The sequence below is a fragment of the Tachyglossus aculeatus genome (assembly GCF_015852505.1).
Source record: "Tachyglossus aculeatus isolate mTacAcu1 chromosome 12 unlocalized genomic scaffold, mTacAcu1.pri SUPER_6_unloc_4, whole genome shotgun sequence".
NCBI classification, from domain to species: Eukaryota; Metazoa; Chordata; class Mammalia; order Monotremata; family Tachyglossidae; genus Tachyglossus; species Tachyglossus aculeatus.
In genome coordinates, this window is record NW_024044831.1 from 5,395,044 (window position 1) to 5,467,132 (window position 72,089).

Genomic DNA, 72,089 nt, shown 5'->3' on the forward strand with positions numbered 1-72,089 from the left:
CCTGGTCTACCTGGCGGCTCTGACAGGGAATCAACTCATCGTCGCCACTACCGCCCTCGACCGGCGCCTCCACACCCCCATGTACGTCTTCCTCAGTAACCTGTCCGTCCTCGACCCCTGTTACATTTCCGTCACCGCTCCTAAATCCATCCACAACTCCCTGACTGACCGTAGATCCATCTCCTTCCTGGGCTGCGTCACACAAGTCTTCTTGGTACTTTTCTTTGGAGGTGTAGAGTATATTGTCCTCACGGTGATGTCTTATGACCGCTACGCTGCCATCTGCCTCCCCATGCGCTACGAGGTCGTCATGAACAGAATGGCATGTTGGAAGATGGCGGCCGCCTCTTGGCTCAGTTGGGCCCTGTTTGGAGCCTTGCTTTCAGCCTCGGCCTTCTCCCTGTCCTTCTGCGGGTCCAACGTCATTCAGCAGTTTTTCTGTGACATCCCTTCCCTGTTGAAGATCACCTGCTCCGGGGACCACGTCGCCGTCAACGTAAGCATCTCCGCCGCGGTAACGTTAGGCGTCATCTGCTTTATTCTCATCGTCATCTCTTACACACACATCTTCCAGTCCATTCAGAGGATGCCAGCCGCTGAGGGCCGGGCCAAAGCCTTCTCCACCTGCCTGCCTCACCTGGTCGTCGTCACTCTCTTTCTCATGACTTCTTTCTGTGCATATTTGAAGCCACCCTTAGATTCCCCCTCTGTACTGGACCTGCTCCTTTCCGTGTTCTACACCGTGGTGGTGCCCTCTCTGAACCCCCTCATCCATAGCCTGAGGAACAGGGACGTGAAGGCAGCCCTGGGGAGGGGACTAGGCCGGGAGTGGCTTCCATCCTGGGTCCATGAAGTCACTATTCTTTGCCTGCTGAAGTTAACATGGCGACAGTGAATGACACCAGCATCTTTCAGAGACCAGACCTTGGTGTGTTTCACCCAAAGACCTAAGGGAATGAAAAACCATCTATAACACTTATTGAGAACAGGATCCTCGTTTTCACAGAGATTGGGTCAGGCTATATTCATCTTCTGCCTCCTGAGCTGAAGACCACCCTTCGAAGGAGAGCACAAGTCTTAATGGAAGGTGACACTCAAAGTCTTACCTCTGTCAATCGGAACTTTCATTCATTCATTCAATCGTATTTATTGAGCACCTACTGTCTGCAGAGCACTATGCTAAGCACTTGCGAAGTACAAGTTCGCAATATATAGAGACGATACCTACCCAACAGAGGGCTCAGTCTAGAAGGTGGAAACAGACAACAAAACAAAACATATTAACAAAATAAAATAAATAGAATAAATATGTACAATTAAAATAAATAAATGGAGTAATAAATGTGTACAAACATATATACATATAGGCAGGTGCTGTGGGGAGGGGAAGGTGGTAAGGCGGGGGGGATGGGGGAAGGGGAGGAGAGGGAGAGGAAGGAGGGGTCTCAGTCTGGGAAGGCCTCCTGGAGGAGGTGAGCTCTCAGTAGGGTCTTGAAGGGAGAGCTAGCTTGGCGGATGTGTGGAGGGAGGGCATTCCAGGCCAGGGGGAGGACGTGGGCCGGCGGTTGACAGAGGGACAGGCGAGAATGAGGCACAGTGAGGAGGTTAGCGGCAGAGGAGCGGAGGGTGCAGGCTGGGCTATAGAAGAAAAGACGGGAGGTGAGGTAGAAGGGGGAGAGATGATGTAGAGCCTTGAAGCCGAGAGTGAGGAGTTTTTGTCTGATGCATAGTTTGACTTTTTGAGGAGGGGAGTAACATGCCCAGAGCGTTTCTGCACAAAGATGATACGGGCAGAAGCGTGAAGTATAGATTGAAGTGGGGAGAGACAGAAGAATGAGAGATCAGAGAGGAGGCTGATGCAGTAATCCAGTCGGGATAGGATGAGAGATTGAACCAGCAGGGTAGCAGTTTGGATGGAGTGGAAAGGGCAGATCTTGGAGATGTTGTAGAGGTGAGACCGGCAGGTTTTGGTGACGGATTGGATGTGAGGGGTGAACGAGAAAGCAGAGTCGAGGATGACACCAAAGTTGCGGGCTTGTGAGACAGGAAGGATGGTAGTGCCGTCAACAGTGGCGGGAAAGTCAGGGAGAGGGTAGGGTTTGGGAGGGAAGATAAGGAGTTCAGTCTTGGATATATTGAGTTTTAGATGGCGTGTAGACATCCAGATGGAGATGTCTTGAAGGCAGGAGACACAAGCCTGAAAGGAGGGAGAGAGAGCAGGGGCAGAGATGTAGATTTTGGTGTCATCAGCGTAGAGATGATAGTTAAAGCCGTGGGAGCGAATGAGTTCACCAAGGGAGTGAGTGTAGATAGAGAACAGAAGGGGACCAAGAACGGACCCTTGAAGAACCCCTACGGTAAGGGGATGGGAGGGGGAGGAGGAGCCCGCAAAAGAGACTGAGAATGAATGGCCGGAGAGATAAGAGAGATAAGACCAGGAGAGGACAGAGTCTGTGAAGCCAAGGTTGGATAGCATGTTGAGGAGAAGGGGGTGGTACACAGTGTCAAAGGCAGCTAAGAGGTCGAGGAGGATTAGGATAGAGTATGAGCCGTTGGATTTGGCAAGCAGGAGGTCATTGGTGACCTTTGAGAGGGTAGTTTCCGTGGAATGTAGGGGACGGAAGCCAGATTGGAGGGGGTCGAGGAGAGAGTTGGCGTTGGGGAATTCGAGGCAGCGGGTGTAGACGACGCGTTCAAGGAGTTTGGAAAGAAGTGGTAGGAGGGAGATAGGGTAATAACTAGAAGTGGAGGTGGGGTCAAGAGAGGGTTTTTTTTAGGATGGGAGAGACGTGGGCATGATTTTCCCCGACATATAATGTCACTCTGTTGGGGATTAGCTCCTGAATTGACTCATTTCCCTGATGCAGACCCCGATTCCCTGCTGTGGAGCCCGACCTGAAACTTCTAAATTTTACCAAGTTGCAAAATGTACCTTGCTCCTATTTTTGCATTTATTTAGAGTGTTTCATGTCTAAATGTGCGTCTCTCTCTCTCTCTCTCTCTCTCTCTCTCTCTCTCTCTCTCTCTCTTTCTGTGTGTGTGTGTGTGTGTGTGTGCGTGTGTGTGTAACTGTATGTATGGGCGCAGTATGGCTCAAACTAAAGTAGTTTTCCTCAGAGTGATTGATTAATTTTTTTTTTTTTTTACTGGCGCTCAGACCGAACAAGCAATCATTCAATCCATGCTTTTTTGTGTTTTTTTTTTCTAACTGGCGTTTGCTAAGCACTTACTATGTGACAGGCACTTAACTAAGCACTTGGGTAGATACAAGTTAATCAGGTTGGACATAGTCCCTGTCCCTCCTGGGTTCATGGTCTCAGTCCCCATTTTACGGATGCGGTAACTGAGGACTAGAGAAGGGAAGTGACGTGTCCAAAAGCACACAGCAGAGAAGTAGCAGAGCTGGGATTAGAACCCATGATCTTTCACTCTCTGGCCCATTTTCTATCTACTGAGCCATATATATCACCACACCGTCTGAAGCAGAGTTCCACCAGCATCACTCATTGTTCAGGACTAACTCTCAAATTGCAAGAAAAGAACAGCGAAGCAGCATGGCCCAGTGGAACGATCACGAGCCCAGAGCTCAGAGGACCTGGGTTCTAATCTTAGCTCTGCCAATTCCCTGTTGTGTGACCATGGGCAAGTCACTTCATTTCTCCATTCCTCAGTTTCCTCATCTGTAAAATGGGGATTCAATATCCTGTCCCCCAGCCTCTGACGTATCTGTGAGCCCTGTATGGAACCTGATAGCTTTGTACCTACCCTTGTGCTTAGAACAGTGCTTGGCACATAGTAAGTGCCTAACGAATTCCATGAACAATGAAGTTCTGGATGGTAGTCAGTCTCTCAGCATCAAAGTTATACTCACGTTGAACACTACTATGTGGGGTGGTGTTCAGAGTTCCGCACACAGTAAGCATTCAATAAATTATATTGATTGATTGAGTGAGTGAGTGATTGATGAAAAGAGAATGAGCAACAGCAGAATACCAAAACAACTACTGAATGGAAAACAGAAACAGAGAAACTGAAAACAGGGACGCAGAGGGCAGGATAACACCTGAGACGATATTTCATCCTGTAGACCAGATTGAAAAACTAAGAACCACGTGACAGAGGTTTCTCATGTCGCCTCGGCCCCGAGGTCTCTAGGTAGGGCCCTAAGCCCTCCAGTGATTTCCCTCAGAGCGGCAGCTGCTTTATCATTGGGGAAGGGGTAAATCTGGAGAAGCATCTCAGTGTCCACGGGAGAGCGGAGAGTGGCTGAGGGCTCCTTTATGTCAATCAATCAATCAATCAATCGTATTTATTTAGTGCTTACATTGTGCAGAGCACTGTACTAAGCGCTTGGGAAGTACAAGTTGGCAACATATGGAGACAGTCCCTACCCAACAGTGGGCTCACAGTCTAAAAGGGGGAGACAGAGAACAAAACTAAACATATTAACAAAATAAAATAAATAGAATAGATATGTACAAGTAAAATAAATAAATAAATAGAGTAATAAATATGTACAAACATACATACATATATACAGGTGCTGTGGGGAAGGGAAGGAGGTAGGACGGGGGGTGGAGAGAGGGACGAGGGGGAGAGGAAGGAAGGGGCTCAGTCTGGGAAGGCCTCCTGGAGGAGGTGAGCTCTCAGTAGGGCCTTGAAGGGAGGAAGAGAGCTAGCTTGGCGGATGGGCAGAGGGAAGGCATTCCAGGCCTGGGAGATGACGTGGGCCGGGGGTCGACAGCGGGACAGGCGAGAAAGAGGCACGGTGAGGAGATTAGCTGCAGAGGAGCAGAGGGTGCGGGCTGGGCTGTAGAAGGAGAGAAGGGAGGTGAGGTAGGAGGGGGCGAGGTGATGGAGAGCCTTGAAGCCGAGGGTGAGGAGTTTCTGCCTGATACGCAGATTGATTGGTAGCCACTGGAGATTTTTGAGGAGGGGAGTAACATGCCCAGAGAGTTTCTGGACAAAGACAATCCGGGCAGCAGCATGAAGTATGGATTGAAGTGGGGAGAGACACGAGGATGGAAGATCAGAGAGACCGAACACAAGGGTCCGAGGAGAGACAGGGGACCAGCCCAGCCTGGTAGAGGTGGGTAACTCCCAGCCCCGCGCTACTCTGGTGAGTATGCCGTGGGGTGAGAAACGAGGGGCTGGGAGAGGCCAGCGGCCCGTAGTGAGTCGGTGGAGAATCTCGCACTCGTCCCATAGGTTGGAGTTCAAACCAGGGCTGCACTGCAGGCGGGTTTGAAGGAGCAGAAATCAGGCTTCAGCAGGGACGAGACAGTGGCAGGTACCACAGCACAGGCCACTAGTACTGGAATCACTTCATCTGCTCAGGTTCTCAGTCGCATGGTCTTTGTACCTGGGCAAACACTCATCACCTGTTATTGTTGTAAGACACTCCCTCCATCGTCTCGCTAACATCCCCATCCGCTCTCCATCGGCCCTCTGTCATCCCTCCATAACCGCTCCATCGTCCCTTCATCATCCCTCCATCGTCGCTTCATTAACGCTCCATCATCCTTCCATCTCCCTAGACTGTCAGGGCGTTGTGGGCTGAGAATGTCTCTACCAATTCTCCTTAAGGCTTTAGGCCAGTGCTCCGTACTCAGTAAGCGCTCAGTAAATACCATCGATTAATCATTTCTCCGAGCCCACTGCCATGACTGAGGCGACATATGTAACTGGGGTCCCACTCCAGACCCTTCCCCATTTAGCCAGACTTCAATCTGCAATTCGTTTTCCTCGTTTAGAGACAGTTGCAATTGGATTCTCTGGACCCACAGCTTTGTGTGTGTGCGTGCACTCGTGTATGTGCATGCTCAGTGCAGGGTAGGAGAATCAGGGAGAAAATCCCAGACTCCAGGGAAGGGGGACATCTGGGTAGGGAACAGTGGGGAATGTTAACCACCTCTCCCTAAGGAACAGGTTCGGGAAGAGCCAAATGCGTGACTAGATACGTTTATGGGTGTATGCATCTACCAACTCGTTTGTATTATACACTCCCAAGTGATTATCACAGTGCTCTACACACAGTAAGCACTCGATAGACGCAATTGACTCTGTGCAACTGTCCGTCTGTGGGAGAACCTCGGTCTGTGAGTGAGCGGGAATACATGTGAGGACATTATGCATGTGGATACATGTATGCTTAGCTGTAATTTTGGGTATGAGAATGAATTTGTGTGCTTCTGCGTGCCTTCTAGGGTTGGTACATCCTTGCCTTTTGTGTCCACTGGGGGCTTGATGTACACCGTTATTACAATTATCAGTCAGTCAATCAGCTTAGTACAGGGCTCTGCACAAAGTACGTGCTCAATAAATATGAGTGAATGAATATTTACTGTGCTCAGAGCAGAGCTCTATGTGTAGGACACTGTACTGTACTGTGCTTGGGAGAGAACAGTACAGCAATATAACAAACTCACTCCCTACCCACAGCTAGCTTACAGACTCTGTACATATCTCTAATTTGTTTAATATTAACATCTTTATCCCCCTTTAGACTGTAAGGATGTTGTGGGGAGGGAACATGTCTACCAACTCTATTATAGTGCACTCTCCAAAGTATTTAGTACAGTGTTCTGCACATAGTAAAATGCTCAAAAATACGATTTCTCAATTTCTTGATTGAATGGTACTACAACTTCTACCAGAGCTTTTGCTGCTATTACTGTTACTGTTACTGTAACTGCTTTCCTCTCATATCTTTGTATCTTGTTGTCCCCACTTGGAGAATTATGGTGTCAATCCTCCTTTGGAAATCCCTCCTAGTTGCATGAAGTTTTTTACGAAGCTTCTAGGTCATTTTGTAAATGATAACTCTCTTCCAATATACCATAAGTTGCTTCTCCCATAGACTCACCGGATAAGCTCCTGTTGATTTATTCACCTCATTAAGATATTTTTCCTGTGCAGTGAGTCATCATCTACAAATGTCTAACATCTCCACGGTGAGGGAATTTCTCCTGTTCGGATTCTCGGAGGGCCGGGAGCTGCAGCTGGTCCAGGCCGCGCTGTTCCTCTTGATCTACCTGGCGGCCCTGACTGGGAATCTCCTCATACTCCCCGTCACCACCCTCTACCGGCACCTCCACACCCCCATGTACTTCTCTCTCTGGTACATATCCGTCCTCGACCTCTGCCTCATTTCCATCACTGTCCCCAACTCCATCCACAGCTCCCTTACCAAGAAGAGATCCATCTCCCTTGTGGGATGTACTGTCCAAGTCTTCTCAGGGGTCTGGTTTGCCACCTCAGAGCTGTTCATACTCTCAGCCGTGTCCCATGACCGCTATGCCACCATCTTCCTCCCCCTGAGCTACGAGGTCGTCATGGCTCGAAGGGCCAGTGTGAAGATGGCCACTGCTTTCTGGCTCAGCGGGGGAGTGTTTGCAGCAAGGTGTTCAGCTGGGAGGTTCTCCCCATTCTTCCGTGGGTCCAGCAACGTCCCCCAGTTCTTCTGTGACGTCCTCCCTGTGCTGAAGATCACCTGCTTCGAGGAGTGCATAGCTATCGACGCGACTGTGACTTTTGGAATGGCCTTAGGCGTCGTGTACTTCATTTCCATCACTGCCTCATACATGTGCATCTTCTGGGCCATGCTGAGGATGCCTGTCACTGAGGGCCAGGCCAAAGCCTTCTCCACCTGCGTGCCTCACCTCATCGTTGTCACTGTTTTCCTTTCTGCGGGTGGATTTAACTACATTAAGCCTCCCTCAGACTCCTCCTGGATCGTGGACCTGCTGGTGTCCGTGTTCTACACCTTGGTACCCCCCTCCTTGAATCCCCTCATCTACAGCCTGAGAAACAGGGACGTGAAGGTCGCCATGGGCAGGATCCTAAAAGGGTCATTCACCCAGCCTCGGATCTGGGACAAAACGTCTCCTTCCTTGTGCAAATAACACCACACCACCACTTAACCAAGGAATTGCCCTTGGGTCTAGCGAAATATTTAGCTGTCCTACGGGGTTTACAGCAAACGCTGGACGTTGATGAATTGTCATAGTCCGGGCAGAAGGAGGCTAAGACCGAAGTATGAGTGACAATCCAGTTTTGGAGAGGCATTATGGCCTAAAAGAAGGGGAGTCCCTGTAGACTGTAAGCTCATTGTGGGCAGGGAATGTGTTTAACAACTCTGTTAAACTGAATTCCCCCAGATGTTTCGTACAGTAAATCCTGTTTTGGGGCGTTCTAATCCCTGCTCTGCCACTTGTCTTCTGTGTGACCTTGAGTGAGCCACTTAACTTCTCCGTGCCTCGGTGACCTCATCTGTAAAATGTGGATGAAGACTGTGAACCCCTCGTGGGACAACCTGATTATCTTGTATTTATCCCAGTGGTTAGAACAGTGCTTCGCACATAGCAAGTGCTTAACAAATACCGTAATTTTTAAAGAAAATTTTATCCTGACCTAAAGGAATGGGAATCTCTCTAGAATGTAAGCTCATTGTGGGCATGGAGCGTGTCTACCAACGTCCGTTATACTGAACTTTTCCAAGTGCTTAGTACAGTGCTGGGTCCAGAGTAAGTGCTCAATAATATCATTAATTGAGACGAGTTCTGTTGCTAGCTTTACTACTGGCTTTCTTTGTGACCTAGGGGCAGTGACCTAACATCCCATGGATCTCTCTTGCTCTTACACTTTGAGCCCCAGTGGGACATGAATTGTGTCTGAACTGATTATTTTGTTTCGACTCGAGCAAGTGGAACAATTTAGGCATGCAATCTTTTAATAAACACAATAATGATATCATTATTAGTCATGACTATGAAAATATAAGGATATTCTCTTTAGCATGATTCTGGGGGTGGGAATGAAAGTAGGAAAACAGGAAGTGGTATGGGACAAGGGAAGAAAGGATGAATGCAGCTCCCTCTTTCTTATCAAATCCATCCTCTCATCAACCCATCTTTCCTCCTTCCATTCATCCATCCATCCATCCATCCATCCATCCATCCATCCAGAGCACGGGTCTGGGAGTCAGAGGTCACGGGTTCTAATCCCGGATCTGCTACTTGTCTGCCATGGGACCATGGGCAAATCACTTCTTTGTGCCTCAGTTACCTCATCTGGAAAATGGGTGTTGAGACTGTGAGCCCCATGTGGGGCAAGGACTATGTCTAACCTGAATATCCTGTATCTACTCCAGATCTTGGAACAGTGTTTGGCACATTGTAAACGCTTAAAAAACCATATTACTTACTATCATTATTATCAATGATATTTATTGACCGCATCCTGTGTGCCAAACACTGTAGCAAGCTCTCAGGAGAGTTGAAAAGAGGTAAAAATTTCATTGTTCTTCCTCTCCAGGAGGTTATGATATAATGGGGGAGAAAATCAGAGAATAAATAACGTAGAGGAGTAGAGAGCTAAGGGAAAGATGAGAAAGTAGATGAACGCTTGATTCAAGGGTACAGTTTATATACTCAGTATGAACAGAACGTCAAGGGATTTGCAATCAGGACAAGTCAGAAGAACAGAGTGCCTAGTGGTTAGAACACGGGGCCTGGGATTCAAATGGACATGGGTTCTAATCTCGGTTCCACCACATGTCTGTTGTGTGATCTTAACTTCTCCATGCCTCAGTTCCCTCATTTATAAAATGGGGATTGAGATGTGAGCCCTACGGGGAACATGGACTCTGTCCAATCTGATTAGCTAGTAACTACTCCAGCACTTAGTATAGTGCCTGATAAATAGGCCATAAGAAAAAGTTACAATTGACTGATTGACTGGCAGATTGAGTGGCTCAGGGTGTTCACTGGACAAAGGTGAAAACGTTCACAGTAACTAAAGACTGTCGTTGAAAACAGGAACAGTTGGGAAGATGGGATGCAGATGCCGTTGTTTCCACGGGAACCCCGAGGGACGGCACCATCGCTGATGCGGCAGGGACAGGGCCCTTGTCTCCCAGGGGCCTCAGGGAACACGTGACCAGAGTGCCTGACTTGTCCAGGCTACAAGGCCCCTCGGCAGGGCCCCGAAACATCCTCCAGTCATCCCCTTCGGAACAGTTCCTGCTTTATCTACAGGGACAGGGGCCTATCTGTAGAGCTTCTCAGGGTCAGGAATGTTCTTCCCTGTTCCTTTCTGGCTGACCAAACCCGTGAATCTTAGGTGAAACAGGGGATCATTCCAGCCCGGCAGTGGTCAGTGACCCCCAGCCCCATGCTGTGCCGATGAGCGTGACAGGGGGTGAGTGGGATAGAGTGGCAGGGGAGGGGGGAACTAGGATGAGGATGGAAGAGATGGAGCTAGTCTCGGGCCTAAGTTGGGGTTCAGACCAGGGCCACGGCCCCCAGCCGGGAAGGGGTGCTAGGAGAAGGGGAGGTGTTTTCCAGTTCAGTAACCCCTGGCTCAGTGGAAAGGTCAGGGTCTTTGGAGTCAGAGGTCATGGGTTCAAATCCCGGCTCCGCCAAATGTCAGCTGTGTGACTTTGGGCAAGTCACTTAACTTCTCCGTGCCTCAGTTGCCTCATCTGTAAAATGGGGATTAAAACTGTGAGCCCCCCATAGGACAACCTGATCACCTTGTAACCTCCCCAGCGCTTAGAACAGGGCTTTGCACATAGATAGCGCTTAACAAATACCATTATTATTATTATTATTATTATTATTATTATTATTATTATTATCATTATTATTATTACTACTATTATCTCTCCTCCTTCCTCCTCAAACATCGCTACCATGCCAACTCCCTGCCGGGCTGCGGTGTTCCAGCAGAGTGACTTTAGACAGTCGCTTTGACCTTCAGTGGGTCCCAATATTCCTTACAGAGGGTAAATGACAGGCAGGACTGAGAGAGTGTGACCAGCTTTGGACAGCAACTGGAACTATCAACAATACCTTCCTGTAAGAGTTCATCACTAATGTTGGGAGAAGACAGTAAGTTTTCCAGCTTATTGGTCTAGGTTGACACAGTCCAATTTACCATCAATTAAGTAATCTCGAATCATATTTATTGAGCCCTTATTATGTGAACTAAGCACTTAAAGAGTAATAATAGTGATAGTAGTACTTGTTAAGCTCTTACTATGTCCCAAGCACTGTCCTAAACGCTGGGGTAGAAACAAGTTAAGCAGGTTGCTTACAGTTCTTGTTTCACACGGGGCTCATCGTCTTAACCCCATTTTACAGATGAGGAAACTGAGGGCCAGAGAAGTGAAACGACTTGCCCAAGGTCCCATAGTGGCAAAGGGACAGAGGAAGGATTAGAACCCAAGTACTCTGACTCCCACTAAGCTATGCCTTTGGGAGTACAATAGAACAGAGCTGGTAGATGTGCATGCTTGCCCACAAGGAGCTCACAGTCAGGAAGAGAACTCCTTGGCCCATGCTTTTTCCAGTAAATGAGGATGGAAATGAGTTGATTCGCACTCGAGTTAGGAGAAGTGGGTTTAGAGGGTTGAGAAATGAATCGGGGTAACTGATTGGAGGAGAGGGGGTTAGCAGTGCTCATAATTAGGAAAGAATTATGCTCTCTCTGATTTTGAGTGGATAAGAGAGGGAGTTCCAGGCTAGGATGGATACGAGGGAGTCGATATTGAGTAACAACCAGAAAGTTGCTTTGAGAGCTGAGAACACGAGATAAACGATGGAAAGGTGGTGGAGTGCAGTCATAGTGTGGAGAGCTTTCAAGCCGATTCTGAGTTTTCGTTACTTCTGCGAAGACACAACTTGTCAAGAGAGGAGGTTGAGGAGAGGAGAGATGTAGACTGAGCTATGCTTTAGGAAAGGACTATGTGAATAATGAGGTATGCTTGTGCTTGTGTGAGTCCAAGTGTGAATGCAGATAATTAGCAAATGAAATCAGTTTGATGTACATGTGTGTTTTATTTTTGTTGGTTGTTTTTTGTTATTGTTAAGTGCTTGTTACATGCCAGGTACTGTACTAAGCACTGGGGTGGATACAAGCTAATCTGGTTGGACACAGTCCATGTCCCACAAGGTGCTTTCAGTAGTAAACCCCAATTTACAGATGAGGTAACTGAGGCACAGAGAAGGTAGGTTACTGGCCCCAGGACATACAGCAGACAAGAGGAGGAGTCAGGATTATAATCCAGGTCCTTCTGTCTACGAGGCCCTTCTTCTCTACACTAAATGGATGAATGTATGTGTAAAGGCACTTCTTGTTTGACTCTAAAAGCACCAAAAAAAATCACAACAGTCACGTTCGTACCATTTTGTTCTCTGACCTTTCCTACCCGCTATTCATTTTAGGTTTGGTTTCCTCAACCAAGACTAATACTCTTTATATTTATTAAGTGTTAACTACTTTCCAAGCAAAGTATTAAGTGCTGCGGGAGATTCAGGACAATCCGGTAGAACACAGTCCGTGTCCCAGGAGGGATTCACAGACTAAGTAGGAGGGAAAATAGGTATCAAGTCCTCATTTTAATATTGAGAAAACTGAGGCGTAGAGAAATTAAGTCACTTTCCATGGCTATGCAGCCGACAATTGGTACGGTTGGGATTAGAAGCCAGGTCCTCTGACTCCCAGGACTGTGTTCTTCCCAAGAGCACCCTGCTTCTACACAGTTCGAAGCTTGGTGCTTCCAACAGAATGGAAGCCCCTTGGGAGCAGTGACCATACGTACTAATAGCATGCCTCTGTAGGTAATCAATAAATAGAATTGATTGACATAGTCCTAGTCCTTCACCCCCAACATCAATGTTTCTAAATTGAAGTCTTCCCTTCCTCTTCCTATGCAGGGAGACGACATCATTCCCCAGAAATGTTCAATGTCTCCATGGTAAACTCAGAGATCATTCTGAATTCGATAACCGTCTCCTCTCCATAGAGAATCACCAGCAAGTGTCCTGCCAATTCCTTCACTCAACCCATTAATTGACTCTAACTTTGGCTCTTCCTTCATCACATGCAGAAAGTCAGTGCTACCTCCCCAAAATGCCCAAAGTCTCCGATGTGATGGATTTCCCCATTCTGGGATTCTCGGAGGTCTGGGAGCTGCAGCTGGTTCACCCGACGCTGTTCCTCCTTGTCTACCTGGTGGCCCTGAAGAGGAATCTACTCATCGTCGCCATCACCACCCTTGACTGATGCCTCCACATCCCCATGTACTTTTTCTTCAGGAACCTGTCCGTCCTCGACCTCTGCTACATCTTCGTCACCGTCCCCAAGGCTGTCGTCATCTCCCTGACTACTTGTAGACCACTCTCCCCCCAGGGCTGTGCAGTCCAGGTCTTCCTGGTGGTCGTTCTGGCCACCTCAGAGCTCGTTATCCTCATGGCAATGCCGTACGACCGCTAAACCGACTTCTGCCACCCCCTGCGCCATGGGACAATCATGAACAACACGGCCTGTAGAATGTTGGCAGCCGCCTCCTGCCTCAGCGGGTGCTATTTGGGGTCTTACATTCAGCTTCAACTTTCTCCCTGAGCTTTTATGGGTCCAACATCGTCCAGCAGTTCTTTTGTGACGTTCCCTCCCTGCTGAAGATCTCTTGCTCCGAGAACCACGTCGCTGTGGATGTGAGCGTCACCAGCGGGGCAGTGTTATCTGTCATCTGCTTCGTTTCCATCGTCGTCTCCTACGTCCACATCTTCCGGTCCATGCTGAGAAGGCCGGCCGCCGAAAGCCGGGCCAAAAACATCGGCACCTGCCTGCCCCACCTCGCCGTCTTCACCGTCTTCCTCTCTTACAGCCGTTATCTCCAACCTCATGCCCGGGTCAGTCTCCCCCTAGAACCTCAACCTGCTGGTGTCCGTGCTCCACACCATGGTAGAGTCCTAAAGGGGAGATTCCTTCTCCCTCCTCTAAGGGACAAAATGTCTTTTTCCTTTTGCTGACTTTCCCATTCCTCATCAGGGTACTGACCGTGTGGGTAACAAGATGAAGAGCTGTCCAAAGAGAAAGTTCAGAGCCTGAGTATTTGCCAATGTCTGGGACAGAGGCTGATAAACGGTGTGTGAATTTAAGCCCAGTGTGGACCGTTCGTCTCTCTTTATGCTGAATTGTACTTTCCAAGTGCTTAGTATAGTGCTCTGCACAAAGTAAGCACTCAACAAAATGATTGAATGAATGAATAAATGACTGACAACTGAATGTTTGGGCAGCATCTTGGCTTAGTGGAATGAGCATGTGTCTGGGAGTCATGAGATTTGAAAGGTCTGCCCGGTTCTGCCACTGGCCTGCTTGTATGACCTTGGTCCAGCCACTTAACCTCTTTGGGTCTCTCTGTAAAATCGGGATTTAATATGTGCTCTCTCTTTCTCCTACAGTCAGAGGCCCTGTTAGTCAGGAAATGTGTCCAATCTGATTAGTTCGTTTCTAATCCAGGACTTGGCAGTCTTTGGCAAGTAAATTATTAATAAATTGAATAATGATAATGTTGATACTACTACTGATAATAACAGTAATTCTATTAATTTTAAGATCACTCTGGGTGGTTATGAAAATCAGAAAATCGGAGGGTGACAAGGGAGAAGGGACACAATCATGGACACGTTGCCCACATTTGCCTGCCTGTTTACTTGTTTTGATTCCTATCCCCCACCTTCTAGACTGTGAGCCCACTGTGGGCAAGGATTGTCTCTATTGCTGAATTATACTTTCCAAGCGCTTAGTACAGTGCTCTGCACACTATAAGCGCTCAATAAATATGATTGAATGAAGGAACAAATGAATTTGACTGATCAAATCCTTTCCTCAAATCCATTCGTTCATCCATCCATCCATCCGATCTGTCCATTTGTCTGTCTTTTAACCCACCTCTCTGTCCATCCATCCATCCATCCGTAATAATAGTAATACTGGCATTTGTTAAGCACTTACTACGTGCATTATACTACGTGCTGGGGACACTACAAGCTAATTAGGTTTAACACAGTCCCAGTACCCTTTGTACAGATGAGATAACTGAGGAACAGAGAAGTGAAGTGTCTTGCCTAAGGTCACACAGCAGACAATCCACACATCCATTCATCCATCTCCCACCCACCCTTCCACCCATCCATTCATCCATCCATCTATACATCCATCCATCCATCTATACATCCATCCATCCATCCATCCATCCACCCATCCATCCATCAATCAATCAATGATATTTGTTGAATGAATCCTGGGTGTAAAGTATTGTACTGAACCCTTCAGAGAGATCAAAGTGAATTAAACACCATCCCTGCTTTCCAAGAACTAAAAATCTAACAGGGGAGATATACATTTAATTAATTAATGAAAGGATGAGGAAGAGAATGGTAAGAATGATAAATAGATGACTTTATGCTTAACGAGTACATTTTATAAAAGCCATTATGTAGAAAACAATAATGTTGGGTGTAAGTGCAAAAATGGAGAAGTGGTGTAAGATGCTGAAGTGTTGGGAAGATTGAAGGACTTTGAAGATGAAGAAAGCTGTGCTCTGTTGGACTAAAAGGAAATAGGAGGAAATGTAATGCCCACCCAGTATCAGCGATTCCTTCATTACCTCATTCTCGAAACCCTTCAGCCCCTCCCAGACTGATAATAACAATAACCATAATAGTAATTGAATTTGTTAAGTGATTACCATGTGTCAAGCACTGTTCTAACCTCTGAGGTAAATAGAACCCAATCAGGTTGTCCCATATGGCGTTCACATTCTTAATCCCCATTTTCCAGATGAGGTAACTGAGGCCCAAAGATGTTAAGTGACTTGCCCAAAGTCACACAGCAGACAAGTGCCGGAGCCGGTATTGTAACCCACGTCCCCTGCCTCCCAAGCCCGGGCTCTTGCCACTAAGCTATGCTGCTTCTAATGCTGCTTCTCTGGGTTGATCCCCCAAGTCAGCCCCGGGGAGGGTTTAGGGGTGGATTTACAGTCATTTCTCTTTCTCTCACGATTTGCAATCAGAAGACGTCAGAAAATACAACTTTTTAAATAACCGATTGATTGGGTGAGGTCATGAACAAGATGAAACTCAGAAAGCAGCATTGCCTAGTCGATAAAGCAGGGACCTGGAAGTCAGAATGACCTGGGTTTTAATCTCGGCGCTGTACCTTTCTGCTGTGTGACCTTGGGCAAGTCTTTTCACTACTCTAGGACTCAGTTCCCTCATGTGTAAAGTGGGGAATGAGACTGTCAGCCCAATGTGGGACAGAGACTATGTCCTACCTGAATAACTTGTATCGAATCCCAGGACTTAGTACAGTGCCTGGCACATAGTAAGCACTTAACAGGTAACTCTGAAGAAATAAAAGGAAGCTGATGCGCTCCCCCATTGACCCAGATGGTCACCAACAGTAGGAACCGTTAAAATGCCGTTGCCATAGGAACCTTGCAGACAAGTGCCATTACCGGATCCTCATCTCAGTGGGGATTCAGAGACTGTGGGGACGAGTCTCCGTGATCCGATCCTCCGAGGAACCCCTCGGAGCAGCGTTGGCTTTATTTAAGGGGACAGGGACCATGTCTGGAAAGTGCATCTCAGTGTCTTCCAGAGAGCAGAGAGAGACTGGCGTCTTCTCGCTGTCCCTCTCTGGCCGCTGCTTCCAGGAGTCCGAGGAGAGAGGGGTGACCAACACAACCCAGATTGGATCGGGGGACCCCAGCCCCACGCTGTCTCGGTAAGAGTGACAGGGGTTGGGGAGGGACAGGGAGGGACCATCAGGCTAATCGATGTGATTGTGAGGGCCACTCTGGAAAGACGTTCATATCCGGGGCCCAGGGTGGAGTTGGAACTAGGGCTGCGAACACAAGCTGAGAGAAAACATTTGCCCCTACGGTAACCCTCTTGTCCCCTCCATCGACCACCCAAACCCCGGCTACCATAGCTGCCGGGCTACGGCGTTGTGGCATGACGTCAGCCCCGTTCTGTGTTGACTTCAACTATCAGCTCAACCCTCTGGGCAGGGACAAGAGGGTTTGACTGAAACTGCACCAGCCAGATTCTTCCTCACCAATTTCTCCTCACAGGACTTCCCCCGCAAATCTTGGTAGGATGCAATAGAGAAGCACTGTGTCCTGGGGGATATGGCGTGGGCTGAGATTCAGAGGACTTGGGTTCTAATAACGGCTGCACCTCTTTTAATTTTTAATGTTATTTGTTAAGAACTTACTATGTGTCAATCACTGTTCTAAACACTGGGCATGTTAATCAATACCCTGTACCTCATGGGGTTCACAGTCTGAGCAGGAGGGAGAACAGAAGAACTGAAGTACAGATAAGATAAGTGACTTGCCCAAGGTCACATAGCAAGCAATTGAAAGGGCTGGAATTAGAGCCCAGGCCCATGCTCTTTCCACGGGGCCAGGCTGCTTCTCTTCTGTGTGATTAGGGGCAAGTCACTTCGCTACTCTGTGCCTCAGTTCCCTCATCTGCAAAATGGGGACAGAGACTGTGAGCCCTGTGTGGGATGGGGACTGTTACCAACCCAATTTTCTTGTGTTCACCCCAGAGCTTAGTACAGTGCCTGGCACAAAATGAGAGCTTGAGAAACATCATAAAAAGAGAGGTAAAATAATGATGGTATTTATTAAGCTCTTACTATGTTCCAAGCATTATTTAGGCATGCTCGCGCCTTCAAAGACTTTCCAATCTAATAGGCTAAATAGGCAAAATGTCATTTACAACTGGGAGAAGAAAAGAATGAAACAATGGATATGGGAATGAGAAGCAGCCTGGCTTAGTTGAAAGAGCACGGGCGTGGGAGTCAGAGGTCGTGGGCTCTAATCCCAGCTCCGTCACCTGTTAGCTGTGTGACTTTGGGCAAGTCACTTAACTTCTCTGTGCCTCTGTTACCTCATCTGTCAAATGGTGATTAAGACTGTGAGACCCAGGAAAGACAACCTGGTTACCTTCTATCTCCCCCAGTGCATAAAACAGTGTTTGGCACATCATAAGCGTTTAACAAATACTATCATTATTATTATTAGTGCATGATCATCATATTTTTGAGTGCTTAAAGTGTGCAGAACACTAAACTGAGTGCTGAGGAGAGTACCCTATTAAAGAATTGGTAGACATGTTCCCTGCCCACAAGGAGCTCACCGTCTGGGGGGAGGCAAATGGACATGAAGGCCGCCATCGGGAGAGTCTTAAGGGGAGATTTTCCTACCCTGTTCTCTGGATAAAAAGATCTTCTTGTGTTGATATTGCCATCACTCTTCTCATTAAGACGCCCTATAGAGGGGTGCATATGAACACTTGCCTTTTCTAGCTGAAAGGAGGCTTTCTCAGAGTCTGGAGGAATGTCTCATAAGATCAGTGTGTGATGGACAATCCTGCCTCAGAGGGCAGTGCTCTGGGGTGTTTACAAGCTAACAGGTTAGTCCCAGTTTATATCACACAAGGGGCTCAATCTTCATCCCCATTTTACAAAAGAGGGAACTGAAACCATCGAGAAGTGACGTGACTTGCTCAAGGTCCCACAGTAGACAAGTGGCAGAGCCGGGATTATGACCGAAGTCCTTCTGACTCTCAGACCTGAGGTCTGTCCACTTGTCCACGCTGATTTTCTTGGGTAAGTCATTTAACCTTCATAATTAACAAAATTATTTTTTCCTTCCCAGACCATTAAAGCTCTCCAATATCTATCAGTCTCACGTGATGTGGAAAGCTTCCCTCCTTGTGTTGCATTCTTTAGTATCGATGTAATCTTCTGAATAAAGTATTTCTATCCGATTTGCTACTTTTCCTTTCTGAGAGTGAACATGTTCTCAGTGCTGTGACTTGTGAAGTGAAATAGTGTGATCTGGGGAAAGAGCATGGGTCTAAGAGTCATTCATTCAATCGTTTCATTGAGCACATACTGTGTGCAGAACACTGTCAGAGCTCCTGGGCAGACTGTAGAGCTCATCCAAACTGCCAAGGCTGTGCCACAGTGCCCAAGCCCGGCAGGTGGCTACATGGTGGCCACGGCTGGGCAGTGGATAATAATGATAACAATAGTATTGGTATTTGTTAAGCTCTTACTCTGTGCCAGACACTGTACTAAGCACTGCGGTGGATACAAGCCAATCAGGATGGAGGGGCTTGTGATTGTTATGGTCACTACACTGGACAACGCCCCCCCTACTGCAATCCCCCAGCCCGGTCGGCGGACGTGGCCTGGACTGAACCTCAACATATGTCCCGAGTGGGAGTATCTCTCTAGATTGGTTCAGACTCTTCCATCCGCCTCCTTGTCCCTCCCTGTCCCTCCACTCCCACTCCACCAAAGTCACTCTCAATGGGGCAGCGAGGGGCTGAGGGGCCCTGACCTCCATCTCCCCTTGGCCTTCTGGGTGGGGCAGGTCATGAAGTCTCCAAAAAGCTGTCTTCCACGATTGGCACACAAGAGGTGCTCAATCAATTGCAGTGATGGACTACTGGATGGATGAATGATTGGAAGAATTGATAGACAGCTGGATGAGAGAAGATGGATCTGGGCAGTTGGATGGGGCCTGTATCCATCTTTTACTCCCCTTCTTCCAACGGTCGTACTTACCCTAAGAGTGAGCCTTATTCTCCACCTCTTCAAAGCTTTACTGAAGGACATTTCCTCCAAGAGGCCTTCCCTAAGTCCTCCTTTCCTTTTCTTCCACTCCCTTCTGTGTCGCCCTGACTTGCTCTCTTTTATTCATCCCCCTCCCAGCCCTACATGGCTTATGTCCATATCCATAGTGTATTTATTCATATTTATGCCTGTCTCCCACTGCAGACTGTAAGCTCATTGTGGGCAGAGAATGTGTCTGTTATATTGTTATACTATACTCTCCCAAGTGCTTAGTACAGTCCTCTGCACACCGTAAGCACTCAATAAATATAATTGACTAACTCCTAAATTATTTTGATTAACCATCATCATCCTGAGTCGAAAGTATTTATTGAGCACTTACTACATGCAGAGCACACTACTAAAATATTGAGAGAGTACAATACAATAAAATCAGTCAGCACGTTCCCTGCCCATAACAAACTGGCTGTCTAGAAGACCATCTAATTCAATATTTGGTCAGCACATTGGATAAAATCACCCAGACCTGGGACAGTTGGGAGGCTGAAATGTCTCGATTATTAGATTGGGATTTCACAGGCTATCTCTCCTACCCCCAAAACGTAAGAAAAACTCAAAGCAATGCATGGAATCATTGTGATCCATCCTTCCAGATTCTAATCCCGGCTCTGGCATTAGTCTGCTGTGTGACGTGGGCAAGTCCCTTCACTTCTCTGTCCCTCAGTTACCACATCTGTAAAATGGGGATGGAGACTGTGAGCCCCACATGGGGCAGGGTATTGTGTCCAGCCCGATTTACGTGTATCCACCCCAGTGCTTAGTACAGTGCCTGGCACAAAGAAAGCGCTTAACATATACCATAATAATAATTGATAATAAATATTATTAATAGTTATTATAGTAATTATTGATTAATAATAAATCGATATTATTAATAATAATAATTGTTATTATCCCACTGGGAATGTACCAGGTGGTATCTTATAGAAGCAGCGTGGTTTAGTGAGAAGAGGACAGGCTTGGGAGTCAGAGGTCATGTTTTTAAATCCCGGCTCTCTCAATTATCAGTTGTGTGACCTTGGGCAAGTCACTAGCTTCTTTGTGCCTCAGTTACCTTATCTGTAAAATGGGGATTAAGACTGTGAGCTCCACGTGGGGCACCCTGATCACCTTGTATCCTCTCCAGCGCTTAGAACAGTGCTTGGCACATAGTAATCCCTTATCAAGTGCTATCATTATCATTATTATTATACCCTAGAAAGCAATCACAACATGCCCCTAAATATACCGTTGTAAGACTCTGCAGGGGGTAGCTGGATAGAATCCAGGAAGTGTAAATTTATGGGTTCCTAATCATAATTATAATTGATTATCGTAATCATAATTATCAACATTATCATTCTCGTCTTTATTAACAATTTACATGCAAAAGGTTGTAGCATGTGCTGAGTAGAAACAGAACAATCAGCTCAGACAAAGTCTCTGGCCATAGGAGGCTCAGAATATAATAGAAGGAGACAACATGTATCAAATCCTCATGTTACTGAGAGACCCAGAGAGGTTAAGTTGGTCACCCAAGGTCACACAGCTGGTCGTTGGCAGGGTTGGCATTAGAACCCAAGTGTCACGGCTCCCAGTGGCATGACCAACCCCCTCAAGACTGTAAGCTCCTTGTGGGTAGGAAACATGCCTACCAAATCTATTCTTTATCTTCATTTCCAAACTCCATCCTCCCCTTGATGTCCCACAAACTCTTCTTGTCTCACAAGCCCATAACCTTGGCATTATCCTCGACTGCTCTCTCTCATTCAACCGATAAATTTATTCCATCACTAAATCCTTCCGGTTCTACCTTCACGACATCGCTAAAATCTGCCGATTCCTCTCCATCTGAACTGCTACCATGTTAATCCACATTAATCCCTTATTCTATCCCAACTTGATTATTTTAACAACCTCCTTGCTGACCTCTCATGCCTCTTGTCTCTCCCCACTCCAGTCCCTACTTCACTCTGATGCTCGAATCATTTTTCTATAAAAAACTTTCAGTCCATGTTTCTCCACTACTCGAGAACCTCCAGCGGCTACCCATGCACATCCAAATCAAATGGTAACTCCTGACCATTGGCTTTAAAGCACGCAAGAACGTGCCCCTTTTTCCTCACCTCGCTACTCTCCTACTACAACCCAGACAGCTCCTGTAGTAAATATGATTGAATGATTGATGGATTGAATATCAGCACAAGGAAATGGACATTTCGACTGATAGAGTCTGGGGAATCTCCTTCTTAAGACTGTTCACAGAGCAGTTTTCATATCCCTGTTCCTCAGGCTGTAGATGAGGGAATTCAGGGACGGGAGATGACAGAGAAGAACACGGACACAGCAGGTCGAAGAGTGAGGGCAGATTGAGATAGCCAAACACACCTGTGGAAAGGAAGACAGTGACGTCGATGAGATGGGGCAAACAGGTGGGGAAGATTTTAGCCCTGTCCTCTACGGCCGGCATCCTCAGCACAGCCCAGAAGATGCGCACGTAGAAGACGCCAATGGAAATGGAGACTAAGGCACCTATGTTTGGCCCAAAGGTAACGCTCCCATTGATGTTGGAGTGATCTTCAGAGCAGGTGATCTGCAGCAAGGAGGGGGCGTCACAGAAGAAATGCTGGAAAAAGTTGGGACTGCAGAAGGACAAGGTGAAGGTCGAAGCTGAAAGCCAGACCCCGAACAGGCCTCCACTGAGCCGGGAGGCAGCCACCATCTTCCCACAAGCCCCTGATTTCATTAGGGCCTCGTAGCGCAGGGGGAGGCAGATGGCGGCATAGCGTTCATAGGACATCACTGTGAGAACAAAAAACTCGGAGGCAGGAAACAGGACCACCAGGAAGACCTGAGTGGCACAGCTAGAGAAAGAGATAGATCGGCAGTTAGTCAAGGAGATAGAGACGGATTTGGGGATGGTGTCGGAGATGAGGCAGAGGTCGGTGAAGGACAGATTCCTGAGGAAGAAGTACATGGTAGTGTGGAGGCGCCGGTCGAGGGTGGTGATGGCGATGATGAGGAGATTCCCCATCAAGATCACCAGGTAGACCAGGAGGAACAGCGCGGCGTGGACCAGCTGCAGCTCCCGGACCTCCGAGAATCCCAGCAGCAGGGATTCCCTCACCATGGAGATGTTGGACATTTCTGGTGCATGATGCCGACTAACTGCACAGGAAGAGGCAAGACTTCAATTTACCACAGGAAGAGGGAAGACTTCAATTTACTGGCCTTGATGGTGTCGATAAAGGAATCAACATTAATTCTCGTAGGAGTAAATCAATCATTTATACGTACTGAGCACCTACAGAGTTCAGTAGTATTAGTACAAATGATCCCTGCTATCAAGCTATTCCAAGGTCACAGTCTTGTAGGAGTGGCATAATGTAGTGGAAAGGGCACAGTCCTTGGAGTCAGAGGACTTGGGTTCTAATTCTGGCTCTACCACTTGTCTGCGGTGTGACCTTGGGCAGCATGCCTAACTTCTCTGGCCCTCAGATTTCTCATCTATAAAATGGAAATCCAAGGCCTGTTCTCCCCGCTACTGAAACTGTGAGCCCCGTGTGGGGTAGAACCGTGTACTACCTGATTACTGGCATCTACCCCTATACAATCTATTGTGCTTGGTGTATAATTGGCATTTAACAAGAGCCACAGTTATCATTATTATTTGGGGAGACAGAAACTAAAATAAATTGCCTATAGGAGACTACCAGAGAGCATAAAGAGATGAACTGCTGTGACATGTTGTAGGTCAATTAACGTATTTATTGAGCCGTTATTCGTGCAGAGAACTGTACTAAATGCTTAGGCGAGTCCAACATAATGGAGTTGGTAGGTACGTTCCCTGCCTATGATGATCTTACACTCTAGAAGTTATTTTATACTCAAACTAATATCTTCAGCCACTTTCAGGATCACACTTGGAGAGTTTCCAATACTCTACCAGTCTCGTATAAGGGAGGGAGAGTCAAACAGAGGCCAATCAATTCAATTCCTAGCTTGGGCAATGGCTAGTGAGTGGACGTCAATCTTCTATACGTCAAAACACACTCGTGCTGGGCAGCAACAGCATGGGAGAGAGTCGAGGGTGGAGACTCAAGTTTACTGCATTGAAGAAGGTAATGTTAAACCACGTCTGTATGTTTACCAAAAATCTCTATGGATACACATACCAGAATGACTACTGGTACAGGAGAAGCATCCTTCTGCAGAGTGAAAACCTGAGTCTCTGCCATTGTCTCTGATCCACATTTTGATAATTTGTTCATCTGCCTTTGACTCTTTCCCATGACACTGCTGCCCAGCGCAGGTAAATCAAATTTGTCTGACGATGCCGTTTAGACTTTTCCATTAATGGGTAACCCTAGCGAGAGTATCTCTCAATGTCATAGCTCTAATCTACAGTGGCATACGAAAACCCTCCTGACACGGTAAGGCATTGATTCTAAGGAGAGCTTCTATTCAGAAGAATTGATGATGGGGCAGGGGTTTTTCTCAGAACCAATCACGTTCTCTCATCCCTGACAATCACGTTCACACTGAAAACGGTTTTTGACATTCAGGAACCACTGACAACCGAAGTTGTCAGTGCCGATGCTCGGTTATAGCATCAGAGCCTGGCGGGCGGTTACTATGGTAATAATAATTGTGGTATTTGGTAAGCGCTTACTATGTGCCAAGTACTGTTCTAAGCACTAAAGGGGATACAAGGTAATCAGGTTGTCCCACGTGGGGCTCACAGTCTTATTCCCATTTTACAGATGAGGGAACTGAGACACAGAGAAGTTAAGTGACTCGCCCAAGGTCATACAGCTGACTAGTGGCTGAGCCGGGATTCGAACCCACGTCCTCCTACTCCCAAGACCGTGCTCTTTCCACTAAGCCACTCTGCTTCCTTCCGTCCTGGCCATGCTGGTAGCCAGGATGGGGATGCAGAAGGGAGGAGGGCTGTGTTCGTGATGGGGACACTGGTGGATAGAGCACAGGCCTGGGAATCAGAGGGATGTGGGTTCTAATACCGGCTCCCTCATATGTCTGTTGTTTGACAATGGACAAGTCCCTTCATTTCCTTGTGCCTCCGTTGCCTCATCTGTAAAATGAGGATAAGTGTATGAGCCCCATGATGGACAGGGACTGTGTCCAACCTGATTAACTTGCATCTAACCCAGAGCTTAGGACAGTGCTCGGCACAAAGTAGTTAGCATGTACCAAAATTATTTATGATTTATTATTGCTGGTAAGAAATTCCCCTCCTACAAGCCTGCCCTGTTTGAGGTGTGGTCTTTGTCTGAACTGGTCTCTCCCCACTCCTGGACTGTGAGCCCATTGTGGGAAGGGATTGTCTCCATTTTTTACTGAATTGTACTTTCCAAGCGCTGTGTACAGTGCTCGGCACACAGTAAGCGCTCAATAAATACGATTGAATGAATGAATGAATGTATGAACTCTAACCTGTTCCCCGAGTGCGAGAATCTTCCCAGATGGCTCCATCTCTGGCTTCATCCTTCTGGTTCCATCCTGCCTCTCTCCACCCCCGCTCACTCTCACCATTCATTCATTTATTAAATCGGATTTATTGAGCGCTTACTGTGTGCAGAGCACTGTATTAAGCGCCTGGGAAGTACAAGTTGGCAACATATAGAGATGGTCCCTACCCAACAACGGGCTCACCAGGCGGCTGGGGCTGTCGGGGGGTACTGACCTCGTCTGGACTGGACTATTCTCTTTCTCCTCTGATTCCTGGGTTCGGCCAGCCACAAAGCGACGTTCAGGAGGCCTCAGCCACTCTCTGGTCTCCCATGGATGTTGACCTTCTCTCCAGACGGACCGCGTGCCCGTAGATAAAGCAATCGCTGCTTCGAGGGGGATCCCTGGAGGACCGGCTTGGGCCCCTACAGAAACTCTCTGGGCATGTTACTCCCCTCCTCAAAAATATCCAGTGGCTGCCTGTCAACCTACGAATCAAGCAAAAACTTCACACCCTCGGCTTCAAGGCTCATCATCACCTTGGGCCCTCTTACCTCACCACCCTTCTCTCCTTCCACAGCCCAGCCAGCACGCTTCACTCCTGTGCCACTAACCTCCTCCCTGTGCCTCGTTCTCGCCTGTCCTGCTGTCGACCCCCGGCCCATGTCCTTCCCCTTGCCTGGAATGCCCTCCCTCCACACATCTGCTAAGATAGCTCTCTTCCTCCTTTCAAAGCCCTACTGAGAGCTCAGGCCTTCCCAGACTGAGCCCCTTATTCCTCTCCACCACCCCAACCCCCCACCCTACCGCCTCCCCTCCTCATAGCACTTGTATATATTTGTACAGATTTATTACTCTATTTACTTTAATTTTACAAATTTACTATTCTATTTATATTGGTAATGATGTGAATATAGCTTTAATTCTATTTGTTCTGACGATTTTGATACCTGTCTACATGCTTTGTTTTGTTGTCTATCTTCCCCTTCTAGACTGTGAGCCCGTTGTTGGGTAGGGACCGTCTCTATATGTTGCCGACTTGTACTTCCCAAGCGCTTAGTACAGTGCTCTGCACAAAGTAAGTGCTCAATAAATGCGATTGAATGAATGTTATATTGCAATATTGTACTCTCCCAAACATTAGTACAGTGCTCGACACATAGGGCTCTGCTCTGCACTAAATAAACATTCATTCATTCAATCGTATTTATTGAGTACTTACTGTGTGCAGAGCACTGCACTAGGCCGATTTACTGACTGATAATAATATCCCCACAGCACTTGTATATATTTGTACAGATTTATTATTCTATTTATTTTACTTGTGTATATTTACTACTCTATTTATTTTGTTAATGATATGTATATAACTATAATTCTATTTGTTCTGACGATTTTGACACCTATCTACATGTTTTGTTTTGTTGTCTGTCTCCCCCTTCTAGACTGTGAGCCCGTTGTTTGGTAGGGACCGTCCCTATATATTGCCGACTTGTACTTCCCAATCGCTTAGTACGGATCTCTGCACACAGAAAGCGCTCAATAAATACCATTGAATGAATGACTGAATAGTGTTGGTATTTGTTAAGCGCATACTATGTTTTAAGCACTGTTCTAAGCGCTTAAGTAGATACAAGGTTTTCAGGTTGTCACATGTAGTGCTCACAGTCTTCATTCCCATTTTACAGATTAGGTAACTGAGCCACAGATAAATTAAGTGACTTGCCCAAGGTCACAAAGCCGACAAGTGGTGGAGCCGGGATTAGAACCCACGACCTCTGATTTCCAGTACCGGGGCCTTTCCAGTAAGCCACGCTTCTCGAGCCCCCAGTGGACACAGAATTCAAGGATATACCTACCCTAGAAAGCAATCTGAAGCACACAAATTCATTCTCACAACCAAAATTACAGCTAAACATACATCTATTCAAGCACATAATGCTCTCACATGTATTCCCGCTCATTCACAGTCTCGGGTTCTCCCACAGACGGACAGTCGCACAGAGTCAATCATATTTATCGAGCACTTACTGTTTGCAGTGCACAATGCTAATCACTTGGGAGTGTACAATACAAACAGGTTTGTAGGCACATACTCCAATAAACGTATCTAGTCACTCATTAGGCTCTTCCCTGAACACCAAACCTGTTCCCTAAGGAGAGATGGAGAACATCCCCCGCTCTTCCCTACTCAGATATCCCGCTTCCCTAAAGTTTGGGATTTGCTCCTGATTCTCCTACCCTGCTCTTAGCACACACACACACAAACACACACACAAACACACACACACACACACACACACACACACACACACACACACCTGTAGCTCCCAGGAATCTAAATGTATCTGTCTCTATGAACTGCAGAGTGAGGTCTGGCTAAATAGGGAAGGGTCTGGCGTGGGACCCCAATTACACATGTCTCTTCGAGCTTGGCACAAGGCTGGAAGAAGTTATTAATCGATGGTATTTACTGAGCGCTTACTGTGTGCCCAGCACTGGACTAAAGCATTAAGTAGAGGGCAATCCAACAGAGTTGGTAGACACATTCCCTGCCCACACCGAGCTGCCCACACCGAGCTGCCCACATCCTTCCAGTCTAGGAGGTTGGAAGGATGATGGGGCATTGATGATGGGGCGTTGATGAATGGACTGTGAAGGGATGATGGAGGGGGAATGGAGCGGTGATGGAGGGATGACGGAGGGCCAATGGAAGGCCGAGGAAGGGATGTCAGAGAGGCAATGGAGGAGGTGTCCTAAAGCAAATACTGGATGAGTGCTGGTTCAGGTACAAAGAGCATACGACTGAGAAACTGAGCCGAGGAAGTTCCTGCTTCCGCAAACCCTCCTGCAATGCAGCCCTGGTCCGAATTCCAACATGGAGGCCGAACGTGAGATTCTCCCCAGACTCACTAAAGGCTGCTGACCTCTTCCGCCCCTCCATACACAGGCTAGGGTGCACTCACCTGGACAGCGTGGAGCTGGGGCTCGCCGGCCTCTGTCAGGCTGTGCTGGTCCCTTGTCTCCCCTTGGACTCTTTGGTTCGGCCAGCCAATGAGAGATATCGAGAAGCCCTCAGCCACTCTCCGCTCTCCCGTGAACACTGAGATGCTTCTCCAGATCGACCCTGCCACAAGGATGAAGCAGCCGCTGCTCTGACTGTAATTCCTGGAGGTTGGGCTCGACACCCCACCCAGGGACCTCGGGGCCCAGACGACATGTGAACCCTCTGGTCACGTGGTTCTTGGTCCTTGAAACTGGTCTAGGGAATGAAATATGGTCTGTGATGTTGTTCTGCCAGCTGCCTCCTTGCTTTCAGTTTCTCAGTTTTTGCTTTCCATTCAGTAGCTGTGTGGATAATCTGCTGTTGCTCATTCTCCTTTCATCAATCAATCAATCGATAGTATTTATTGAATGTTTACTGTGTGCAGAACTCGGTACACCAGCCCACATAGTAGTGTTCACGTGAATATAACTTTGATGCTGGGAGACTGACTGCCATCCATAACTTCATTGTTTATGGAATTCGTTAAGCATTTACTATGTGCCAAGCACTGTTCTAAGCACTGGGCTAACTACAGAACAATCAGGTTCCACACGGGGCTCACAGTGTAAGTGGCGGGGTGGGGGACAGGTATTGAATCCCCATTTTACAGATGAGGAAAGGTATTGAATCTCCATTTTACAGATAGGGAAACTGAGGAACGTTGAAATGAAGTGACCTGCCCAAGATCACACAGCAGAGAATTAGCAGAACAGGATTAGAACACAGGTCCTCTAACTTTTGGGCTCATGCTCTTTCCACTAGGCCATACTGCTTCGCTGATCTTTTATTGTAGTTTGAGAGTTAGTCCTGAACAATTAGTGATTCTGGTTGAACTCGGCTTCAGATGATGTGGTGCCTGGATGGCTTAATGGGTAGAGAACGGGCCTGGGAATCAGAAGGTCATGGGTTCTAATTCCACCTCTGCCACTTGTCTGCTGTGTGAGATCATGGACAAGTCACTTCACTTCTCTGGGCCTCAGTTACCTCATCTGTAAAATGAGGACTAAGAACATGAACCCAAGGAGGGACAGGGACTGTGTCCTACCTGATTAACTTGTATCTACCCAAGTACTTAGTGCAATGCCTGTCACATCGTAAGGGCTTAAAAAATACCAGTTGGAAAAAAACACACAAAAAATTGATTGATTAATTGATCACTCTGAGTGCCATAAAAAAAACAAAGCAAAACGAAAATGAATTAATCACTCTGGGAAAAATTACGTTTGATTGAGCCATACTTTGCACAGATATACAGGCAGAAACACATACAGACACATACAGATTTAGACATGAAACACTCTAAAGAAACGCAAAAATAGCAGCAAGGTACATTCTGCAACTTGGTAATTGGGCAGTGTAAAGTTTAGAAGCTTCAGGTCATGTTCCACAGTAGGGGGATGAGTCAATTCAGGAGCTAATTCCCCACCGAAGACACTATTTCTTGGGGAAAATCAGTTCCGACTGACAAAGGTATGATTTTGAGGGTCACCTTCCTTTAAGACATGTTCCCTCCTTTGAAGGGTGACCTTCAGCTCATGAGGAAGAAGACGAATCTAGCCTGACCCGTTCTGTCTGTGGAAACGAGGGGCTTGTTCTAAATAAGTGCTATAGGTGGTTTTTCCTTCCCCTAGGGTGGTCCGTTGGTGAACCACACAAAGATGTCATCTCTGTTAGATGCTGGGGTAACTCATGGTAACTCCAGGATGCCAGGAATGGTGACTTCACATACTCAAGATGAAAACCAGTCCGAGCCTACCCCGCTCCCCAGGACAGGCCTTCACATCCCGGTAACTCAGACTGTAGATGAGGGGTTTCAGGGCGGGGGGCACCATGGTATAGAATACGGAAACCAGCAGGTCCAGTACTGGGGGGAGATCTGAGGGTGGTTTCAAGTAAGCACAGAAAGAAGTCATGACAGAGAGAGTGACAACGGCGAGGTGCGGCAGGCAGCTGGAGAAGGCTTTGACATGGCTCTCGGCGGCCGGCATCCTAAGTACGGCCAGGAAGATGTGCACGTACGGGATGATGATGAGAATGAAGCAGACGACGCTGAAGGCTACCCCGGCAGTGACGCTCCCGTCGACAGCGACGTGGTCCTCGGAGCAGGTGATCTTCAGCAGGAAGGAGACTTCACAGAAAAACTGCTGGAAAATGTTGGATCCGGAGAAGGACAGGGAGATAGTCGGAGCCAAAAACAAGACTCCAATCAGGCCCCCACTGACCACCAGGAGGCCGCCATCTTCCCACAGGCCACTCTGTTCATGACGACCTCATAGCGCAGTGCGAGGCAGATAGCAGCATAACTGCGAGGACAAAATATTCTGCACGTCCAAAGAGAATCACCCGACAGAACTGTGCTCTCCAGCCTAGGAACGAGATTTGTATGCAGTCTATAAGGGAGATGACGATAGATTTGGGGACGATGACGGACATGTAATAGAGGTCGAAGACGGACAGGTGCTTGAGGAAAACGTACATGGGGGTGTGGAGGCTCTGGTATAGGGTGGTGATGGAGACGATGAGGAGATTCCCCGTCAGAGCCGCCAGGTAGACCAGGAGGAACCGCGCAGCGTGGGCCAGCTGCAGTTCCCGGACCTCCGAGAATCCCAGCTGGAGGAATCCCATTACCGTGGAGATGTTGAGCATTTGTGGGAGGCAGCATTGCTTTCTGCAGTGGATGAGGGAAGAGCCAAAGTTAGAGTTCAATGATGGGATGAGTGAAGAAACTGACAGGACATTTGCTAGTGATTCTCTATGGAAAGGAGACAATTACTGAATTGAAAATTATCTTTGAGTTACTTATCCGGGAGGGATAATGAAAGATCCAGATTTTCACGTCATTTTGATCAACGTAAAGGGAATTCCTGAGATCGTCTCCCCACGGCCACCCCAACAGAGTTGGTAGACACATTCCCTGCCCACATGGAATTTACAGTTTGGAGGGAGATCTTTTTCTATCTTGGTATTCAACTTTCCCCACTGCCTGAATTTGTTCGCTGTTCCCGTTACCTAATACTTTGAGTGCGTGCATGCGCGCGCGCACACACACACACACACACACACACACACACACACACACACACACACACACACACACACACCCTCTCCCAGCACAGGGGATGGGATTGCAGCAGTTCCTGTGAAGCGGAAAATGAATTCGTTCAGTACTATTTATGAATCACTTACTGCGATCAAAGCATTGTTCTAAATGCTGGGGAGAGTACAATAGAATGATAAAAAGACACAGTCCCCGCCCACAACGAGGTTACAGTCTAGAGAAATAACGGATTGTAGTTGGGTTGATTTCACTGGCTTCAGTGTCATCCACCTGTTTTAACTATCCTCATTATCTGCTTTCTTCAACCAACCCTCCCCAAAGAACCTTTTTACTGTGACTCGCTTTCGACACTTACTCATCCCACCTCTGGCTCCCACCCTTCCTTTGGCCTGGAAATCCACCCTTTTCAAGTCCCCAGCCCGAAGATATCCCACCTTCAAAAATCCTCTCGAATTCCACCTTCTCAAGGAGGATTTAACTACTTCACTTCCCACCATCTGTCAGTGACCATCTTGACTTGATGCATCTGCTGACCCTCCGCTGATCCTTGAGGAAACATGTCTACCACCTCATTTACATTGTATTCCTCCAAGCATTTAGTACAGTGCTCTGCACACAATAAGAGCTCGATAAATGTATCTGATTGGTTGACTGATTAATGTCTACTTCCCCCGTAGATGGTGAGCCCCTTTTGGGCAAGGAACACGTCTACCAACTCTTTCATAGAGAACTCTCCTCAGCACTCAGCTCAGTGCTCTGCACACACTAAGCACTCAAAATATATGATTATCAAGCAATAATTTATAATAATAATAATGATAGTATTTGTTAAGCGCTTATTATGTGCCAAATACTGGTCTATGCACAGGGGAGATAGAAGGTGATCAGGTTGTCCCACCTGGGGCTTACAGTTTTAATCCTCACTTTACAGATGAGTCAACGGAGGCACAAAGAAATTGATTGATTTACCGGAAGTCACACAGCTGACAAGTGCCAGAGCTGAGATTAGAACCCACTACCTCTGACTCCCTCGACCGTGCTCTTTCCACTAAGCCAGGCTGCTTCTCATCCACACATCCATTGTTCCATTCTATTCTCTTCCCAGTTGTAAATGACATTTAGATTACCTAGCCTATTATATTGGGAAGTCACTGGGGGCAGGGATCATGCCGTAACAGTGCTTGGCACATAATAAGAGAATAACAAATACCATTATTATTGTACCTCTCTTTTATGGTATTTATTAAACTCTCACTATGTGCCAGGCACCGCACTAAGCTTTAGGGTGAATATAAGAAAATTGGGTGGGTCGCAATCCCCATCCCCAACAGGGCTCACAGTCTCAGTCCCAATCTTACAGATGAGGGAACTGAGGCATAGAGAAGCGAAATGACCTGTCTCAAATCACCCAGAAGAGAAGCAGCCTGGCCCAGTGGAAAGAACATGGGACTGGGCTCTATTTCCAGTTCTTCCAGTTGCTTGCTGTGTGCGCTTGGGCAAGTCACTCATCTTTCTTGTGCCTCAGTTCTCCTGTTCTCCCTCCTGTTCAGACTGTGAACCCCTGAGGTACAGGGATTGTGTCCAACCTGATTAACTTGCCCAATGCATAGAAAAAGGTTTGACACAAAGTAAGCACTAACAAATACCGTTAAAAAATAAAAAGAAGTGGAGCTGTTATTAGAACCCAAGGCCTCTGATTCCCAGCCCATGCTCTATCCACTAGGCACAATGCTTCTCTCTTGCATCGTGCTAAGATTTCTGGGGGAAGTCCTGTGAGGAGGAACTGGTGATGAAGCATCTGGCTGTTGCACTCTCAGTCATACTGTCTTGTCCCTACCCGGAGGGTTGAGAAGATGGTTGAAGTCACCACAGGACAGGGCTGACTCCATGTAATAACGTCCTAGCCAGGCAACCATGGTAGCCGGGGTTTGGGCGGTGGATGGAGGGGTCAAGGGGGATACCGTAGGGACAATGTTTTCTCTCTGCTTGTGTATGCAGCCCTGGTTCCAAATCCACCCTGGACCCCAGGTACAACTGTCTTCCCAGAGTGACCCTCACACTCAGATCGATTAGCCTGATGGTCCCTCCCTGGGCCTCCCCAGCCTCGGTCACTCTCACTGAATCAGCATGGGGCTGGGGGACCCCAGACCCACCCTGGGCCAGACAGGCCACCCCCTCTCTCCTCGGAATCCTGAGTGCAACGGCCACGGAGGGACAGCGAGGAGCCGTCAGCCCCTCTCTGCTCTCTCGCAGACACTGAAATGCACTTTCAAGACAGGGCCCCCATCCCCGTAGATAAATTCACCACTGTTCCGAGGGGCGTCCCCGGAGGACCGGACATTGGCGACCTGTCACCACAGTCTTTGAGATCTCACAGAGATGAGAATCCGGTGGTGACATTGTCTTCATGGTTCCCATGGCAACAGCATCCTAACCTTTCCTGCTGTTAGTGATCTTCTGGGTCAACGAGTGGGCGCTTCAGCTTCTTTCTATTTTCTTCAATGGTACCTGTTATGCGCTTCCTACGTGCCAGGCACTGTACTCAGTCCTGGTATTCGATACAAGCTAATCAGGTTGGACATAGTCCCTCTGTCACATGGGGCTCACAGCCTCAACCCCCATTTTTGGAGCTGAGGAAACTGAAGCCCAGGGAAATGAAAAGATTTACCCAAGGTCACACAGTAGAAAGGTAGCAGAGGCTGAGATTAGAACCCAGGTCATTCTGAATCCCAGGTCCATGCTTTATCTACTAGGTGACACTGCTTCTTGGAGTTTCATTTTGTTCATGACTTCAAACAATCAATCGGTCATTTAATCAGTTGTATTTTCTGACAATTCTGACTGCAAATCTGGAGAGAACGAAAAATGACCGTAAATCCATCCTAAAACCCTCCCCCGAGCTGGCTTGGGGGATCAACCCAGAGAAGCAGCATAGGTTAGTGGCAAGAGCCCGGGCTTGGGAGTCCGGGGACGTGAGTTCTAATACCGGGTCTCCCACTTGTCTGCTATGTGACCTTGGGCAAGACACCTATCTTCTCTGTGCCTCGGTTATCTCATTTGGAAAATGGGGATAAATACTGTGAACGCCAGGTGGGACAACCTGATTACTTTGTGTCTACCCCAGCGCTTAGAACAGTACTTGACACATAGTAAGCTCTTAACAAGTGCAATGATTATTATTGTTATTATTATTATCAGTTTGGGAGGGGCTGAGAGGTTCTGAGAACAGGGTAATGGAAAGGATTTACTGATACTGAGTGGGTATCACATTTCCTCCTCTCCCCTTCCCGTCCAACAGAGCACAGCTTTTGCCATCTTGAAAGCCCTTCCAGGATACCTCGTACGATTAATTTTTCTTCTCCCTAAGTCATCTTCTCCCATCTACCAATCAGCATCTTAGATCACTTCTCCATTTTTGTACTCACACCCGCCATTATAGTATTGACTGTGAGGACCTTGAGGGCAGCATACACATCTACCAGCTCTGTTCTATTTTACTCTCCCAAACATAGCTTAGTGGGAGTCAGAGGATATGAGTTCTAATTCTGCCTCTGTCTATTTGGTGCTGTGAGACCTTAGATAATTCGCTTCACTTCTCTGGGCCTGAGTTTCCTCATCTGTAAAATGGCATGCAATAATTGCGTATTCATCTTTCTCTTCTTTTTTTCATCATCATCATCATCATCATCAATCGTATTTATTGAGCGCTTACTGTGTGCAGAGCACTGTACTAAGCGCTTGGGAAGTACAAGTTGGCAACATATAGAGACAGTCCCTACCCAACAGTGGGCTCACAGTCTAGAAGGGGGAGACAGAGAACAAAACCAAACATACTAACAAAATAAAATAAATAGAATAGATAGGTACAAGTAAAATAAATAAATAAATAGAGTAATAAATATGTTCATACATATATACATACATACAGGTGCTGTGGGGAAGGAAAGGAGGTAAGATGCGGGGGATGGAGAGGGGGACGAGGGGGAGAGGAAGGAAGGGGCTCAGTCTGGGAAGGCCTCCTGGAGGATATGAGCTCTCAGTAGGGCCTTGAAGGGAGGAAGAGAGCTAGCCTGGCGGATGGGCAGAGGGAGGGCATTCCAGGCCTGGGGGAGGACGTGTGCGGGGGGTCGATGGCAGGACAGGAAGGCTGAGTAGGTGCGAAAGAGGTTGTCGTTAATGTAACTTGGTGATAACAAGGGCCTTTTTCCGGGGGGGGGGGGGTTGGGGGGCACTAGAAGGAAGGTCGCTTAAGTGGGTGTCGGTGGAAGCAGGGGGCGTCTATGGCGGCGCTCGGAGGAGAGGAGCCTTCCGGGAGCAGCGGGGGCCACGCGGTGTGATGGCGGGCGGGCGGACATCTCGGGAACGAAGTTCCGGGGGTCTATGGAGACGCTCTGAGGAGAGGATCCTTCCGGGAGCAGCGGGGGCCACGCGGTGTGATGGCGGGCCTCTCGGGAACGGAGTCCCGGGCGTCTATGGCGGCGCGCTCTGAGGAGAGGATCCTTCCAGGAGCAGCGGGGGCCACACGGTGTGATGGCGGACGGGCCTCTCGGGAACGGAGTCCCGGGCGTCTATGGCGGTGCTCTGAGGAGAGGATCTTTCCGGGAGCAGCGGGGGCCACGCGGTGTGATGGCGGGCGGGCGGGCCTCTCGGGAACGGAGACCCGGGAGTCTATGGGGACGCCCTGAGGAGAGGATCCTTCCGGGAGTAGCGGGGGCCATGCGGTGTGATGGCGGGCGGACCTCTCGGGAACGGAGTCCCTGGCGTCTATACGGGCGCTCTGAGGAGAGGATCTTTCCGGGAGAAGCGGGGGCCACGCGGTGCGATGGCAGGCGGGCCTCTCGGGAACGGAGTCCCGGGGGTCTATGGCGACGCTCTGAGGAGAGGATCCTTCCGGGAGCAGCGGGGGCCACGCGGTGTGATGGAGGGCGGGCCTCTCGGGAGTGGAGTCCCGGGCTTCTATGTCGGCGCTCTGAGGAGAGGATCCTTCCGGGAGCAGCAAGGCCGCGCGGTGTGATGGCGGGCGGGCGGGTGGACTTTTGGGAACAGAGTTCCGGGCGTCTGTGGCGGCGCTTTGAGGAGAGGATACTTCCGGGAGCAGAGGGGGCCACGCGGTGTGATGGCGGGCGTGCGGGCCTCTCGGGAACGGATTCCCGGGCGTCTATGGCGGCGCGCTCTGAGGAGAGGATCCTTCCAGGAGCAGCAAGGCCGCACTGTGTGATAGCGGGCGGGCCTCTCGGGAACGGGGTCCTTTTCCTTCTAGAAGGGACAGGGAATGTGTCTGTTATGTTGTTTTAGGTGGATAGAGCACGGGCCTGCGAGTCAGAAGGAGTCAGAAGGACCTGGGTTCTAATTCTGGCTCCGACTCATGTCTGCTGTGTAACCATGGGCAAGCCATTTACCTTCTCTGAGCATCAGTTACCTCACCTGTAAAATGGGGGTTAAGACTGTGAGCCTCTTATGGATCAAGGACTGTATCCAACCTGCTTAACTTGTATCTACCCCAGCTCTTAGGACAGTGTTTGGGACATAGTAAGAGCTTAGCAAGTACCACTGTTATTATTATTACTCTCCAAGTGCTTAGTGCACACAATAAACACTCAATAAATATGATTCAAGATTAGTTGACAGATAGTAAATTAGACCTTGTCAACCTAGCCCACTAGACTGGAAAGCCCATGCGGGCAGGGATTGCAATCTTTCCCACTATTTGTCTTCTCCCAACATTTGGGAAGGACTCTTACAGGGAGGAATTGCTGATAGTGTCAGTTGCTGTCCCAAGCTGGTCACAGCCTCTCAGCCCTGGCTGTAATTTACCTTCTAAAAAGGATTCTGGGACCTGCTGAAGGCCAAGGTGACTGTCCACAGTGCTGATACTGTGCAGGAGCACCATAGCCTGGCAGGTAGTTGGCATGGTAGCGAGGTTTGAGGAGGAAGGAGCAGAGGTGTATGACGGTTGGGGGTTACTGAAATGGAAAACACCTCCCCTCCTACTAGCACCCCTGCCCCACTGGGGGCCGTAGCCCTGGCATGATCCCTAACTTAGACCCCAGACTGGCTCCATTTCGTCCATCCTCATGCTCGTCCCATTCTGGCCCTCCATCCCAGTCACACCCAGCCAATCTCACCGGGGCAGCGTGGGTCTCGGGGTCGCTGAACTCTTCAGGTCAGGGTTGGTCCCCTCTTTCCCCTTAGACTCCTGGATTAGGTCAGCCAGAAAGGAACAGAGATAAGTTGTCGTCCAATCCCCGATCTCCCTCAGACCTGAGAAGCTCTTCAACTGGGGCCCTGTCCCTCTAGATAAAGCAGGAGCTCTTCCGAGGGGGCATGATGGCTCAGGGCCCTGCCAAGGGACATCGTGGGCTGGACAAGACAACCAACCTCTGTTCAGGTGGTTCCTGAGGTTCCTGCAAAACAAGGGTCCGGTCCCTTGCAGCATCAGCGATGGTGCCGGCCCCTGGGATTCCTGTGGAAACAGCAGCATCTGTATCCCAGCTTCCCGACGGTTCCTGTTTTCAACGACAGTTTTTAGACACGTTGAATGGTTCACTCTTGTCTAATTCCCAACTGAGATACTCAATCTGTCAGTCAATCAGCCAACTGTAACTTTTTCTTATGGCCTTTGTGAAACGCTTACTATATATCAGGCACTATATTAAGTACTGGAGTAGTTACAAGCTAATCAGATTGGACAGAGTCCATGTCCCCCGTGGGGCTCATAACTCAATCTCCATTTTACGGGTGAGGGAATTGAGGCACGGAGAAGTTAAGCGATGCTGCCCCAGGTCACACAGCAGATACGTGGTGGAACCGATATCAGAACCCATGTCCATTTGAATCCCAGGGCTGCACTCCACCCACTAGGCACCGCTACTTCTTATGACTTGTTCTGATTGCAAATCCGTTGAAGTTATGTTCATAGTTACTATATAAACTGTACTCGTGAATAAAGTGTTCATCCCCTTTCTCATTTTTCCCTTATCTACTTCCTTCTCTATGAAATTTATTCTCTATCTCCCCCATTAGATCATAATCTCCTGGAGAACACGAATAATGCAATTATATCTCTTTCCAACTCTTCTGAGAGCTTTCTACAGTCTTTTGCACCCAGGAGGTGGTCAGTAAATACCACTGATAATAACAAAAGTAAATTATGGTCGTTGTTCAGCGCTTTCTATGTGTCAAGCACTGTTCTAAGTGCTGGAGTAGATACAAGGTAATCAGGTTGGACACAGTCCCCATCGCACATGGGTCTCACAGTCTCAATCCCCTTTTACAGATGAGGTAACTGAGGCACAGAGAAGTGAAGTGACTTGCCCAAGGTCGCATGACAGGCAAGGAACAGAACCAGGATTAGAACTCATGATCTCTGACTCCCAAGTCCGTTCTCTGGATGGATGGATAGATGAATGGTTGGGAGGACGGATGGAAGGAAGGAAAGATGGATTGATGAGAGAGGTTGGATTTGACAAGACAGATGGAGGTGCAGTCATCCTTACTTCCCTACTCCCATACCTCTTCCCGTTTTCCAACTATCAAACCCACCCCCAGAGTCATGCTAAAGAGCGTATCATTATATTGTCATAGTCATTAATAACAACGCTTGGCACACAGTACATGCTCAATAAATACGATTGGATGAATGAATGAATAATGATATCGTTATTGTATTTACTAAGAGGTTGTGTGCCTAAATTGTTCCACTTGCTGCAGTAGAAAGAAAAGAATCAGTTCAGATACAATTCCTGTCCCACAGGGACTCAGAGAGCAAGTGGAAGAAAGATTCTAGAGATTTTATATCACTGCCTTAGGTCACAAAGCAGGTCAGTAGCAGAGCTGGCATCAGAAATCAAGTCTCAATCAATCAATCAATCATATTTATTGAGCACTTATTCTGGGCCTAGCACGGTACTAAGCACTTGGAAAAGTTAAGTATAGCAGAGAGGGAAGACACGTTCCCTGTCCACAATGAATTTACAGTCTAGAGCAATTCCCATTCGTTTAGGCCATGAAAATATTTAAAACAAAATTACGGTATTTGTTGAGCACTTGCTATGTGCCAAACACTGTTCTAAGCACTGGAGTAGATACAAGGTAATCGGGTTGTCGCATGCCGGGTTCACAGTCTTAATCCCTATTTTCTGAATGAGGTAAATGAGGCCTGGAGTAGTTAAGTGGCTCACCCAAGGTCACACAGAGGACTAGTGTCAGAGCAGGGATTGGAACCACCCAAAAATTGGATTTACTGTAGTAAGCACTTGGGAGAGCTCAGTTTAACAGAGTTCTTAAACACATTCCCTGCCCACAATGAGCTTAGAGTTTACAGGGACTCCCCTTCTTTTAGGCCATGATGCCTCCCCAAAACTGGATTGTCAGTCATACTTTAATCCTAGCCACCTCCCTCCCAGACTTTGGCAATTCATCAACGTCCAGCGTTTTCTGTGAACCCTGTAGGACAGGTAAGTATCTGACTAGGTCCAAGGGCAATTCCTTGGTTAAGGGGTTGTGTGAGATTATTTGCACAAGGAAGGAGACATTTTGTTCCAAAGTCGAAGCTGGGTGAGTGACCCTTTCTGGATCCTGCCCATGGCGGCATTCATTTTCTGGTTCCTCAGGCTGTAGATGATGAGGTTCAGGGACGGGGGCACCACCATATAGAGCACGGAAACCAGCAGGTCCACAATAAAGGAGGAATCTGAGGGCGGCATGACGTAGACAAATATAGTATTAGAGAGGAAAACGGTGACGACGCCGAGGTGAGGCAGGCAGGTGGAGAAGTTTTTGGCCCGGCCCTCGGCAGCCGAAATCCTCAACACGGCCCGAAAGATGTGCGCGCACAAGATGATCAATCAATCAATCAATCAATCGTATTTATTGAGCGCTTACTATGTGCAGAGCACTGTACTAAGCGCTTGGGAAGTACAAATTGGCATCACATAGAGACAGTCCCTACCCAACAGTGGGCTCACAGTCTAAAAGGGGGAGACAGAGAACAGAACCAAACATACTAACAAAATAAAATAAATAGGATAGAAATGTACAAGTAAAATAAATAAATAAATAAATAAATAGAGTAATAAATATGTACAACCATATATACATATATACAGGTGCCGTGGGGAAGGGAAGGAGGTAAGACGGGGGGATGGAGAGGGGGACGAGGGGGAAAGGAAAGAAGGGGCTCAGTCTGGGAAGGCCTCCTGGAGGAGGTGAGCTCTCAGCAGGGCCTTGAAGGGAGGAAGAGAGCTAGCTTGGCGGATGGGCAGAGGGAGGGCATTCCAGGCCCGGGGGATGACGTGGGCCGGGGGTCGATGCCGGGACAGGCGAGAGCGAGGTACAGTGAGGAGATTAGTGGTGGAGGAGCGGAGGGTGCGGGCTGGGCAGTAGAAGGAGAGAAGGGAGGTGAGGTAGGAGGGGGCGAGGTGATGGAGAGCCTTGAAGCCCAGGGTGAGGAGTTTCTGCCTGATGCGCAGATTGATCGGTAGCCATTGGAGGTTTTTGAGGAGGGGAGTAATATGTCCAGAGCGTTTCTGGACAAAGATAATCCGGGCAGCAGCATGAAGTATGGATTGAAGTGGAGAGAGACACGAGGATGGGAGATCAGAGAGAAGGCTGATGCAGTAGTCCAGACGGGATAGGATGAGAGCTTGAATGAGCAGGGTAGCGGTTTGGATGGAGAGGAAAGGGCAGATCTTGGCAATGTTGCGGAGCTGAGACTGGCAGGTTTTGGTGACGGCTTGGATGTGAGGGGTGAATGAGAGAGCGGAGTCGAGGATGACACCAAGGTTGCGGGCTTGTGAGACGGGAAGGATGGTAGTGCCGTCAACAGAGATGGGAAAGTCAGGGAGAGGACAAGGTTTGGGAGGGAAGACAAGGAGCTCAGTCTTCGACATGTTGAGCTTTAGGTGGCGGGCGGACATCCAGATGGAGATGTCCTGAAGGCAGGAGGAGATGAGAGCCTGGAGGGAGGGGGAGAGAGCAGGGGCAGAGATGTAGATCTGGGTGTTATCAGCGTAGAGATGATTGTTGAAGCCGTGGGAGCGAATGAGGTCACCAAGGGAGTGAGTGTAGATTGAGAACAGAAGGGGACCAAGCACTGAACCTTGGGGAACCCCCACAGTAAGAGGATGGGAGGGGGAGGAGGAGCCTGCAAAAGAGACTGAGAAAGAACGACCGGAGAGATAAGAGGAGAACCAGGAGAGGACGGAGTCTGTGAAGCCAAGGTCAGATAACGTGTTGAGGAGAAGGGGGTGGTCCACAGTGTCAAAGGCAGCTGAGAGGTCGAGGAGGATTAGGACAGAGTATGAGCCGTTGGATTTGGCAAGCAGGAGGTCATTGGTGACCTTTGAGAGCGCAGTTTCCGTGGAATGAAGGGGACGGAAGCTAGACTGGAGGGGGTCGAGGAGAGAGTTGTTGTTGAGGAATTCTAGGCAGCGCGTGTAGACAACTCGTTCAAGGAGTTTGGAAAGGAATGGTAGGAGGGATATGGGACGATAACTAGAAGGTGAGGTGGGGTCAAGAGAGGGTTTTTTTAGGATGGGAGAGACATGGGCATGTTTGAAGGCAGAGGGGAAGGAACCAGTGGAGAGTGAGCGGTTGAAGATGGAAGTTAAGGAGGGGAGAAGGGATGGAGCGAGAGATTTCATAAGATGAGAGGGAATGGGGTCAGAAGCACAGGTGGCCGGAGTAGCACTTGAGAGGAGGGAGGAGAGTTCCTCTGAGGATACCGCTGGGAAGGATGGGAGAGTAGCAGAGAGTGTTGAGAGCCGGGGGGTTGGAGAAAGGGGGGGAAGAGACTTTGGGGAGGTCGGACCTGATGGATTTAATTTTGTTAATGAAGTAGGAGGCCAGATCGTTGGGGGTGAGGGAAGGAGGAGGGGGAGGAACCGGGGGCCTGAGAAGGGAGTTGAATGTACGGAAGAGCTGGCGGGGGTGATGGGCATGGGTGTCAATAAGGGAGGAGAAATAGAGATGATGATGGAAATGAAGCAGACGACACTTAAGGCTGCCTCCAAAATCACAGTCGCGTCAATGGCGTTGTGATTCTCGGAGAAGGTGATCTTCCACAGAGGGGGGATGTCACAGAAGAACTGAGGGACGGTGATGAACACATGAGAACATCCCAGCTGAACACATTGTTGCATACAGGCCCACGCTGAGCCAGAAGGCGGCGGCCATCTTCCCACAGGACCCTCGAGCCAGGACGATATCGTAGCTCAGGGAGAGGTAGGTGGCAGCACAGCGGTCGTAGGACATCATCGTGTGGACGGACAGCTCGGCGCTGGCAAACCAGATCACGGAGAAGACCTGGAAGTCACAGCCCACTAGGAAGATTGATCTCTTATTGGTCGGGGTGTTGTGGATGGAATTGGGGACGGTGACGGAGATGGAGCAGAGGTCGATGAGGGACAGGTTCCTGAGGAAGAAGTAGATGGAAGTGTGGAGTTGCCGGATGAGGGTGGTGATGGCTATGATAAGGGGATTACCCATCAGGGCTGCCCAGAAGACCAGGAGGAACTGCGTAGCCTGGACCAGCTGCAGCTCCCGGACCTCCGAGAATCCCAGGAGCAGGAATTCTCTCTTCACGGTGACACTGGTCATTTTCTGGGAATTGTCGTTGACTGCCCAAGGACATTTAGAAAATATAGGGTTGAGAATAATATTTCAAAGAAAGGTTCACAGTAAACGAGAAACGTTTTTGGTTGGAGGGAATTTAAGGGATCTTTGCCAGACACTGTACTAAGCACTGGAGTAGATTAGACGCTAATCACGTTGTTCATCCCCTCCAATCAACCTACCTTGGTTCAGGACGGCACTAAATCCATTCCTGACTCCGAGAAGTCTACTCCATTTGCAAACATCTGCAAGGATTTTGGTCACATAATTCGACGTAATTGGAGACGCAGCACAGCCTAGTTGAGCGAGGATGGTCCTGGGAGTCTAGGGGACCTTAGTCTTAATCCCGTCCCCGCCACTTACATGCTGGGTGACCTCGGACAAGTCACTTAACTTTTCTGTTCCACGGTTTCCTCATCTGTAAAATGGGATTCAAGACAGTGAGCCCCATGTGGGACAGGTACAGTGTCCAGTCTGATTGTATCATATCTACTCCAGCACTGAGTATCGTGTTTGGCACATGGTAAACACTTACCAAATGCTGCATTTATTGTTATTATTAAGAAGGAAAATGAAATTTCCTGTGATATCCTGGACTTATATTGAAATTTCTCTTCCCTGCCCCTCACCTTTCCTCTGCTTGTCTCCAGAGACCCAGTCTTGTGCTAGGCTGGAAATCACTGATCTCTGATGAGAGAGAGGCTCACTCCATCTCGTCGGTCCTGGATACTGGTGGCGGTGACAGAAAGGTCTAGGTAAGCGGTGGGAGTTGTCAAGATCCTCCCTCTCCCTCTCGGCTCTCCGGATGGTTGTGCCATCCCCTCAGACGACGACCAGGTTATTTCCTGGGGGAGTCCTCGTTGGAAGACGGTTCCGGGGTTCCGCTGAGACACGTGACTTCCGGGAATCTCGGAAGGCCAGTATCGTCTAAATAACTGCCCAGTCCCACATGGTTCCCACGCTGGGACTCCTCCCTATAACAACTTCAACGGATTCATCATTTTCTTTCCATGATTAATAGTAGTTTTTCTTTTCAACTCTGGGGATTGGAGATATACCGTGGTAGGGGGAATAGGCACCTATGTGGTGATTCATGGTTGAATCCAATATTCAGTTTGATTGGGCAAAAAAAAAGTAAAGGACCCCATGAACTCATTCCAGTTTTGACAATGAATGGCTCTGTGTCACAAGAATCTACAACATTTTTGAAATGTGTAAGCTTCTTGTATGCAGAGCCTGTTTCTTGGCCTTCTTTTGTACTTCAATTTGATTAACTGATTTAATTAATACTTAAATATTGAAGTATATTATACAACAAATGATAATAGTAACAACAGTAATAGGATGAGAAATCATACTGGTGTTTATTGAATGACAACTGAGAGCATTAAGTGGTTGGAAAATTTCAACCTGCACCCCTGCTCCTGGCTTCTGGGGCAGATGAGAGGATCAAAATTAAGTCTAAAACACCCTTCTGCAGCGACCTCTTCAATTTTATTTAATGGTCTTTATTAAGCACTTACTTTGTACTAGGCACTGTATTAACCACTGGGGTAGATACAAGTTAATCAGGTTGGACATATAGGGCCCACAATATTAATCCCTATTTACAGATGAGGGAACTGAGGCCCAGAGACATGAATTGACTTCCCCAAGGTCACACAACAGACAAGTGGCAGAGCTGGAGTGAGAAACCAGTTCTTTCTGACTCCCAGGCTCGTGCTGTACCCTCTGCTAGTGGTGAATAAAGGGGATGAATCCACGTGCAGGGATCCAATCCCAGACATGTGAACTAGATTTGAGTACCAGTCAAGAACAGCTGGATAAAAACTCTTCTACAAAACTAGTCAAAAACATTGATAATAAGCAGCGTGCAGTCAGGAAAAGTCTCTAATGACAAATATCTCAGATCTTTGCAAGCTTCTCAAATCCGTCTAGAGTCGACAAGTCAGACAATAGAGTCAAGTCTGTCTAGGGTCAGAGCGAGAAGTGAAATTTTCTATCTCCGGAGAAAAAACTCAAAACCAGGATTCTCCCCATTGCCATCTTCACGTCCCAGTTCCTCAGGCTGTAGATGAGGGGGTTCAGGGTAGAGGGCACCATGGTGTAGAACACGGACAACTGCAGGTCCAGTTGGAAGGAGGAGCTGGAGGTCGGTTTTAAGTGGACGAAGGCGGCTGCGGAGAAATAAAACGATGACGACGACGAGGTGGGGCAGGTAGGTGGAGAAGGCTTTGGCCCGGCCCTCGGCGGCCGGCATCCTCTCCACGGCCTGGAAGATGCGCACATAAGAGACCACGATGGAGACGAAGCAGAAAACACTGAAACATGCACAAGTGGCTACAACTACCATGAAGGCTGCATACGTTTTAGAGCAAGAGAGTCTTATGACAGACGGGACGACGCAGAAAAACTGTGCGATCACATGGGACCTGCATAAAGGCTAGGGGAAAGTCGCAGCTGAAACAAAGAGTGCAAATATTCCCCCGATAAGCCAGGAACCGACTGCTATCTCAAGGCATGTCCTGTGGTTCATGATGACCTCGTAGTACAGATCACTACAGATGGCCAAGTATAGGTCTCAGGATATTACCCTGAGCATTGAGACCTCTGTGCCGGCAAACAGAATCACAAAGAAGACCTGGAAAAAACATCCCAAGGAGGAGATTTCTCTACAGTCGGTCAGGGTGTTGAGGATGGTTTGGAGGATGGTGACAGAGATGTAGCAGAGGTCGAGGACGGACAGGTTTCTGAGGAAGAAATACATGGGGGTGAGGATGGTGCCAGTCGAGGGCGGTGATGGCGACGATGAGGAGATTTTCCATCAGGGCCGCCAGGTAGACCAGAAGGAAGAGCGCGGCGAGGAACAGCGTGTTGTGGAAGAGCTGAAGCTCCCGGACCTCCGAGAAACCCAGCAGGAGGAATTCACTCACGACCACGAGGTTGACCATTTCCCAAGGATTGCCCAAGGAGGAAGCTGTTTCAGAACCTCAACAATGAGAGTCAAATCAATCCATCAATTGACAATCCATAATTGTATTTATTGAGCACTTACTTCGTGCAGAGCACTATACTAAGCGATTGGGAGAGTGTAATTTAGCAGAGTTGGCAGACGTATTCGCTGCTCACAAGGAGCTTACAAGCTAGAGGGGGAGACATAAATACATCTCAAATATGTAGATAAGTGCTGTGGGGATGGGGGTGGAGAGAATAAACGGTGCAAATCCAAGTGCAAGGGCAAGGCAGAAGGGAGAGAAGTAGGGAAAATGAGGGCTTAGTCGGGGAAGGCCTCTTGGAGGAGAAGTGACTTTACTAAGTCTATGAAACTGGGGAGAGCGATGGTCTGTCAGAGTAAACAGCACGGCCTAGTGGAAAGAGCAAGAGCTTTAGAGTCAGAAGGACCTGGGTTCCAGTCCTTTCTATGCCACTTGCCTGCTGTTTGACCCTGTGCAAATCACTTCTCTTCTTGGTGCCTCAGTTCCCTCATCTGTAAATTGGGGATTAAGCCCATGACCCCCATGTGGAGCAAGGTCTGTGTCCAACCTGATAACCTGATATCTACCCAGCGCCTTTAGAACAGTGCTATTAATGCAATCATTGTTTATTATTTATATTATTATTATATGAAGACGGAGGGAGTTTCAATCATTGGAAGGTCATGGGGTAGGAGTCAGTAGCGGGAGAGATGAGCTCAAATTACAGACAGTAAGTTGGTTTTAGAAAAGCCAAATGTGTGGACTGGGTGACCAATGAGAATCTGCCCCTCTTAACTTCAGCTTCCGGCAGAAGGAAACCAAAATCAATACCTCGATCAAATATCTTGATCACTTACTATGTGCAGAGCGGTGTGCTGAGCGCAACTAAATGAATTATCCTCTCGCACAGATGTAGCCTCCTGTTTCATGGCAATCTCCCATGTGAGCTTAACCCCCTCATCTAGTTGCCAGTGACCTGCCCCTTCTCAACAGATCGTTGTCTAATGTAGCCACCATTGTTCTCTTCCTCAGAACTGGGCACCATGCTCTTCAGATAGTAGGGTGCTTAGTAAACAACGACTGAGTGGTAGACATTACCAGCTCTGACCGTGTTTCCTCCCCCCATTCCTTCAAGAACATTCTAGAGGTTGTCCATCCAACTATGAGTCAAATTACGTGGCTCAGAGAGAAGCAGCATGGCTCAGTGTATAGAGCACGGACTTTGGAGTCTGAGGTCATGGGTTTCTCAAATCCGACTCCACACAAATGTCAAGCTGTGTGAATTTGGACAAGTCACTTAACTTCTCTATGCCTCAGTTACTCAAATGTAAAATGGGGATTAAGACAGTGAGCCCCCTGTGGGGACAACCTGATCACCTTACCTCCCTAGAGCTTAGAACTGTACTTTGCACATAGTAAGTGCTTAATAAATGCCATTATTATTATTATATTGTTATTGAAACAGAAACTCCTCACCATCATATTTACAGCTCTACATGTCACCTCGCCCCCTTCTATCTCAAACTAGCTACTCTTCTACCACAAGCCAGCCCGCACACAATCGCTCTTCTAATGCCAACCTATTCAATGTACCTCCATCACGTCACTCCCTCCAACCACCTCTTGTCCAAGTCCTGTCTCTTGCCTGGATTATCCGCCCTCTTCATATCCGAAAGACGTTCACTATCCCCCACAAGCTTTATAAAATCACATCCTTCGTCCAAGAGGCCTTTCCCCGACCAAATCCTGATTTCCTCTTCTCCCTCTCCCTTCCGTGTCGCCCCTTCACTTAAATTTTTCCCCCTTTTATTTGCCGCTCTCTCTATCCCCCACAGCACTTATGTATAGATCCATAATTTATGTATTTCTATTAATGTTTGTCTACCCCCTTCTAGACTGTAAGCTCCTTACGAGCAGGGAAATATGTCAATCATATTGTATTCTCCCAAGCACTTAGTACTGTGCTCTCCACACAGTAAGTGCTTAATAAATATGTTCGATTGGCTACCCAGAACGTTAGTCCACCGATTCATGCCCACCCGTCCCCGCCACCCCACCCCAGTAGATCCATGGAAATCTGGAGACGCCACGGAGAGAGATCGGTTTTACATATTGAGACGTGAGAAGATTCTAGTTCTGTCACCGCCGGCTCTCCTGTAAGACCACAATCCATCCGTGTTCTCCCCGGCCACAGACTCACTGGTCCAGACTGGAGCTAGCGGGGTCCTTCAAACCATCCCCCATCCCCTCAGCTCTGGAAGTCGACCGCAGCAGAATCTCCGGGATGTGTGCGGGTTCCCTGGATGCTCTGGCCTTACCTGTTTGGAGCGTGTCGGGCTCCTCGGTGAAACCGGGCCCTTTCCGGAAAAGCTCCCTGCCGCTCCTGTCGAACTCCCCCCGGGGACGGTCACACCTTGGGCTGAGGGGCTTCATTACGTCTTGTTTGGGTTTCGCTTCCCGGGGGTCCCGGCGCCGCTGGGAACCTTGGGGACTTTGGGTGGGTAGTGGCCCCTGCCCCACAGTGACTGCTCCAACTGGGGACTCCTGTGACGCGTCCACACTGGCGTGTGTCGCAACTGTGAGAACCCTCCAGAATAAACTGCGGAGATGACAACGAGGTGTCCATCTTGTTTTTTGTCAGGGACCCCACTGGCTTTATCCGTTTCATGGCTGTGTGTTGAGCATTTTTAAAATGGTTTGGATGTACCAGTCCTCCCTCCTCCAGACCCTCACTTTAACCCCTCCCACTCCTGATCTAATTCGCTTAACTTCCCTGCCCGTCTCTACAGACTACACTCCTTCTGTCAACTGGCCACCCCTCCTCACTATCTCCCCATCACTCCTACCCACACACCTCCATTCCATTGTTCTCCACCAGCCCCTCTGCCCCCTCCTTTAATCATTTATTGTAATTATTATCATTATCATTATTATTATTATCATTATTATTATTGTTAAGCCCCTTACTATGTGCCAAGCAACTGTTTTTAAACGATAGGATAGATACAAAGTGAATTTGTTTGGACACAGTCCCCTATCTCACTTAAGGGATCCTCTTTTTACAGATCCCTATCCCCATTTTACAGAAGAGAGGCAAAGAGGAAGTGAAGGTGACTTGTCCGAGGTCACACAACATTAACTTCTTCTTTGCCGTGAGAATTTGGGTTGGTTAAAAGACATCCAAGTGCAGGTAAATACAGACTTCCAGCTCTCTCTCAGGGTTACTTACACCTGAATTTCAAGGTCAAGGCTGGAGTCAGATATGCACAACCAATTAGCTGTAGGGAGACCGTGGCTTAGTGGCAAGAGCGTGGGCTTGGGAGTCGGAAGACGTGGGTCCTAATCCCGGCTCCGCCACTGGTCTGCTGTATGGCCTTGGGCAAGCCACTTAATTTCTCTGTGTCTCAGTTACCTCTTCTGTAAAATGGGGATTAGGACTGTGACAACCTGGGACAACCTGATTATCTTGTATCCACCCTAGGACTTGGAACAGTAAGCGCTAAACAAATACCATTATTCTTCTTATTATTATTACTATGATCCTGTTTCATAGACTCTTACCCTGACTCACAGTCTCATAGTTATGACAACCTATCAGGCTGCGTTATCACTGGGATACTCAAATCTCACCTCACTGTATATCTTCAACTCCACATATGATGCACTGCTACTTGTAAGGTACATCTCCTCCAAGAGGTCTCCCCGGCTAAGCCCTCAACTTCTTTTTTTCCCCACCCTTTTTTGTGACACCCTGATTTTGCTCCCTTTTTCACCTGTCCAGTCCCAGAACACATAGTAACCATCTATAATATATTTATTGATATTTATGTATGCCCCCCCTGAATAGACTGTAATTTCGCTTTGGGAGGGAATGTGTATGTTATATTATACTCTCCCAAGTGCTTAATACAGTACACAGACACAGTAAGTGTTCAATAAATACAGCTCACTGAATGATCAATTCATTCAATCATATTTATTGAGCAGAGCACCAATAAGCCGCTTTAGCACAATTGATCCTGCCTGTAGGGGGTGAGAGGAGAAAAATTACCAAGCCAAATAGGGTACCGTGAAAGATCGGAGTAATTGTAATAATAGCGTTAGTTTAAGACTATGTTGCCATGAACTGTACTAAGTGCTGGGTAGATACAAGACTAATGAAGGTGGACACAATCCCTGTCCCAATTTACAGTCTAAATAGGAGGGAGTTGGATTTAATCCCCATGTAGCAGATGCAGTAACTGAAGCCACGAGAAGTATAAGTGATTTGGCCAAGGTCACACAGTGGACACGTGGCAGAGCCGGGATTAGAATCCAGGTCCTCTGATTCGCAGGCCGGTGCTCTTTCCACTAGGAAAACGCTGCTTCTCTAGATGGATGAGCCTTGCTCAGAGTCAATCCAAGAAGAGAGAAAACGAAAGTATCAAGGCATCATTAGGAAACTTTCTACCCTGGGTGAAATAACTTCCCACCTAGGACCCTCGGCGGCTTTAACGTCTCGGTTCCTCAGGCTGTAGATTAGGGGGTTCAGGGGCCGGGCCGGCACCACCCTGTAGAACACGAACACTAGCAGGTCCAGAGCTAAGGAGGAGTCTAAGGGTGGATGTAAGGTAGAGAAGGAAGCCGTGGTGAAGAAACACGGTCGCTGACGGCAACGTGAGGCAGGCAGGTGGAGAAGGCTTTGTCCCGGCCCTCTGAGGCCGACATCCTCAGCACGGGCCCGGAAGATGCGAATGTTACGATACGACGATGGAGACAAAGCAGGAGATGCCCCAAAATGGCCCCAGTGACTACGATAAGATCGATGGCGAGGTGCGTTTTGGAGCAGGAGAGTCGGACACACGGAGGCCGGTATCAACAGAACTGTGTGGATCAGGAAGGGCCCGCAGAAAGGTTGGGAGACTGGTCCCGTAGGATGACATAGCTGAATGTAGCCCTCCGCCGAGCCATGAGGCGAGCGCCAACCTTTCCACCGGCCCCTTGGTCCACTGATGACCTTGTAGCTCAGGGGGGAGGCACGATGGTGGTGTAGCGGTCGTAGGACATCGCCGTGAGAAGGAACGCCTCTGAACCACCAAACCAAAACCACCGAGGAAGACCTGGGTGGCACAGCCCAGGAAGGAAATGAATCTATGGTCGGTCATGGATTTGGGGATGGTGACGGAGGGGTAGCAGAGGTCGAGGACAGACACGTTCCTGAGAAAGAAGTACATGGGGGTTTGGAGGCCCCGGTAGAGGGTGGTGACGGTGGCAATGAAGAGATTCCCCATAAAGGCCGCCAGGTAGACCAGAAGGAACTGTGCGGCGTGGACCAGCTGCAGCTCCCGGACCTCTGAGAATCCCAGGAGCAGGACTTCCATCACCTTGGTGACACTGAACATTTTCTGCAGATTTCCGAGGTCATCTACAGGAAAAACGAGCAGTTTAGAATCTGGTCGGGGTGACAGGAAGTGAAATAATAACAGATACACAGGTGAAGGAAAAATGTTTGCACACTGCTCTCAATAAAGACAATTGAGTGAATGAGTGAATTCAAGCAATCAAAAATATTTATTGAGTGTTTTCTTTGTGCAGAGCATTGTACTAAGAGCTTGCAGAATACAAAACAACATTCCTTTCCCACATGGACATGCATCATAACATAGTGGAAAGAGCATGGTCCTGGAAATCATAGGACCTGGGTGCTATTTCCAGCTCCACCACTTTTCTGCTGGGTGACCTCAGGCAAATCACTTCACTTCTCTGTGCCTCAGTTACCTCATCTCTAAAATAGGGTTTAAAACTGTGAACCCTAGGTGGAAGAGAGACTGTGTCTGTATCTTGAATCGATGCCAGGGCTTAATACAGTGCCTGGCACATAGAACGTGCTTTGCAAATACCATTTAAAAAAACCTCCCTCCTCACACTCCCAATGAGGTTTCGAGCCTTAGCACAGTGCATTGCACACAGTAAGGGCTAAATTAATATGATCGATTGAATGAAAGAGCCCATGTTCCTCTCTCAGGACCCTCGGAACCCAGAATTGCTTCAGAACCATGAGAATTGGTGACAGAGGCAGGGGCAGAGGAAGGCTGAGATCTTAAAATAAAAATAAATCCTACACGAAGGAATCAGACCAGAGGGGAATCAGAAGGGAATCAGACCAGAAGACCAGGTGAAAATGGGGAGGTCAGATAAAGAGTCACCCTCCAAGTTTCGTGTCTTATATTCAGTGTAGAGAGTATTTTCTGGGTTAGAGACGCAGCATGGCCTAGTGGATAGAGCACAGAACCTGGGTTTTCAAAACAACATGGATATCTAATCCCCAGCCCCTGCCAGTTGTCCTCTGTGTAATCCTGTCAAGTGACTTCAATGCTCTGTTCCTCATCTTCCCCTCATCTGTAAAATGGGGATTGAGAATTTGAGCCCCACGTGGGACAGAGGACTGTATCTAACCCGATTTTCTTGTATCCATCTCAGCGCTTAGTACAGTGCCTAGCAACAAGGCAAGTACTTAACAAATACCATTATTATTATTATTATTATTATCATGTATTATTATTATTATTATTATTATTATTATCCAAGAAACCCCAATTCAGTATGGTGTCGAACTGACATAATTGCACCCAAACCCACCTAGTATCCACTCTTCCTTTCCACCACTCAAGCAGGAAGAAGAAGAATCAGATCCGTGTAGGATTCCCTTTCACCCCCTTATTTTGAGATTGTGAGCCCCTGTTTGGGACGGGGACTTACCAGTCTTTTCTTTCAGAGCTTTTTGTACAGTTCTCTGCACATCGTAGTGGCTCAAATAAACGCCAATGTGTAGCAGAAATAACCAGCTCTGTCAAGGGACATGGAGGCAGCTCTTCTCTGAAAATATTTCACTGATCAAACCCCATCCATCCTGCCACCCACCCAGGAGATCGAAGGCAGATGGGGAGAGTGGAGACGCTGGGGGGAGAGAAATGTGTTACGCATTGAGATGTGAGCAGATGGTGGAGACGTTCTCTCGTTCTCTGTCACCGCCAGCCCCCTTGTGAAACAACTTCCCATCTATAATTCTCCTCGACCCAGGTCTCACCGCGTCAGTCTGGGGCGAGGCGGGCGCTGGTCTCTGCTGTCCTTCAACCACTCCTGTGCTCTCAGCTCCCGGACGACGGCCACAGGAGGGTCTCCGGGGAGATGTCAAGGGTCCTGGCTCCTCTTTCCTCCCTCTAGGAACGTGACGGGCTCTCGGCGAGGCCGAGACTTTCTGGTAAAACTCCCCGCCACTCCTGAGGGATTCCCCCCAGGGAGCAGGCCATACTTTGGACTGAGGAGGTCTCATTATGTCCTGTTCGGGGCTGGCTTCCTTAGGGTCCAGCATCTCTGGGTCTTGGCCCCATGGACAGGGTAGCGGCCCTGCCTCATGCGACCACCCCATGAGGAACATGTGACCCGTCACACTAACGTGCGTCTCAAATGGAGAAACTCCAGTCAGCCTCACTATGGTCACTACTTTCTGTCTCCAAACCTTCTTCCTAGTCTGATCTGGGGTTCACTCTTGGTCTCGGGCCATTTGTTACCCCATGGCCTATTCCAGGATACGTCTAGTCTCCAGCTCCCAGATTCCCTTTCCCTAGAACAACACCTCCTTCCCCGCGCTTTCTCACCAATATTCCCCAGGTATATAATCCCATCTCCTCCAAGAGGCCTTCCCAGATTAAGTCTTTCTTTCTCTTACTCTTTCTCCCACTGCATCACCTGTGAACTTAGATCTGTCCCCTTTCAGCATTTGAATTTTTATACCCCACCCTCAGCACACAGCATTTATGTCCATCTCCGTAATTTATTCATTCATTCAATCATATTTATTGAGCACTTACTGTGTGCAGAGCACTGGACTAAGCGCTTGGAAAGTACAATTCGGCAACAGAGACAATCCCTACCCAGCAACGGGCTCACAGTCTAAAAAGCGGGAGAAAGACAACAAAACAAAACAAGTAGATAGGCATCAAAACCATTAAAATGAATAAACAGAATTATAGATGTATACACATAATTAATAAAATAAATAGAATAACAAATATGTACATATATACACAAGTGGTATCGGGTGAGGAGGGGGATATGGCGGAGGGAGGGAATGGGGCAATGGGGAGGGGAGCTGGAACAGAGGAAAAGGGGGGAGGTCTGGGAAGTTCTACTGGAGAAGATGAGCTCTAAATAGGGATTTGAATGGGGGAAAAGAGCTAGTTTGGCGGATGTGAAGAGGGAGGGCATTCCAGGCCAGAGGTAGGACATGGGCCAGGTGTCGATGGCGGGACAAGTGAGAATATGGCACAGTGAGGAGTTTAGCGGCAGAGGAGTGGAGTGTGCAGGCTGGACTGTAATTTATTTTAATGTCTGTCTAACCCTCGAGGCCATAAGCACCGTGCGAGCAGGGAATCAATCAATCGTATTTATTGAGCACTTACTGTGTGCAGATCACTGTACTAAGCGCTTGGGAATTACAAGTCGGCAACACATAGATACAGTCCCTACCCAACAGCGGGCTCACAGTCTAGAAGGGGGGGGACAGAGAACGAAACCAAACATATTAACAAAATAAAATAAATAGAATAGATATGTACAAGTAAGATAAATAAATAGAGTAATAAATATGTGCAAACATGTCTACCAACTGGTATAGTAGATAGGGCAAGGGCCGGGGAGTCAGAAGGTCAAGAGTTCTAATTCCAGCTCTACCAAGAGTCTGCTGTGTGACCTTGGGCAAGACACTTGACTTTGTGCCTCAGTTACCTCAGTAAAATGGGGTTTGAGACTGTGAACCCCAGGTCGGGCAGGGACTGTGTCTACCCCGATCTGTTTATCTCCATCCCAGCGCTTAGTACTGTGTACTTAGTACTTAGCAAATACCACAATTATTATTATTACTCTCCCAAGCCCTTGATATTGTGCTCTGCACATAGTAATCACTTAATATATACCATTGACTGATTAATTAGGAGACTGAGGTTCTGATTCCAGCCCTTCCACTGAACCCAGCCTTGATTTCCCTATCTGAAGACTGGCGACAAAATACCTGCTTTTCCTCACTCCTAGACAATGAGCCCCGTGTGGACGACAGAGTGTGAGTAATCTGATTGTACTTGAACTTTCCTAGACCGTAACACAGTGGGTATTTATTGAGTACTCACTGTGTGCAGAGCACTGTATTAAGCGATCAGGAAAATGCAATGCAAGAGAATTAGCAGATGTGTTCCCTGTCCATATGGAGCTGACAGTCTAGAATAGTAGGTATAGGGATAGATAGATATAAATATAGATATACAGATAGGTATAGATAGAGAGAAATATAGATATCTATCTCTACTCTACTATATCTTATACTAAGAAGCAGCATGACCTAGTGGCAACAGGACTTGGGAGTCGGAGGATGTGGGTTCTAATCCCGGCTCTGCCACTTATCTGCTTTGTGACCCTGGGCAAGTCAGTTAACTTCTCCGTGCCTCACTTACCTCACCTGTGAAATGGGAATTCAGACTGTGAGCCGCGTGTGGGACAAGGATTGTGTCCAACCTGACTAGCTTGTATCTTTCACAGCACTTAGATCAGTGCCTGGCACATAGTATGCGTTTAGTGAATACAATCCAAAAAGGGAAGGCATAACCCCTGTCTCCAAGGAGCTAATAGTTTACTGGAAGAGAAGCAGTGTGGTCTAGTGGGAAGATCACAGACTTGAGAGCTCTTCCCTTTGTCTGCTATGGGAACTTGGGTAAGTCATTTCACTTCTTTGTACCTCAGTTTCCTCAACAGTTAAATGGGGATTCAATACTTAGACTGTGAGTCCCATGTGGAACAGAGACTGTGTGTGACATGACGAACTTGTATCTATCCCAGCACGTAGAGCAGTGCTCGATATACAGTATGTACTTAACAAATACCATAAAAACAGAGGGAGCCAGATAATAAAGAAGCATCTAGCAGGACGTTGTAAAATGGATCAAGAGGAAATCAATAAATAACTGCAGTGCAAGTAGATACACAAACAGATAGAGAGATAGAAAGTAGATCCATATGTGCTCAGGAAAGGAATGGAGCACAAAACGGGTAAGAGAGGTGTTACATTGAGTAGATTGTGGGGTGAGGCGAATTAATCAGGAAAACTTCCCAGGGGATGAGCTTTTAGCGCGGCTTTGCAGGTAAGGGAATTGGAAGGGAGGGAGTTCCGGGTTAGGGAAACAGTAGCATGATCCGGAGAAGGCTTGAGGGTCAGAGTTGAGAGGCAAGAGCTATATAAAGTTGGAAGGTGATGTTGGGAAGAGATGTGGAAGGTCTGAGGTGAGGGAACAGTTGGGTGTGATGGAGAGAGATGGTGGGTGAGATGGGAAGAGCTGGTAAGTGGGTTGGAAAGAAATCGTGGGTGAGATGGGCAAAACTGGTGAGAGGTTTTTAAGCCAATGGTTGAGTAGTTGGTGAGGGAGCACTGTACTAAGTGTTTGGGATAATCCAATACAACAGAGTTGGTGGACACGTTCCCCACCCACAACAAGCCTACCATCTAGAGTGGGAGACAGACATTAATATAAATACATAATTAATAATCTGTAATTTAAATATATCTGTAGAAATGCTGGGGGGTAATGGTGGGGCAAAGATCCGACCCCCACAAAAGTCCCAGATCCAAGTGCTAAGATGATGAAGAAGGGAGAGAGAGCCAGGAAAAAGAAGGCTCATTCGGGAAAGTCCTCTTAGAAATGTGACCTTAGTAAGACTTCATAGATGGACAGAGTAGTGTTCTGATGTACATGGTGGGGGAGTTCCAAGCCAGGGGCATGATGTGGGGAAGGGGTCGGCGGTGAGATGGAAAAGAACGGGGCACAGTGCGTAATCTGGCATGAGAGGAGCGAAGCATGTGTGCTGGGCCGTAGTAAGGCAAGACGAATGTGAAAGCTACTGACCCAGGAAATCAGGAGGAACCAGTGTGTTTACAGATTGGGCTGGCCGCCTCGAAGACTTCCTGTGAAACAGAAGCCACCAAAGGCCTAAAAGACCCCGGAGAGCCAATCCCATGATGCACACAGATTCTGAAGAGCTTTGCCCTCGTCTCCTCTTGAAAATCGCCAATAGATGACCCAGGAGCATTGGGAAAGAAAGAAGACGTCATACTCTGGAAAGCCTCTCGGCTCTTTGCGAAAGAGAGAACGGGAGTGGGGTGGGGGTTCCCCTTTTAGAAGGGTCCTCGACGTCTCTGCTTTTAGACGGCTCGCCGACAATCGGAGGACACTGAGGGGTCAGAGGAATGCCGACGGGACCCGAAGCCAGGGAAGACCAGCGAATCCCGGCTCGGGCCTGACCTGGTGAGTCTGAGCCGGGAGCTCGTTATGGACAGGAAATGTGTCTGCTAATTCTATTGCATTCTACTCTCCCAAGCACTTAATACAGTGCTCTGCACATAGTAAGCGCTCAGTACATATCATTGAGTACATATCATTGATTGATATGTACTGCCTTGCCTTCTTCCCTTCCCCACAGCACCGTATATATGTATATATGTTTGTACGTATTTATTACCCTATTTATTTATTTATTTATTTTACTTGTACATATTTATTCTACTGATTTTATTTTGTTAATACGTTTGTTTTGTTTTGTTCTCTGCCTCCCCCCTTCTAGACTGTGAGCCCACTGTTGGGTAGGGACCATCTCTATATGTTGCCAACTTGTACTTCCCAAGCGCTTAGTACAGTGCTCTGCACACAGCATGTGCTCAATAAATACGAATGAATGAATGAATGAATTGATTGAATGAGGAGAGGTTGTGGGGAGGAGAAGGTGTTCACTGTGGGAAATTCAAGAGAAACAAATGATAATATTAGGAGGGCACTGAAGAGATGAAGAGAGTTGTGATCTTACATAACCACCCCCGCCAGATCGAGGCCTTAATGAAGGCCATCTCCAAGAGGCCGTTCCTGAATATGCCCTCCTTTCTTCTTCTTCCTCTCTCTTCTGCGGCTTAGGCAATGAAGAACGGATTGGGAGGTGGGGAAAAGAGGGCTTAATCAGGGAAGGCCTCTTCGAGGATATGGGCCTTCAGTAAGGCTTTGAAGGTGGGGAGAGTGGGGATCTGGAGGGGGAGGAAGTTCCAGGTGAGGGAGAAGATGTGGGAAAGGGATCGGCGGCGAGATAGATGAGATCAGGTTCAGTGCTTGGTCCCCTTCTATTCCAAGGTTCAGTGCTTGGTCCCCTTCTATTCTCGATCTACACGCACGCCCTTGGTGACCTCATTCGCTCCCATGGCTTCAACTATCATCTCTACGCTGATGACACCCAGATCTACATCTCTGCCCCTGCTCTCTCCCCCTCTATCCAGGCTCGCATCTTCTCCTGCCTTCAGGACATCTCCATCTGGATGTCTGCCCGCCACCTAACACTCAACATGTCCAAGATGGAACTCCTTGTCTTCCCTCCCAAGCCCTGCCCTCGCCCTGATTTTCCCATCACTGTGGACGGCACTACCATCCTTCCCATCTCACAAGCCCGCAACCTTGGTGTCATCCTCGACTCCGCTCTCTCATTCACCCCTCACATCCAAGCTGTCACCAAAACCTGCCCGTCTCAGCTCCGCAACGTTGCCAAGATCCGCCCTATCCTCTCCATCCATACCGCTACCCTGCTCGTTCAAGCTCTCATCCTATCCCGTCTGGACTACTGCATCAGCCTTCTCTCTGATCGCCCATCCTCGTGTCTCTCCCCACTTCAATCCATACTTCATGCTGCTGCCCGGATTGTCTTTGTCCAGAAATGCTCTGGGCATGTTACTCCCGTCCTCAAAAATCTCCAGTGGCTACCAATCAATCTGCGCATCAGACAGAAACTCCTCACCCTGGGCTTCAAGGCTCTCCATCACCTCGCCCCCCTCCTACCTCACCTCCTTTCTCTCCTTCTACAGTCCACCCCGCACCCTCCGCTCCTCTGCCGCTAATCTCCTCACCGTACCTCGTTCTCGCCTGTCCCGCCATCGACCCCCGGCCCACGTCATCCCCCGGGCCTGGAATACCCTCCGTCTGCCCATCCGCCAAGCTAGCTCTCTTCCTCCCTTCAAGGCCCTACTGAGAGCTCACCTCCTCCAGGAAGCCTTCCCAGACTGAGCCCCTTCCTTCCTCTCCCCCTCCCGTCCCCCTCTCCATCCCCCCCCATCTTACCTCCTTCCCTTCCCCACAGCACCTGTATATATGTATATATGTTTGTACATATTTATTACTCTATTTATTTAGTTATTTATTTTACTTGTACATATCTAGTCTATTTATTTTATTTTGTTAGTATGTTTGGTTTTGTTCTCTGTCTCCCCCTTTTAGACTGTGAGCACACTGTTGGGGAAGGACTGTCTCTATATTTTGCCAACTTGTACTTCCCAAGCGCTTAGTACAGTGCTATGCACACAGTAAGCGCTCAATAAATACGATTGATTGATTGATTGATCAGGGCACAGTGAGTGGCCTGGCGCTAGAGGAGCGTATTATGCGGGCTGGGCTGCAGTAGGAGACCCATGAGGTGAGATAGGGCGGGGCGACTTGACTACATGCTTTAAAGCCAATGGTGAGGAGGTTCTGTTTGATGCAGTGTTGGATGGCCAACCACCGAAGGTTCTTGACGAGTGGGGAAACACGGCCTGAACGGTTTTGTAGAAAAATGATCCAGGCAGCAAAGTGAAGTACAGACTGGAGTGGGGAAAGGCGAGGGCAGGGAGGTCAGCGAGGAGGTTCATATAAGAGTCAAGCCCGGATGAGTAGGAGGGTCCCAGAGGCTAACCCTTGGGGGAGGGAGAAGCGGGAGGCTGGGGCGGGGAGATAACGTGGGTCCCGCACTCTGTCAGCGTAGGCTGGAAACTCACCATCCAGCTCTTCAGAAAAGCCACGTGAGAGCCATCCATCCAGCCATCTAGCCATCAATCAATCAATCGTACTTATTGATGCCTTCTGTAAGCGCTTTGTGGGCAGGGGTTGTCTCTATGTGTTGCTGAATTGTACTTTCCAAGCGCTTAGTACAGTGCTCCGTACACATTAATCACTCAATAAATACGATTGAATGAATGAATGCCTGTCGCTACTGTGGAAAGATTTTGGAATCTCGGTCTAGGAGCCAGTGAGGGTGGCATACATATATACACACTCATACTCCTTTCACAAATATATGTTCACAAATGCACACCCTCCCTCTTACATCTGCTTTCACCTACACACTCCCAAACATTTCTCACACTGACACCCGTAAGTGCACAGACTCACATACCCACGCACATACACACCAGCAGTCATCCTTACATAAACATATGAGCACTCACTTATACACAGTTGAAAGAAGTAGCATGGCTCAGTGGAAAGAGCATGGGCTTTGGAGTCAGGGATCATGTGTTCAAATCCCTGCTCCGCCAATTGTCAGCTGTGTGACTTTGAGCAAGCCACTTAACTTCTCTGTGCCTCAGTTACCACATCTGTAAAATGGGGATTAAGACTGTGAGTCCCCCGTGGGATAATCTGATCACGTTGTAACCTCCCCAGCGCTTAGAACAGTACTGTGTACATGGTAAGCGCTTAATAAATGCCATCATTACTATTATTAAGAAGAAAGGAAGAAGGGAAAAGGGGGAAGGGAGAAGAAAAGAAGAAAGAAGAAGAAGAAGAAGAAGAAGAAGAAGAAGAAGAAGAAGAAGAAGAAGAAGAAAGAAGAAGAAGAAGAAGAAGAAGAAGAAGAAGAAGAAGAAGAAGAAGAAGAAGAAGAAGAAGAAGAAGAAGAAGAAGAAGAAGAAGAAGAAGAAGAAGAAGAAGAAGAAGAATTGTGGTATTTGTAAGTGCTTACTATGTGCCAGGCATTATATTAAGCACTGGAGTGGGGTGGAAATGAGAGCTTAGCCAGGGAAGGCCTCTTGGAGAAGATGTGCCTTTAATAAGGCTCTGAAGGTGGGGAGAGTAATTGTCTGAAGAGGGAGATTGTTCCAGGACAGAGGCAGGATGTGGACTAAAGGGATGCTGACACCCAAAGGAGCGAAGTGTGTAAACTAATACCACTAGCAGCGAATTAATACCATTGAAGGAGAGAACTAATGCCATTAAAAAAGAAAAAGTACTGAAATACTACTACTATTACTTCTTCTACTACTACTCAGACTCCTTTTCGTCTGTGGTCATTGACACATGGCTCCATGATCAATCCCAGATTTCCTTCACAGTACTGGGTGACAAAACTGTAGATTCGTGGACTAAAACCCATGGAAGGTAGCATGAGCCATTTCCTGAAGGGAAATGGATTCAGTCTTTCTTTCTGTAATGGCACCTGGCTTTCCCCTGGACTTTTGAGTGTTCACAGAAAGAGGTGGGTAAGCCCTGGAGGCTTATGAGGAAGAAAATGATGTGTTATGAATGAGTTTTAAGAAGAGGACTAATAATAATAATAATAATGACTGCGGTATTTGTTAAGCACAAACTGTGTGTATTAAGTGCTGGGGAAGATGCAAGGTAATTGAGTTGGACACAGTCTCTGTCGCACATAAGGACCAAAGTCTAACAGATGAGATAACTGAGGTATGGAGAAGTTAAGTAATTTGCCCAAGTTCACCCAGCAGATAATATGGCGGTGTCAGGATTAGAACTCAGGTCCTCTGACTCCCAGGCTGTGCTCTATCCATTAGGGTTCACTGATTCAATCCCACCTGCAGCCATAGGTGAGCTGCACCCCAAGGGGAAACTCCCCATTAAATTGGAAGCTCTTTGAAAGCAGGAACTGTGTCTACTAACTCAATTGTACTCTTCCCAGCACTTGGAACAAGGCTCTGTACTGAATAAGTGCTCAATAAATGCTACTGATTAATTGATGGATTACTGTTTCTGTGGGTAAGAGAGAAGGGGTGGAACTCTAGTGTGAATTTCAAATGAAGCTCATGACTATTTTCCAAACTCTTGAATTTCCAACAGTGTGTATCCATTTCTGTTCCCATCCCCTCTCTCCCATCCACTATTTTTATCTAAGTATTTCACTGGTCAACTGTATTATGGACAAACAGGATCACCTTATAGGCTAGAGATTCAAGACTATAATCTCCTGATGGTCAAGGGCATGTCTACCAACTATTGTATTGAACTCTCCCATGTGCTTAGTACAGTGCTGCATCAGAAAAACCTCCCCCTTGAGGTCCCTCTCAATCAATCAATCAATCGTATTTATGGAGCGGTTACTGTGTGCAGAGCACTGTACTAAGCGCTTGGGAAGTACAAGTTGGCAACATATAGAGACAGTCCCTACCCAACAGTGGGCTCACAGACTAAAAGGGGGAGACAGAGAACAAAACCAAACATACTAGCAAAATAAAATAAATAGAATAGATATGTACAAGTTAAATAAATAAATAAATATAGTAATAAATATGTACAAACATATATAAATATATACTGGGGCTGTGGGGAAGGGAAAGAGGAAAGAGGGGGGGGATGGAGAGGGGGCCTAACCCACCCCATTCCAAGAACCCAAAGTAACACATTCCCTGGTCTAGTTCAGAGGATTTTGGAGATGTGTGACCGAAATCTACAGGATATTCTGCATCTCCTGAAAAGGATGATCCATTCATTCTTTTTTCCCATTCCCTGGGCCCTCGCCCAGGCTCTGAAAATACCCACGGGTGATAAACAGGGACCCTAGGAAGAGGGAGACAGTGGCGGGGGCAAGGGGGAGTTGGGTGGAATGTGGGCGAATAGCATAATAGATGTTATGGGGCTGTTGGCGGGATAATCGGATAGGATGCGGGGGGCAGACCTCATAGGTGGGAACACGTGTTGCGACAACTGGCCCCGATTGTGAACCAACAGAAGCCTAGGGCTCATGACTCAATCAATCAATCAATCAATCGACTTAATTGAGTGCTTACTGTGTGCAGAGCACTGTACTAAGCGCTTGGGAAGTACAAGTTGGCAACATATAGAGACAGTCACTACCCAACAGTGGGCTCACAGTCTAGAAGGCGGGAGACAGAGAACAAAACCAAACATATTAACAAAATGAAATAAATAGAATAGACATGTACAAGTAAAAATAAATAGAGTAATAAATGTGTACAAACATATATACATATAAGCAGGTGCTGTGGGGAAGGGAAGGAGGTAAGATGGGGGGATTGAGGGGGAAGGGTGAGGGGGAGAGGAAGGAGGGGGCTCAGTCTGGCAAGGCCTCCTGGAGGAGGTGAGCTCTCAGTAGGGCCTTGAAGGGAGAAAGAGAGCTAGCTTGGCGGATGTGCGGAGGGAGGGCATTCCAGGCCAGGGGGATGACGTGGGCCCGGGGGTCGACGGTGGGACAGGCGAGAACGAGGCACGGTGAGGAGATTAGTGGCAGGGGAGCGGAGGGTGCGGGCTGGGCTGTAGAAGGAGAGAAGGGAGGAGAAGGTAGGAGGGGGATGAGGTGATGGAGAGCCTTGAAGCCGAGGGTGAGGAGTTTCTGCCTGATGCGCAGATTGATTGGTAGCCACTGGAGATTTTTGAGGAGGGGGAGTTACATGCCCAGAGCGTTTCTGGACAAAGACAATCCAGGGCAGCAGCATGAAGTATGGATTGAAGTGGGGAGAGACGCGAGGATGGGAGATCGGAGAGAAGGCTGATGCAGTAGTCCAGACGGGATAGGATGAGAGCTTGAACGAGCAGGGTAGCAGTTTTGGATGGAGAGGAAAGGGCGGATCTTGGCAATGTTGCGGAGCTGAGACCGGCAGGTTTTGGTGATGGCTTGAGAGAGCAGAGTCGAGGATGACACCAAGGTTGCGGGCTTGTGAGACGGGAAGAATGGGAATGCCGTCAACAGTGATGGGAAAGTCAGGGAGAGGGCAGGGTTTGGGAGGGAAGACAAGGAGTTCAGTCTTGGACATGTTGAGTTTTAGGTGGCGGGCAGACATGCAGATGGAGATGTCCTGAAGGCAGAAGGAGATGCGAGCCTGGAGGGACAGGGAGATAGCAGGGTCAGAGATGTAGATTTGGGTGTCATCAGTGTAAAGATGATAGTGGAAGCCGTGGGAGCGAATGAGGTCACCAAGGGAGTGAGTGTAGATCGAGAACAGAAGGGGACCAAGAACTGAACCTTGGGGAACCCCCACAGTAAGGGGATGGGAGGGGGAGGAGGAGCCTGCAAAAGAGACTGAGAATGAACGACTCCCTCAAAGAGAGGGGCTTGTCCTCCAGATCAGCATACATCAGTTTTGGGGCTCCCTTCTCATTCCTGGTCTAGAGGATCCCTTGGGTCCTTGACACTGGGACTGTGGAGGGACTGCAGATAGACCCGATGGAGAGACGCTTCACGGGGAGGAATGGGGACACCATTTTAGGAGAGAAAACAGTTTGTGCAATCTGAGGGGGAAGATATATAAACAGTAACAGGACTAACAGGGCCAACAGCCAGAGGGATCAGCTGGTGGAATGTCTTGATGCTGATCTGATAGGAATAATCATCATAATCATAACAAAAACAGGTATTATTAGCCCCACACAGTGTGCCAAGCTTTGAGCTGGAGTTGATATAAATGAATTGGATCAGGCACAGTCATTTTCCCACGTGGAGCTAACGGGATAACGAAGAGGGTAAACTAGATATGGGTAAACTGAGTCCCAGGGAAGGTAAATGACTTGCCTAAGGTCATGTAGTGAACAGTCATCAGAGCCTGGTTTAGAACTCAGCTCTCCTGATTCCCAGGGCTGGACTCATTCTCCTGGAGCTCCCATCCTCTGCTCAAGCAAAGATGGGTTTGTCTTGTCCAGAAAGGTGTCTGGGGAAGGGAATGTCAACTATCGATGACCCGATTCCTCGCTCTGCAATATTCTCTCTTCTGCTGTTCCCAATCGGATAATCTCCTCCACCCTTCCTCTGCTCAGATCCAGAGTTCCTAGAGAACGGCTAGAAGAGAGAATGTGTTAGAGCCAGGAAATGGCTCCTCTAATGCCAACCTTCTAAGTGTACTTCGATCCCATCTATCTCTCTGCCTACCCCTTGCCCACGTCCTCCCTCTGACCTGGAATGCCCTCCCTCCTCAAATCTGACAGACAAGTACTCTCCTCACCTTCAAAACCTTACTGAAAGCATGTCTCCTCCAAGAGGCCTTCCCTAACTAAGCCCTCTTTTACTTTTCTTCCACTCCATTTTGCATTGCTCTGACTTGCTTCTTTTATTCATCCCCCCTTCCCAGCCCCACAGAAGTTATGTACGTGTGTCATTTATTTATTTATTTACATCAGTGTCAGTCTCCCCTTCCAGACTGTGGGCAGGGCAGGGAATGTGTGTGCTTATCATTATATTGTACTCTCCAAAGCACTTAGTACAGTGGTTTGCACCCAGTAAGTGTTCAATAAATAAAACTGAATGAAGGAATGGATGGCCTGCATATCTTATTTCTACCCCAGGGTTTACTCCTTAGCACCTAGACTGTGAGTCCCATGTGGGACAGTGGCAAAGAAGCAGCATGACCTAGTGGATAGAGCATGGGCTGTGGAGTCAGAAGGACCTGCATTCTAATCCCAGCTCCACTGCTTGTCTTCAGTGTGACCTTGGGCAAGTCACTTCACTACATTTTTCTGTGCCTCAGTTTCCTCAACTGTAAAATGGGGGTCAAATTATTTCTTCCCCTTCTAGCTAGAATGTAAGCCCCATATAAACCAGAGACTGCATCCGACCTGATTAACTTGTAACTGCACCAGCACTTAAAATGAAGCTTGACGTACAATAAGAACTTAAATATAACTATAATAATAATGATAATTAATTACAGTAATTAATTGTCATTATTATTATATTAGATGTAGACACATCCTCAAAGGCTCTCAGAAACTTAGAGTGTCAGAGAACAAGTATTTAAGGCTGATTTTATAGATGAGGGAACAAAGGCACAGAGCAATTAAGTTACTTGCCTGTGATAACTCAGCCAACCTAGTCCCCGTGCGCCATCTACTAAACCACACTTCTGCTTCAGTTGGTGCCTGGAAACCCTCTCCAAGATCTATTCTTCCCATATTACATGAGTTTCCAGACTCTGGAGGGAGATGGCAGGAGAATCCAGAAGGGAAACACAGTTGGCCCCAGCTGGCCTGATGAGACCCCAGCAAAATGATCAAGATGGCAATAATAATAATGATGATAACAATAGCATTTGTTATGCACTTACTAAGTGCCAGGTACCGTCCTAAGCGCTGGGGTGAATACAAGGAAACAAGGATACAAGGAAAAGCAATTGGACACAGTCACCTGTCCCAAATGGGGCTCATAGTCTCAATCCCCATTTCACAGGTGAGGTCACAGAGGCACAGATAAGTAAAGCTACTTGCCCAAAGTCACACAGCAAACAAGCCAGGATTAGAACTCATGACCAAGCCCATGTTGTAACCACTACACCTTGCTGCTTCTCTTCCCCATGTCACCATAGCCAGGGAGCAGGTTTGGGGCAAGGGAGAAAGAGGCTCCTTTTAGTTGCTCACTCACTAATTTTGGATTCCTCTGGTCTAGGAGGAATAGACCAGGGTGGAAGGGGGATGGAGGTGACTCAAGGGACTCTCAGGGGCTTTCGTTCCATCCTTCATCAGGGGTATATTTTCCTCTCCCAAGATGTTAATACAGCACTCTGCATACAGTATGAGCACAACAAAAATGATTGACTGATTGACTGACTGTTTGGCCTGGCAGGGCTTCTAGGCTGAAGAAGTAGAGTTCTTGGGTACAAAAGAAAAGGGCAGAATGCATTTGTTCCCAGGAACCACAAACAAACCATTTTCATGGTTTTCCTAGTTTTGAGGCTGTACCAAAAATACACCAAGAATCTCAAGAAATTACGTGTCTCTGGAAAAGATAATCGAGTTATTCTCTTATCTCCCTCCCTGGGCCTCCACCTAGATTCTGATCCTATCCAAGGTGGAAGATATTATTATTATTAATATCATTATTATCATTATCATTATCATTATTATCATTTTTAAGTAAGTATCCCACGGAAGAAGGGTCCAGGATGTGTGTGCATGTGTTTATGTACCTGCCTGGATTGAGGAATGTTTTTTATGGCATTTGTTAAGTGCTCTATTATGTGCCAGGCACTGTATAAGCCCTGGGGTACGTGAAAGATAATCAGATTGGACACAGTCCATGTCCCACATGGAGCTCACGGTCCTAATCTCCACTTTACAGATGAGAGAACCGAGGCACAAACAAGTGAAGTGACTTGTCCAAGGTCACACACCAGACAAGTGGCAGAGCTGGAATTAGAACCCAGGTCCTTCAGACTCCCAGGTCTTTGTCCACCAGGACATCTGTTTCTCTCTGTGGCATTGTGAGGGGGGCGCTGACTGGATATTATATGCGGGACAGACAGCGGTGGTAGGCCCACTTGTTGTGACAGCTGGCACGACAGATGAGCCAACAGAAGCCCAGGGCTCAGGACTGCCTCAGAGAGGGGAGTTTGTCACTCAGCTCTTCAGGGGTCAGAATCAGTTTCACTTCTAATTAATCATCTAGGGGAATCCCTCAATTCCTTGAGTATGCAACGAATATACACATAAGTGCTTAGGGCTGGGAAAAGGTATGAACAAGGGGAGTAATGCAGAAGGGAATGGAAAAGAAGTAAGAGAGGGCTTAGTCAGGGAAGGCCTCTGGAGGAGATGTGCCTTCAATAAGGTTTTTGAAGGTGAAGTGAGTCTGTTGCATATGAAAAGGAAGAGCATTCCAGGACAAGGCAGAACATGGGAGAAAGGTCGGCAGTGAGAGAGATGAGATCAAGGTACAGCGAGAAGGCTAGTATTAGAGGAGCAATATGTGCAGAGTGGGTCAGAGTAGGAAACTAGTGAGATGAGGTAGGAGCAGGCAAGGTGACTGAGCACTTTAAAGCCAATGTCCCTTTAAAGCTTCCATCTCAGGGGCCTGCTGTTGAGGCTAGTCCTATTCCTAAACTTCCCATCTGTGATATATTTTTATGAAGACAAAATCAATGACCTCAGACCCTTTGGTTTCTTAATCACACTGAGAATGGGGAAAGTCAGACATGCACTGTGTTTTGGGGGTAACTGTCTGACAGTGTCAGAGGTAGCCTGTGGTTTTAATTCAGCCTAAGGAAATCTTCTGCTAATAGGAATTCAAGGAGCTAAGCGGTCATGGCGAGCTTGGGGCCTACAGGAACTCACCACTACCCAGACTTCCTAGGTCTCCAATCAATCTATCGACGTTATTTATTCAGTGCTTACTAAGTGCTGAGTTCTTTACTAAGTGCTTGGGAGAGTAAGATGCAACAGAATTAGTAGACACATTCCCTGCTGCCCAGAGAAAGTTTACAGATTAGAGAAGTCAGAAGAGAGTCTGGAATGCCAGCTGCAACTCTTCTTCATTTAAATCTCTCTTCTAGTTCTTGCCCCCACCTCTTGGAGTTCAAACTTGGGTGTGCGTAGCATTTACTCAAGGCAAAATGGCTTCATCACACTATTGATATAGTTGCCATTGGGCTAATACAGTGAGTAGTGCGCTCTACTGAACTCCAGGTGCCTTGTACTTTTTCTGATAGGTTGGCATCACAGTGAAGCGCTTAGTACAGTGCTCTGCACACAGTAAGCGCTCAATAAATACGATTGATTGATTGAAGAAAGAAGTAGAACAAGACAAAAAAGGGGTCTCAATGATAATTTGCCATCAACTACTAGTATTTACGGAGTGCCTAGTGTGTGCTGAGCACTGTACTAAGCTCTTGGGAGAGTACAATACAGCATAATACAACAACGTTGGTAGACACATTCCCTGTCCTCAAGAAGTTTAGAGTCTAGTGAAAGGGCTTACAGTCCAGTGGGAACATTGTTGATTCTGCTACAGTTAAACCAATGCTGAGTACATGCATGTTCTCTCTCCTAGAGAGCAGTTCACTCCCTGCCCCACAGGACACATATAAATATCCCTATATTCTACTACTTCGCTCTCATTTTTCATTTATTTAAATGTGTCTGTCTCCCCCACTAGTCTGTAAGGTTTTTGTGGGCTGGGATAATTTATAATTATTCTTTTGGATTGTACACTCTCAAGTGCTGAGTACAGTGATCTGGACACACAGCAAGGTCTCGACGAATACTATTAATTGATTAAGGAAATGATTGCATAATACAATACAGTTGGTTGACATGATTCCTGACCACAAGAAATTCACAGACAAAAACTGTAAATTGCTAGCAACTTCCTAGTGTGGCCTAATGGAGAGAGCATGGGCCTGGGAGTCAGAGGACTTGGGATCTAATTTTGGCTGTGCTACTTGTATACTGGGTGAACTTGGTCAAGTCACTTCACTTCTCTGTTGCTCACTTACCTCAACTAAAAAATGGAGATTAAGAGTGTGAGCCCCAAGTGGAACAGGGGCTGCCCAGCTTGTACCTACTCCAGGGTTTCCTTCAGTTCCTGGCACATAGTAAATGCTTAACAAATACCATTAAAAAAATTAGGTTCCTGCAAAGAGATCAGTAGGCATGATCTGTGTGCATCCGATTGGCTGTTAAGCACTCAAAGGGGCCCAGAAAGTATTTGTGGAGTTGTGTTGGGCTTCTGACCACATTGAATTTCTGAGGACCTAGGGTGGGCTTTACAGCTTGTTTGGTTTTGAAGAATTTGAATTCTCTACTTTGCCACTCTAGACTGTTTTTCTAAAAAAAAAGGGATGAAAACCTTTTCAAAGAAATTCAAACATGCCCGTGAGCTATTCAAAGGAATAGCTGGTCCATGTCACTCCCTTACCAGTTTTTCAATTGGTTCGTCTTGACTCTGGGGCTCTAGGGAAGTCTTTCTACAATCCCACAACCTTGGTGCCCCCCTTGACTCCTCTCTCTCTCATTCACTCCACTTATCGAATCAGTCACCAATTCCTGCCGGTTTCACCTTCACATTGCCAAATTCCACCCTTTACTCTCCATCCAAACCACTACCATGTTAGTAAAATCACTCATCCTGTCCAGACTAGATTACTGCATCAGCCTCCTTTCTAACCTCCCAACCTCCTGCCTCTCCTCATTTCAGTCCATATTTCACTCTGCTACCCAGATTATCTTTCTACAGAGACGTTCAGGACATGTCACCCCACTCCTCAAAAATCTCCATTGGTTGCCTATCAACCTCTGGATCAAACAAAAATTCCTCCTGATTGACTTCAAAGCTCTCCATCACCTTACCTCTTCCTACCTCACCTCCCTTCCCTCCTTCTATATCTGACCCACACACTCTGCTCCTCTGGTGCTTCTCATTGTGCTTCAATCTTGCCTCCCCTGCCATCAACCCTTGTCCCATGTCCTACCTCAGGCCTGGAACACCCTCTCTACTCAAATCCAACAAATAATTACTTTTCCCCCCTTTAAAGCCCTACTGAAGGCTCACCTCCTCCAAGAGGCCTTTCCAAACTAAGCCTCCATTTTCCTCAGCTCCCCCTCCCTTCTGCATCACCTCGACTCACTCCCTTTGGTTTTCCCCACCTCTCCCCACCCCAGAGCACTTATGCTTATAGATAAGTACATAACTATAATTCTACATTTCAGTCTTTATTTCACTCTGCTGCCCGGATTATCTTTCTACAGAAACGCTCTGGGCATGTCACTCCCCTCCTCAAAAGTCTCCAGTGGTTGCCTATCAACCTTCAAATCAATCTAAAACTCCTCACTCTCAGCTTCAAAGCTCTCCATCACCTTCCCCCCGCTACCTCACCTGCGTTCTCTCCTTCTATAGCACAGCCGAACACTCTGCTCCTCTGCCGCTAACTTTATCACTGTACCTCATTCTTACCTGTCCCACCATCGACCCCTGGCCCACGTCCTAACTCCGACCTGGATTACCCTCCCTCCACATATCAGCCAAACTAGCTCTTTTCCTCCCTTCAAAACCCTACTGAGAGTTCACCTCCTACAGGAGACCTTGCCAGACTGAGCCTCCCTTTATTCCTCTCCTCATCATCCTCCTCTCCCCATCACCCCCCTGCCCCCTTCCCCTCCCCACAGCACTTGTGTATATTTGTACATATTTACTGTATTTTATTAATGATGTGTATATAACTATAATTCTATTTATTCTGATGGTATTGACACCTGTCTACTTGTTTTGTTTTGTTTCCTGTCTCCCCCTTCTAGACTGTGACCCCGTTGTTGGGTAGGGACCATCTCTATATGTTGCCGATTTGTACTTCCCAAGCACTTAGAACAGTGCTCTGCACACAGTAAGTGCTCAGTACATGCGAATGAATGAATGAATGAATGGATTTATTTATATAGATGCCTGTTTCCTTGTTTTGATGTCTGTCTTCTCCTTTCTAGCATATTAGCCCTGTGTAGACAGGAACTGTACTTTCCAAGCACTTAGTACAGTGCCCTGCACACAGGAAGCTCTCAATAAATACAGTTGAATGAGTGTTTTTTAATCGTGTTGTGGTGGATGCTATTTATGGTGTGCTTACTGAGTGCAGAGCACTGTACCAAATGCTTACAAGAGCACAGTTCGACAGAGTTGGCGGACCCTGAACTTGTCTGGAATGTGGCGATGGGACTTATGGGTTTCATGGTCGCAGTGCACCCTTGGACATATCTTGAGCCTGTTTTATCAGGCTAGAAGGCTGCAGCTTGGCCCCCGACCCCGACACGATCTACTGGCTCTGAGAAGGAAGCCCTCCCCTCCCTGAGACTGAGATACTTGAGTCTGACCTACCACCTTAGTGGTCAAAGTAGGGGACACGTTGCTGGACAGGCTCAAGTTGAATGGGGAAAAGTTTTTTTTTTCTTTCTGGTATTTGTTAAGCCCTGACTAAGTGCCAGGCATTGTTTTAAGTGCTAGGGTAGGTGCAGTGTAGTAAGGTTGGACTCAGTCCATTTTACACATGGGGCTTAAATTCTTAATTCCCATTTGATAGATGAGGGAATGGAGGACCAGAGAAGTGAAGTGACCTGTTCAAGGACATCCTTTAGACAAGTGGAGGAGCTGGGATTAGAACCCACATTCTATCCACTAGACCATGCAGCTTCTCAACTCCAGCTGAGGCCCTCAGGACTGATCTGGATTGTACCTGACTGTCTGCATATCTGCTCAGGACTGATTTCCACAACCTCACACTCCTGCTACTCGCTCCTCTCCCCATCCACAAGGAGGGAGAAGGACACCACCCCAGTCCCCAAAGTGGGTAGTAGCTCACAGACCCAGGGCCCGAGTTCCATCTCTTCCTCAGGACTTAGCCAGGGGATGGCGGGATAGATGGAAGACATGGCTCTGTCGCAGGAAGATTGCTGCATTTGATAGGATACTGGGATGGTGAATGAAATCAGATGCTGTGCAACAGAAGGAACAGGGCCTGGTCTCTGGTTAATCTGCAGTTCAGTTTTCCTGCAATTTGTATCTTCCACAGCACCTAGTACAGTGTCAATTAAAAAAAAGGGAACATTGTTTGATTTCATGTTTTGGTTTTGTATTATGTGAT